Source organism: Apium graveolens, chromosome 4 (genome assembly GCF_009905375.1).
Source record: "Apium graveolens cultivar Ventura chromosome 4, ASM990537v1, whole genome shotgun sequence".
Lineage (NCBI taxonomy): Eukaryota > Viridiplantae > Streptophyta > Magnoliopsida > Apiales > Apiaceae > Apium > Apium graveolens.
The window spans coordinates 105,477,881-105,549,969 of record NC_133650.1 but is presented as its reverse complement, the minus strand read 5'-3'; positions in this window follow the sequence as shown (position 1 = coordinate 105,549,969).

The following is a 72,089-nucleotide window of genomic DNA, read 5'->3' as shown; positions in this document are numbered from 1 at the left end:
AGAATACGAATATAAACTCTTTACCTCCTAAGTCAGGTGTTAAGAGTCAGTCTGTTAGGTTTAAGGCACAAAATCCTTGTTTTCATTGTGGTAGTTTATGGCATTCCATTTATACTTGTAAGGAATATTATAGTTTGTACTATGATTATTATCAAATAAAACCTTGTTTGAAGAAAGTTACTTTAATTCCTTCTAGTGTAAAGTCTGATATAAGTTCTGATAAATAGCATGTTAGCATAAACTCTGATATTAAATCCGCTGCAAATGCTAACAAACTTAAAAAGGCCAAAGGATCCAAGCAAGTCTAGGTCCTTAAAACTAACCATTAGTGGTCTTTATGGTTGCAGGGCAACAGGAAAAATATCCTAGTACTGGATAGTGGCTCTTCAGGACATATGACTAGAAATAAAGCCCTGCTCTCAGACTTTATGGAGATAGCTGGCCCAGGAGTTTCTTATGGAGATGGCAACATGGGAAAAACTCTGGGATATGGCAATATTAATCTTGAGAATGTCATCATTAAAACAGTAGCTCTTGTCTCAAGACTCAAACACAATCTGCTAAGTGTGAGTCAAATCTGTGATAGAGGTTATCATGTGGATTTCTTTGAAGAACGCTGTGAAGTTGTAAGCAATTCTACAGGAAAAATGGTTCTAAAAGGTTACAGGCATGATTACATTTATGAAGCCAGACTTTCAACAAGTTCTGATGGTTCTGCAATCTGTCTGTTGAGTAGAGCATCAATTGAAGAAAGCTGGAATTGGCACAAAAGACTCTCTCATTTAAACTTCAATAACATAAATGAGCTTGTAAATAAAGATCTTGTGAGAGGACTACCAAAATCAGTATTTGCTCCTGATGGCCTTTGCGATTCATGTCAAAAGGCAAAATAAAGAAAATCTTCTTTCAAGAGAAAAACTGAGTCATCAATTCTTGAGCATTATCACCAACTGCATGTTGATCTATTTGGTTCAGTCAATGTCATGTCTATTACAAAGAAGAAATATGCTATGGTTATACTGGATGAGTTTAAAAGGTACACTTGGGTGTATTTCTTGCACAAGAAGAATGAAACTGCATCTACTCTAACTGATCATGTCAGACAGCTGGATAAGTTGGTCAAAGATTCTGTTAAATTTATAAGAAGTGATAATGGCACTGAGTTCAAGAATTCAATAATGGAAGAGTTCTGCAAAGAACATGAAATCAAATAGGAATTTTCTGCACCTGGAACTCCACAGTAAAATGGAGTTGTAGAAAGAAAGAACAGGACTATCATTGAAGCTGCACGAACTATGCTTGATGAAGCGAAGCTGCCAACCTACTTTTGGGCTGAAGCTGTGCAGACTGCTTGTTTTACACAGAAAGCTACACTCATAAACAAGCAAGGAAAAACACCATATGAGATGGTGAAGAAAAAGAAGCCAAATCTGAAATACTTTCATGTATTTGGATGTAAGTGTTTTGTTCTTAAGACTCATCCTGAACAACTATCAAAAATTGATCTAAAAGTTGATGAAGGAATTTTTGTTGGATATCCACTTTCCACAAAAGCCTTCAGAGTCTACAATTTAAGAAAAAGGGTTGTCATGGAATCTATCAATGTATCTTTTGATGATAAGAAGATTACTGGACTTGAAGATTTCAATGATCATGATAAGCTGAGATTTGAAAATGAAGACTTAAATTCTCATTCTGCAAATTCTGATGACTTATACTCTGATCCTGTAAGTACTGATGTCATTGAATCTCTGGTAACAACTCCAAAGGAAAATGCACCTGTCCAGGGGGAGCAAGCTGAAGATCCTACCACATCTCAAGACTCTCAAGAAGCATCAGAACCTGTCACTGGCTCTTCAAGTTCTGATTCATCTAGTTCTAATGAGCCAAATTCTGATAATTCTGGAAACTCTGATTCTTCAAATCCTGAAGGATCCAACTCAAATTCTGAAGTCTCGGAGAACATAACTACGGGGGGAGCATCAGAAAATGCTGATGGAGATAGCATGAATCATGGGGGAGGATCCAGTTCTAGAAGTCAACTTCAATCTGCAAGGAAGTGGACCAAATCACATACACCTGACTTAATAATTGGAGATCCTGAAGCAAGTATCAGAACTAGAACTGCAACATCAAATGAATGTCTCTATCATTCTTTTCTATCTCAGACTGAACCAAAGAAAGTGGAAGAAGCTCTTCAAGATGCTGATTGGGTGCAAGCAATGCAGGAAGAGTTAAATGAATTTGAAAGAAATAAAGTCTGGACCCCAGTGCCAAGTCCAAAGAATAGATCAATAGTTAGCACAAAATGGGTGTTCAAAAACAAAACTGACAGTGATGGCATAATTACAAGGAATAAAGCAAGGCCGGTTGCTAAAGGCTACTCTCAACAGGAGGGTATTGATTATGATGAAACATTTGCACCAGTTGCTAGATTGGAAGCCATAAGAATCTTTTTGGCATATGCTGCTCACAAAAAGTTTAAAGTATTTCAAATGGATGTGAAAAGTGCTTTTCTTAATGGAGAATTGGAAGAAGAGGTCTATGTTGAACAACCTCCAAGCTTTGTATATTCAAAATTTCCAAATCATGTCTACATGCTTGACAAAGTACTTTATGGCCTTAAGCAAGCTCCTAGAGCATGGTATGAGACTTTAGCTCAATTCCTTCTAGAAAGTGGATTTAACAGAGGCACAATTGATAAAACACTGTTCTACCTCAACCATGGAAAGGACCTACTTTTGGTACAGATATATGTTGATGATATCATATTTGGTTCTACAAATGCCAAACTCTGTGAGAGGTTGCAAAGCTAATGTAGTCAAGATATCAAATGAGTATGATGGGAGAACTCAGCTATTTTCCAGGGACTTCAAGTCAAGCAGAATGAAGAAGGTACTTTTATCTGTCAATCCAAGTACACCAGAAATTTATTGAAGAAATTTGGAATGCAAGACTGTTCAACTGCATCCACTCTCATGGCCACTGCAACCAAGTTAGATAAAGATACTGGTTCATTAGTAGATATTACCAACTACAGAGGTATGATTGGATATTTACTCTATTTAACTACAAGTAGACCTGATATCATGTATGCTACCTTTCTCTGTGCAAGATTTCAGGCTGATCCAAGAGAACCTCACTTAATAGTTGTGAAAAGAATTCTCAAGTTTCTCAAGGGTACAGCTGATCTAGGATTGTGGTATCCTAGAGAATCAGATTTTAAGCTAATAGGTTACTCAGATGCAGATTTTGCAGGATGCAAAATAGACAGGAAAAGCACAAGTGGAAGCTGCCAGTTTCTTGGAGGCAGATTGGTTTCTTAGTTTAACAAGAAACAAAAGTCAATTTCCACATCAACTGCAGAAGCAGAATATATTGTTGCAGGAAGCTGTTCTGTACAGATTCTTTGGATGAAGAATCAGTTACTGGATTATGGGTTAGAATTTTCAAAAATATCTATTTACTGTGATAATCAAAGTGCTATTTATATGGCAGATAATCCAGTTCAACACTCAATGACAAAGTACATCAGCATTAGGTACCATTTCATAAGGGAACATGTGATGGAAGGTACAGTGGAATTGCATTTTGTTCCAACAGATCAACAACTAGCAGATATCTTCACAAAACCACTATGTGAAGCTACTTTTACAAGACTAGTAAATGAACTTGGAATGGTTTCAGGTTCTTTCTCTAAATCTGCTTAGTTTTTGTTCTCATGCATCAGACTTTATGATCAGTATTTACAGATTGTCTTATCTTCATGTAATATGTGCTTTAATTAAAATTCATTAAATGTTGATTGTTATCTGATGTGGATCTATATCCTCTGATAGTGATTTGAATGTTCTGTGACTATTCAATCCAATGAGGATACATGTGCTAGATGTTGACCTAGTAGTCTTTAACATACTAGAAATCTCATGTTTGAATTAGTTGTTTATGTGGAAACTCATTAACACAAGCAAATTCTGATATTGAGGTTAGTCAAGTTTACTTTGTGTGTATCTTATTACTAAGTCACAAACTAGATTCTTGCTTCTTATCTGTCAAATTCTGATGTCAGTAAATCTTAAGGATGAAATAAATGCTGATAAGCCTCACTTATCAAAAGAAAAGAAAAGAAAAGAAAAGAAAAGAAAAGTCAGGTACTCCTTTGAGATCTAGAGTAAATAATGTGGAAAGAAAGACCCAAGTGCATTGCTGGTATTAAGTAATATGCATTAAAAAAGCAAATAAATTTTTCTTGGTGACTTTTCACATTCTCTGATTATTGGAGAAATACTCTGATAATAGCATAAATTCTGATAAGCAGTTGTGACTCACTTACACTGAGAAGCCACTGTAAAAAGGAATTTCAAAAGATGCATAAAATGAGCACAAACAGTTGAGGTGGACTCTTGCATAAATTTGTTCTATAGTAGACTTCATGATTGATAACAGATTTTAAGCACTTTTCTTAGTTATGCCTTATTTCTAAGATGTACTGAAGTTTATCAGACTTTAATCTTTATCTCAGATTCTGCTAAATGCACACACTTTCACTCCATATGAATGATGAAAATTACTGTGGTGATTAAGTTATTTTTGACAAACAGTTACGTGTCATTTGCATAAAATTCCGAGGACGGATTCTGATGGAAGTTCTGATGATTAAACTCTGAAGAAAACAAGTCAGTATTTGTATGAAGAATTACAGAAACAAACATTCACTTTTTGAGTACAGAAGCCATATTCTGATGACCTTTACGTTCTGATAATAATCAAGTTCTGATGTAAATCCTGATGGAATCCTTGATGATTACGTGGCATTATTCTTTACTTGACTTATTTGTGGTAAAAAATGAAATGGTCATAGTTAATCAGAATATAATTAGGTGAGATAAAAATAGTCATAATCATTATGGGTTAGTGGTAAATATGTTTGTTTTGAAAAACTGCATGTGCATAGTCATTATTACTTATTTCTCGTGCCCATTAACTCCTGCTTTCATTTTTACTGACTATTCTTGTTACACATTAGTCTAGGGAGACGAGGCATCATTAATTTTACACATAACCATTAATCAGTCCTCTAGTCCCTTGATATTCCCTTGGTTATTTAACCAACATCTCATCTCAAATAAATCATCGTCTATTCTCACACAATATCATTTTCTCTCTCGGTAAATTTTCACCATTTTCTTCCTTCATCAAAATGGTTCTTGTCAACATGTTCATGAACTATGACACCTTCAATGTCGAGTTTAGCTGTGATAACTGGGAATAGAAATGGCACATCACTGCCATTCCTGCTGAGATATGGAACATGATTCCATAAGAGGTTCAGATGAATCTCTTGTTCTTCCAGATGGACTATCAACTCCATCTAAATCACTTGGAAGAAGAACGGAGGGAGGCTCTTCTTCAGCAAGAACGGATCATCCGTCTTGCAGCTCTTTGTTAGCAGCAGGAGGAACTAGTCGATAGGTTTTCTTTTAAGACTAAGGCTGTTGATGTTCACTATCTTAGAATAGGATTATCTTGTAATCTTTTGCATGTAATCTATAAATTTCATGAATGTACTCTTTGGATATTTTAATGAAATTTCTTTTGATTGCAAGATTTAATCTCTGTTTATCTCGTATTATGTGAATGTGAATATTATCATTGAAACCTATTAATCTTTACTTCATCCATTTAAATTGTATTTCTTGATGAATGTTTTGATTAAAGTTGTGGTTACTAATAATTTGTTCTGATTTGACAAACAAATGTTGAATTTGAATCGACATATCCTAAGTTACATTTGAAAAGGGCACAGGTTCATGCTTCATAACCTGTGACAGTTGAAGCTGAGAATGTTACTTCTCAGAAAGAAACTGCAGCTCAAAGTTCTGATACTTTGGAGAGGAAAATTGTAAGCTCTGATGCTGCAACAGCAACTCCTTCATTGGAAAGGAGATTGAAGAAAATGAGGGCAAAGAGGTATAATGCTAAGCCTCCATCAGAAGATACTGAAGCAGCTGAGGAAGGGGATCAGGAATCTCTGATCTCAAAAGAGCCACTTATCATTGAAGCCCTTCCAGCTCAAGCCCAAGACACTATTCCTGATACAGTGATTACTCCTACTGTTTCTCCAGTCAGAGAGACAACAGTTGAAGGTTCAAGATTAAGTCTTGAAATTGATCTTCAAAGGCTGATTATACCAACTATTTTTTTTGGAAGCTCCATCTACAGCAGCTCAGCAATCTCACACTCATTCTCCAATTTTAAATGCTAAGATACCATCTACACCAACCACACCAGCTCTGGAGATAAATTCTGATGCTCAGAATTTAGATGATGTTATTCCTGAATCTCCAGTTGCATCACACACTCTTATGTTGTCAGAACATAATGAATCTTCCTCAAGTACTAAAGACAGTGTTTCTGTTGAGACTCCAGCTCCCATTCTGGGAAAGGAAGAATTGGTCAAGAAATTTGTTGAACAGGATGCTCCTGTACCTTGGGAAGAAACTCACAGGGGAGTTGAGTGGACCAAGAAGTGGAATGAATCAGATTTTATTCCAAGCACCAAAATTCTGACAGAACATGTGTCAAAAGCTGATGAGTTATTGTCAAATTCTGATTTCAAGACTCAACTGAAGGTTACAGCTATGAGTAGAAGTAGTCTTCATGGTCTACATTCCATTACTCATGATAAGGTTGATACACTAAAGGAAAATGCTGATAAGCTAGATCTATAGATCAAGCTTGACAAGAATAGATATATCAGACCTACTCTTGAGAAAGTTGAAGCCATTGAGAAGATTCAAGAGAAGCAACATGCCCAAATTACTGAGGTCCTACAAAATCAAGCTTATCAGAAAGCTCAATTGGATGAGATCCAATCTTCAGTTGAACTTCTTCTCTCTCTCTTACTTCCTGATGATGCCAAAAAAGGGAAGAAAGTAGTTAAGTCCAAATGCTCACCTACTGAAATACTGAAGAAGAAGGATGACAAAGATGATGACCAGGGAAACTTTGATAAGAGCAGAGGTCAAGGAAAATTTCAAGGAAAATATTCTACACAGAACAAGTCAAGTTCTGATGCTGTGAATGCTAAAAGACTGAAGTCAAGTTCCGATAAGCAAAGTATGATGTCAAGTTCTGATATCCTGATTCAGTCAGGATCTAAAGACTCTCAGAAGTTTTTACAAACTCTGAAGCTAAAGGGGAAGCAGACTACTGTTTATTACAAAGATCCTAAAATCCAAACACTTGATGAGGAGATAGCTAGAAGATTATTTCTGAAACAAAATCCAGGAATGGATTTGGAAACTCTCAAGGAGGAAGAAGTTAGATTTGCAGCTGAGAAGACAAATCTAAAGTCTAAAGCTTCTGATGCAAAGAAACCTCCAATGCCTAAGGAAAAAGGCATTATGATTAAGGAAAAGTCAAAATCTGAGGCTTCAAAGTCCAAGACTAGATCACAAACTGAGATTGATCCTAAGTCAAAGGGAAAAAAAGGTTGGTGAACCTTTAAAGATTCAGAAAAAGATAAGTTCTTCTGTTCCATTCTATCAAGCTACAATACATGATGATGATTTGATAGAAGATGAAACTGTTCAAATTCTGAAAAGAAGAAAGTTAATTGAAGAATCTAAAACAACCTCTGACACTGTTCAAGTTGTTCAGAATGAAGAACAGCAAGCTACAGAAGAAACAGCAAATTCTGATCGAGCTATCAAGACATCAACCACTGACAATGATCAAGTTGATTTGAAAAAGATGACAATTGCTGATAAGAAGAAGCTGTTATGGAAGAAAGCTACTCCGGTTGAACCAAAATCCAATCTTATGATTAGTCAACTCGCAACATTTGGGTTGAGAGCCAAGCAACCTAGAGATAGGGCTGAATTAGGTTCTGATGAAGAAAAGATACAAACAGGAGTAGAAGTTACTCTAGGAGATCCTTTCATGCTGACAGACAAACCATATGAACAAATCAAACAAAAGCACCTTGACAAAGTGTTGTCTGCTCAAATTGTGATAGATGCTCATGATAAAGAAAATCTAAAAGAGACATTGCTCATATTTCTCAATGATGAAAGAACTTACCGACTAGCTGATATTGATGTGCTAAAGAAGTTTGTTAGAGAGCTTCAACATATTCACTATCTTCTGGAAGTAAAATATGATATTACAAGAAGATGGTCAGAATACATTTTGAATGATTATTGAAGATGATGGAAGAGAAATTCATATGCTGAAGAACTCTGCTAAGGTGGAAGTTATTCTGAAAAGAAGATGCTTATGTTATAATGAAGACTCTTCACATCCTAGAGTTATCAGACTTGGTGATGGACTTGAAAGAACATCAATTCAAGCTCTCAGAATATCCATTTATCAAATTGGTGACAGCAAAGATGAAGAATTGATGCAGGTCAAAGCACAGTTAGTTGAAGTTCTGAGAAAAGCTGAAGATAAGCTGGTAAAAGATTTTGTTAAGAATCATTATGGATTTAGATTGATCTAGTGATGTTGGTAAAGCTGCATGTTCTGTAAGTTGTAGTTAATAGTCTTATTAAACTCTTATTGCATTTGAACATAAATGTTTTTGACATCATCAAATCTATTAACTTGTATATTTTTGCATAATTTACAAGTTGGGGGATATTGTTGGATATATTTGAGATGTCATGTCTAATATGTTTCATGTTTAGTTTTCAGATCTTAACAAACAAGAAATATCAGGACTTACTGGAATCAGTACTTATTGGAAGTCATAAGATAGATATCAGAACTTAAGGTCATATCAGAACTTAAGTACGGGAGGACTTACAATTAAGGAAGGAAGCTGATTTACTGGATAGAAGATCGAGACTAAGACAAAAGAAGATATGCATGAAAAGAGTTAGAAGATAAGAAGACTTGTATAAGATATCTGATTGATATATTTTAGGAGACATAATTATATTCCATATCAATTAGAAGTTATCTTGTAACTGTGTACTATATAAACACAGACATAGGTTTACACTATATGTGTTATTATTATCCAGAAAATCATACATTGTAACCTAGCAGCTCTTAGTGATATTTGTTCATCACTGAGAGAGAACAGTTCCATTGTAACAGAGTTTATTATATTGAATATATCTTTTTACTTTTACTTGTGTTCGAAATCGATTTAATTGTAATAAACACTGTCTTCAACCCCCTTCTACAGTGTTGTGTGACCTAACATATAACATATACATACATATATAAAATAATCACACAAAATTTAAAATATAAATCGATTTAGGTTGGCTGAAAAAAGAACGTCTAACCAACCATTTTAATTTATTTTTTTTAATCTAACCACATATTTAGTTTTTAAAGACGTTTAATCTACCAAAAGCGGTTGGTTCGTCCGGCTGAGACTGTAACTAAATACATAGTTATACATAAAATTACAAAACTTAAATAAAATTGAGTCATATAAATATGTAAACTAATATTTAATTTAACTAAAAGTTAAAATAAAAAATTGGGTTAAAGGAAAATTATAGTTTAACTAATAAGATTTTTAAAAACAAACTTAAAACTCAATTTTAAAACAAATTCATCTCATTTTAAATGGAAAAAGATATAGCATATAACGTCGAAAGCCACAACTGAATGCATAAATAAGATACCAATTTGATACACACTATTTGTTCACTTGTATCTATAAAAACCCTAAATACTCATAGTCTTATCGATTTAGGATATTAAAACACCCTCTGTTATTGAATCGACATACTCGTCGAGCCCACAAACACACATAAGAAACTCAGGAAGTGTCTCTGCACTTCCGGCAAGGGAGAGCTCTGATATCATTTATAACATCCAAACCCACCATCGAATGTATATTGGACCCAACAACCCATCATAATTCAATCCAAAAAAGCTAGCAATTTGATATACATTAATTATTGACTTATATCTATAAAGGTCACTAATACTCTTATTTTTATCAATTTGGGATGTTACAGGACACCTTTGTAATTTTTAAATATACAATGGTTAAAATGTAACTTCATAGCCATTTTATTGACTTTCTTTGCCCTTAAATTTATATTTATTTCTTGTTATATTATTAATTGTAATTAAATTTTTAGTTTAAATGTTTTTTAGAAATTTGTTTTATTAGCTTTTTACAATAACTAATTTCATATTTTCTAAAAAATTGAGTTTTAACTTATAACAATAATTAAAAATTCAGTACGAATAAATTACATTAAAAAAAACTCAACTCAATTTTACCTATACCAATCTTTTTCTTCTTCAAAAAAACTATACCAATAAAATTATGTATCTTATTTAATAGTAAAATTATTGATTTAATCACTCGAAATATAAAATAACTTCAACAACTCTATATTTGTTTAATATACTTGAAATGATTCTATAATTGAATATTTTTAAATTAAATTGAGCCTGTAACCTAATATTCGATTCCTAACCAAGGTTTCATTAATAAGATATAAAAAAAATTCACAAGGCATTATACATTTTAATTGTATGGTATAAGTGTGTATATAATCTTATTCATGCATTTGTATGTTAATCCAACTATACGTTTTAATCCAATATTTTTATATGTTATCATATTTTAACTTAACTATATATTAATTTATTTATGCATATAAAATATCTAATTATTTAAGGCAGAATAAATATGTAGCCAAAAACTTAAATTTCATCTCGTCAATCTGATTATAAAATATTTTCAACTCAATCAACCTTAATTCACACTATTTTATTTTTGAAAAAGAACTTATAGATCATTGTTGAATATGGTAGACGATGCAATCTATTATTTAATAGGATATAAAATTTGCGTCATTATATAATTAATTAATATAATTAAATAAATCTCTATTATTAAAGATATTGGTATAATTTTAGCCATTTTATAATATTTTATGTAACTACTTATTTTTCGAGGAGGTGTTCTCCATTATGGTTAAATTTGAAAAGAAATCGCAACATATATGGATTTAAGGTACTTGTGCAAACAAATTTTATCCCTTACTAAATAAATTATAAGAAAAGTAAAAGGAAAATTAATAGAATGTAGGGTACTTGCGAATATTGATTATGAATTTTATTTTTATTGAAACTTAATGTCTAGCTTAAGTGGCTGATAGTCTCACTTTTGAGTTCGAGGTGTTGAGTTCGATTCCAACCACCAACTAATATTTTTGTAAATTAAATTATTAGTGGCTTTTTGTAATTATTGGATAAATAAGAGTAGACTATAATTTTACAGCTATTAAAATAGAACTTTTAGCTCATGTGTCCTCATTTAATATATAGTAGTAGAAGATTCTGAAAAAAATATTAAGAGAATCTTGTATTCAAATTACGAAACAATTAAAAGAATCTTGAATAAAAAACGTGATCACTTAATTGAATTTTGTATTGTTGTAGTATTAGTTATGTTATGGATTAAAAACTAAGGTATAAAATTGCTGTGTTTATTACTAAGGAACGTGAGCTTCGTGGCTCGATTTGACTGCTCTTGTATTTCCTGACTCAATCTGTCTTAACAAGATGCCTACGTACCTTGCTGATTGCCAAAGATCACGTCAAAAAACGTAGTTCTGATTTGTGGGGTGAGACCCCTTATATAGATGTTGGGAGTCCTTGAATTAGACTTGGTGTAGGAGACTTGGTAGTCAAGTCTCAGAATTAGAATGGACTTTGGAGTCCTAAGTGGTAGGAAACTGATTCCTTATCCTTCTAGGTCCCTTGGAGGCTAATCTACAAGGATTTATGTCCTTATTGGGACTCTTCTTAATAGCTAATTTTTCCCTTATTAATTAATTATGAAATTAATTAATATTCAGGGTTTTGGGCCTTCTTTGTTCCATCAGGCCTGATCTGGTCCATCGGGCCTGGTCAATGTGTTAACCTTTGTTGGGTCCCAATGTGTTTGTAGAAGGGGGGTTGAATACAAACAGCACCGAATAATCGAATAAAATGCGGAATAAAAAATGTGAAACAAAATTCAAGTTAAATAAAAATATTATTAAACTTGAAATGTGTTACAACAACTGTATCGATTACAAGGTATTAATCTCAAATCAATTATCACAAATCTAGAATAAATTCGACATGAACTTTTTCTATTTTTGCAATAATTAGAATCAAATGCTAAACGCGATTTGAGATTAAGTTCTAGGGATTTTAATCCGCTAGATTGATATACAAGAACAAGATAAAGATTTCTAGTGGATTAGATTTAACATTACAATCTAGAAATTATGATCTTGAATAAAGCAGATGAAGGATGTTATATTTTTCAGAGGCGGCTGCTCTTTGTTCTTGTCTTCTCTCTTTTTTTGTTAAAATGAATTCTGCTTCTATTTATCAACAGCTGATTTAATTGAATTGGAATGACAATCCTTTAAGCTTGTATGACTTTCGGTAGGACAATTGAATGAACTAGCAAGACAATCTGAATGAACTAGAATGACAATCAGAATGAACTAGCAAGACAATCATCCTCCTAGAGTGACTTTCGGTGAGACAATGTAAAATGGCCTAGCATGACAATCGGTATGACAATCCTGATTGTCATGCTAGTTCATTTTCAATTGTCTTGCTGATTTAAAGCTTAAATTTAATCCAATTAAACTTCTGAAAATTCCTAAAATTCCTAGAATTAAATCAGAATTAATTAATCAATTAATTCAATTAATAAATAAATTATTCTTCACAGATATAATTTATTTTCTTAATTAAATTAGATGAATTAATTAATTAATAGAGAATTAATTCTAGTCTTGAGCAGCAACCATTCTTCTGTAAATCTTCCGAAAATCACTGAAAATTATGAATCAATTCCACCACTTCAACGTTGACACTCGATGTACTGTCTGGTTCATGAGTGACTAACTTCCGTGACGTTTCTTCATGTCTTGACTTTGACGCTTTGATTTTCTTCAGATTAAATCCTTGTAATTAATGATACTCTGACGAGATCTCTGTCACTTGATTAAATCCACGATCTTGATTTATATCACTGAGGCATGATCAACTTCTTGAACTTCTTCCAGTGAATTAACTCCTCAAGTCTGTAGATGAACCTTGTTTCTGAATCCTTTGACAGATATTACTTTGCGAGATCTCTCTGACGGTCGATCCACTATTTACTTATTACATTCTTATTTGAGTTGAGTTGAATCCTCGAATATACAAATAGGCTATGACATATGACTTACAATCTCCCCCTATTTGTTTGTTAGACAATAACACACAAATACCTAGAGGATAACTCAACTAACAAATAAGAAAAAGATATAAACATACATGCAAAGTAAATAGCAGAAAAGTTCTGGATGAGATTTAACATTTTCCAGATTCCAAGTAGATGTTCCTCTAGACTGAACATATCTTCAAGTAGTTTCATCTTCTTTTGTACAACCACATTTCCTGTTGAGAAGCACATATCTCTCTTGCTTCTCCCCCTATGAGAATCAACTGATTAAAGAAGATCACCTTCGTTTTACCACCTCTCCCGTACAATAGGATCCGCAGATAAAAACCAATGGTACTCCCCTAACAGCTTCTTCCCTTACTAGGAAATCACCTTGTGTTTACCACCTCTCCCGTACAATAGGATCCGTAGTTACAAACAACAATGGTGTGGTGTAGTGTACATTTTTAGGATCTTTTTCTTCCTCCCTGCTATTTCTCCCCCTTAGTTGAGGAATCCTCCAAACTATTACTTAAGCTTCTATCTCCCCCTTAAAGAAGGAATGTATGCCGTCGTCTGAAGGAGTTCTCATATTTCACTTGGTTGGAAAAGAAATAACAAGTAGTTTCTTTTTCTTCCTCACTGTGAGTGTGTGATTGTGTTTTAGTGTACCTCACATGTGTTTCACTCTTCTCTCCACTCGTGTTTACACTCATTCTCACAAGTGTATCACTCTTCTCTCATAGCTCCATAATCCAGCTGTACCTGTAAGGAAAATCACCTTAGCCATCCTTAAGGAGGTCACAGGTAGTGCAATGGGAGTTCACAAATCCCCATCCTTGTTAAACTCGTCAGATGAATCTGAGTCATAATTTACAAGTTGCTAGTTTCCCTTTTAGGGTTCCAGATTTGAATTCTGGGAAGGTAAACAATGATCCAACGAATTTAGCATAAAGATCAAAGTTCCCTTCTAATGTCTCGGAAGACATTTCCTTGTGACTCATCAGGTAATATCTGAATCATTGTCAACAAGTTGCCGATCTGCACCTATGTCAGATCCACTATCCGCAGACGCATCCAGGGGATTTAAGCCTGGGGAGGTAGACACTGACCACTGACATATGGCTTTTGGATCAGTATCCTCTCCTAACACCTGTAAAGGCAATTGGTCCACTAACGAACCTTGAACAATCGAATCTGACCTTAAAATGGTCGAAACTCTTGTTTCCGTCAACTCATCCTTTGTGTGTGTAACCTCTCCTTGTGCATCAAGAATTGATTATGTTTGAAGTGGTGACACTACATCGGATACCTTGGCCGACAGGCAAAATTCAATAGACTCACCCTGTTGAGAGAATGAATCTAGTAACTGTTTTTGAGCCTTTTCAGCCATTACATCTTTTTGAGAAGATGTATGGGGGCTAGCAGTTGTCTCGGTTTAAATACAACTCATCTATGTAGGAGACAGAGCTACTGGGTTGACTACAGAACCTTCCTTATGTGGTGCACTAAGGCACTATCTCCCTCACGCTCATTCATACTACATTTAGTGGTAAGAGAGTGTTGGTTGGTTCTGTTTTTGTGTTTGTCTTTACAGTCTGGGATAGACGTTGTGGGTTTTCAACCTCATGACTTTCAATGAAAGAAAGTCATTGGAGACTGAACCTGTAACACAGAATATATGGTAATAGAGAGAAAATGATTTACAATAGTGATTTCAAAAGATTTTACATGAAATAAGAAATCACTAATGTAGAAAGAAGTTTAATTTTTGTTTTTCAATATGAATGAGTTTTTGATAAAACATTGATCACTTAGGGTAAAGTCTAAGTAATTCTCATTCATGTCAAAAGCTTACAAATATCTGCAACATAATGTTAACAAGATATCATTGACCGATACTTGTCAAGTACTTTAGATACTAATTGTTATGTTGCATAAGCAATATACCACTGCACATATAAAACAATATGATTGTGCTTAGTGATAAGATAGTTATAAATATGACGACTCTACTAGTTCATATAAAATTATAACTTCTGTTAGAGTGCCATACCATGTCCTTGACGATTGCTTGAGCAGTATACTAGTTCATACCAACCTGAAGTGAGATTGTGAAGAAGAGATTGCATAGTCCAACAGATCTGCAAATGCAAAGTCCATTAACTGTGGTGCATTGACTTCCTCTTTTGACTCACCAATCAGGAGTACACTTGTACACATCTTACTAGAGTACAATTCCAAGTGTAATGTGCAGCAGGTGTCTGATATGTCGTAATATTCTCAAGTCTCGTCACTGGTGCTATATGTTAGATACTGCTTCCTGATAATAACCTAGCACAATATACAAAATTACAATGATAACATTCCCAGCTTGCAAACAGCCATATCCCTCAGATAAACCTTTGCTGTTATCTCCAAAGGTAACCAGGGGGCCAGCTTTCTCAATCCACATTTGATAGCAGGGCTCTATCTCCGGTCATATGTCTTGATGATCCACTTGTCAAGAATCCACACTACCGGTTACACCTGTATACTACCCTGCACTTCAAATGGATTAGACCTTCTTCGGAACCCAAACTTGGTTGGGCCCGGCATACTTGTAGAATTGTCCTTTGTCAGGCAAAACAACATTTTTAATTTCAACGATCTCAACATCCTTAATGACTGAACATTTGACCTTGTAAATAGCCTTAACAAATTTTTGTTTAAGCTTAGGCACAAATGTCTCCTTTCTAGCCTTAGAAGGACTAGCAGTCTTAGACCTATCATGCTTCTTGTTATTCACATGCTGACGAGGAGTAGTCTTATCATTAGACACATGCTTACCATTAAAATAAGCATACATCATATTAAAAGCACAAGACATACAATTAGCAACACCACATGCTTTATGAGAGTGATTAACAGCAGGCAATTTATGCATGGTAGACATGGCATTATTGTTATCCAACTCATGTGTGTCTGAGTTAGTCTCAGTTGCTTTCACAACTTTGACTGGAACTTTCGACTCACTTGACTTGGAAACAATCTTCTCATAAGCATGATCCTCAGCACGTATTTCTTCTTGAATAACAGAAGAGGTCGCATCAAATGGTTCAGCAATTGATGCTTTATAGAGGGGTTCATCAACACCCTTAAGCACATGTGGTACTTCCCTCCCTTTAGCACAGACATGAGGAGGGGAGTTTATGCCTAATTCTCCAATAGCAGCATTGTAATCATATCCTATTCCAGATGTTTGATTAACAGCTTGCTTACTGTAGAACTCTTTAGCCTTCGTACAAGAATTGAAGTAGGCTCTAACCTTAGTCTCAAGACCGGTGATCTTGTCTTTGAGAATAGTTTCGAGTTTTCTATAACAGTCAACTCTATTCTCTAGAAAAGATACCTGTTCTTTTAATTTGTCTTGATTAATGTGCACAAGTCTTAATTCATTGACCTCTTTCTCAAGGTCTGTGATCTGTAAACTTAACAGTTCATTATCACGACGTGCACAATCTAAGTTACCTCTTAGATGATAAACCATTTCAGCATCAGAAAGTTTTACCTCTATTCTTGACGATGAAGCTTTTCCATCAATAGCCATAAGAGCAAGATTTCCTTCATCTTCATCTTCACTGTCAGTATCATCCCAGCTTCTTCCCTTTGCCAGATAAGCCCTTTCAGAGTTCTTTCTTACTTGCTTTGGCTTCCTACATTCTGTGGCAAAGTGTCCCAACTCATTGCAGTTATAGCATCTAATGGTGCTTCGATCAACCATCCCTGTTTTGTATCCACCACTGCTGGTGTTAGAGGATGAAGATCCACCTTTCTGGAATTTGTTGTAGTTGGACTTGTACTTAAGCTTGGGATTCCTCTTGAATCTGACATGGGAGAATCTCTTGACAATTTGGGCCATTGACTCGTCTTCCAATTGCTCCAGCTCTTCCAAGGAATAAAAATCATCACTTGATTGATTTGTAGTAGGAGGATCATATTCTGCTACTAACTCATTTTCCTCACCCTTGGAAAACTGTACCATTCTTTCTAACTGTTGAGATTGTTGTTGTTGTTGACCTTCAGCTACAAGTGCATTAGATGTGCTGACCATTCTATCCTTCCCGTAGACTTCCTTCTGTTGAATCTGCTCCAACTCATAAGTTTTTAACACTCCATAGAGCCTGTCCAAAGAAATCTCACTCAGATCTCTAGCTTCTCTAATGGCAGTGATTCTATGTTCAAGATGAGCTGGTAGTGTTAAAAGGAACTTTTTGTTGACCTCCCTGATTGAATAATACTTTCCATTGATGTTCAGATTATTGATCAACGCATTGTACCTCTCAAACACTTCAGTAATTCCTTCTCCTGGATTTGATTTGAAATGTTCATATTCAGAGGTTAGGATTTCCAACTTGTTCTCCCTAACTTCCTCTGTGCCTTCATTAATCACCTCAATAGTTTCCCACATGTGTTTGGAATTTTTACAGTTCATCACATGTCTGTTCATCAAGGGATCAAGGGAATCAATTAATATTAATTGAAGGCTGGCATCCAAGGAGGCTTCTTCCTTCTCAGCAGGAGTAAAATCTTCAGGCTCTTTTGGATAGGTTCTAGCTTCAGTAGTCACCACACCATCTATTATTACCTCCGGTTCAATAACCATCGGAGTTTTTATACCCTTCTTTAACAAGTTTGAATATTTGGGATTTGCAACTTGTAAGAATAATAGCATCTTCTTCTTCCACATGATATAATTCTCTTTATCAAATTGTGGAATTTTAACGGTTCCAACTTTATGTGAAGTCATTATGAATTTTTGAATAAATAAAAATTCAAGGAGTTGAAAAATCACAAAAGTCTAGGATCTTGATTTGTTCGTTAATCAGAAGGCTCTGATACCAATTGTTGGGTCCCAATGTGTTTGTAGAAGGGGGGTTGAATACAAACAGCACCGAATAATCGAATAAAATGCGGAATAAAAAATGTGAAACAAAATTCAAGTTAAATAAAAATATTATTAAACTTGAAATGTGTTACAACAACTGTATCGATTACAAGGTATTAATCTCAAATCAATTATCACAAATCTAGAATAAATTCGACATGAACTTTTTCTATTTTTGCAATAATTAGAATCAAATGCTAAACGCGATTTGAGATTAAGTTCTAGGGATTTTAATCCGCTAGATTGATATACAAGAACAAGATAAAGATTTCTAGTGGATTAGATTTAACATTACAATCTAGAAATTATGATCTTGAATAAAGCAGATGAAGGATGTTATATTTTTCAGAGGCGGCTGCTCTTTGTTCTTGTCTTCTCTCTTTTTTTGTTAAAATGAATTCTGCTTCTATTTATCAACAGCTGATTTAATTGAATTGGAATGACAATCCTTTAAGCTTGTATGACTTTCGGTAGGACAATTGAATGAACTAGCAAGACAATCTGAATGAACTAGAATGACAATCAGAATGAACTAGCAAGACAATCATCCTCCTAGAGTGACTTTCGGTGAGACAATGTAAAATGGCCTAGCATGACAATCGGTATGACAATCCTGATTGTCATGCTAGTTCATTTTCAATTGTCTTGCTGATTTAAAGCTTAAATTTAATCCAATTAAACTTCTGAAAATTCCTAAAATTCCTAGAATTAAATCAGAATTAATTAATCAATTAATTCAATTAATAAATAAATTATTCTTCACAGATATAATTTATTTTCTTAATTAAATTAGATGAATTAATTAATTAATAGAGAATTAATTCTAGTCTTGAGCAGCAACCATTCTTCTGTAAATCTTCCGAAAATCACTGAAAATTATGAATCAATTCCACCACTTCAACGTTGACACTCGATGTACTGTCTGGTTCATGAGTGACTAACTTCCGTGACGTTTCTTCATGTCTTGACTTTGACGCTTTGATTTTCTTCAGATTAAATCCTTGTAATTAATGATACTCTGACGAGATCTCTGTCACTTGATTAAATCCACGATCTTGATTTATATCACTGAGGCATGATCAACTTCTTGAACTTCTTCCAGTGAATTAACTCCTCAAGTCTGTAGATGAACCTTGTTTCTGAATCCTTTGACAGATATTACTTTGCGAGATCTCTCTGACGGTCGATCCACTATTTACTTATTACATTCTTATTTGAGTTGAGTTGAATCCTCGAATATACAAATAGGCTATGACATATGACTTACAACCTTTTTGGTCGAAATGTCATACATCTTCTTTTTGGGCCTTGTAGCCCAAATCATGTGTAATTAATGCAATATTTAATTATATAATCAGGATTTATTTATTCCCTATCATTTGCCCCCAACTTTTGGGAAACCGTATAAGATTTCGCAAAAGTTAAGTTCACTCATTTTCTTACAGGGTATCGTTTTGTGTAAAGTGTGGAGCAAACTACACATTTACAATAATTTACCTTGTACGCGGCTTCAGGGTTGTTTAAAAACTTCCCTATTATTTTCTTACCTTTTTTCCCTCTTTTTAGGAATTTTCTGGTTTTTTTAGGAATTTTCCCTTTATTTTCGAGATTTTCCAAATTTTCTGCAAGTTTTAAAAAATATTTTCTAACTTTCAGCCCTTTTTCGACCAGGATCCTAGTCAAAAATTCGACCTGGATCCTAGTCGAACCTTGGGCCAGCCTTTTAATCCTGGTCGAAGGATTTCGACTAGGTTCCACGACTTGGATTTTGACCAGGATCCTAGTCGAACATTCGACTTGGATTTTGGTCGAAATTTCCGTCCTTGTTTGATTCCTGGTCGAAGGATTTCAACTAGGTTCCACGACCTGGATTTCGACCAGGATCCTAGTCGAACCTTCAACCTGGATTTTGGTCGAAATTTTCATCTTTATTTGATTCCTGTTCGCAAGGTTTTGACTAGGAATCACGACCAGGGTTTCGACCTGGATCCTAGTCGAACCTACGACCTGGATCTTGATCGAAGTTTTGGTCCCTTTTTTACTCTTGTTCGTAAGGTTTCGACTAGGAATCACGACCAGGGTTTCAACCTGGATCCTAGTCAAACCTATGACCTGGATCTTGGTCCTCTTTCTCGAAAAATTTCGTGCTTGACTCATGACCAGGATTTCAACCTCAATCCTAGTCTTATTGATAAGTGCTTTTCTGGCTTCTGTTCGAAAGAATTTGAACTGGATCCACAACTTCAACTTCGACCTCCATCCTGGTCTTTTTAACGCGTATTTTTCTGGAGCCTGTTCGAAAGAATTCGAATAGGATTTACGACCTCAAATTCGACCTCAATCCTGGTCTTTATTGGGCTTTTCCTAATCCCACTTGGATTGGGCCTTGTTTGGGCCTTTACTTTTCCTAATCCTTTTTGGATTTGGGCCTTCACTTTTCCACATCCTTTTTGGATTTGGGCCTCGTTTGGGCCTTAAGAATTATTGAAGATATTCTGGAAGGTTCCAAAACTTAATAACTCTAAAGATATTCTGGAACATTCCAGAATTTGGGCTTTTTCTTTGGGCCTTCAGCTTAATGGGCTTTCCTGCCTTTTTATCTTCCCTTTTCCGCCTATATAAAGGAGTAACTAGGGTCACTCATTTCTCACTTTCTCATTTCTGAATTCCCTTCCTCTTTTCTTCTCCTAAAGATCTCAGAGAAATAATTGTAGGTCGGAGTTTTTGAGCCCCAAAACCTTCACTTAGCAAGCCAGCCCCTTTTTGCAGCGTTATTTCAAGTAAAATTCCTTTATCTCTTCTTTTCTTTTGCTCATTTTCACATAGCTTGTGTTTAAAATTGTCTTCTTTTGCGCCCTTTTTTCAGATGGCTGATAAGAGAGTGACTCGTTTGGCCAAGATGAACATGGCCAAAAAGTCTAATGAGTTCCCCATTCGATCAAGGTACACTTCCTTGATTGATATGATCAACACCCGAGGGGATGAGTACCCATCTGACGCGCATCTGGATGCGCACAACCACATCAGTGTCTTCCGGGATCCAAAGGAGCTGGACAAGTTGAGTACTTGTTTCAAAATCAAGGAACCCTTCAAGCTGGTTCTTGCGGGTCCGGCCGACAGGGCCTGTCAATGGAAGAAAGACGCTCTATGCGTCTACAGGGACACTCTAAGGGCAGGTATCAGACTCCCCTTTCACCCATTTATCCCTGTTCTGCTAGCTGATGTGGGCATCAGCCCTTGCCAACTCCCTCCAAACTCTTGGAGGTTGATTCTTTGCTACTTGTCACAATGCGCCAAGCACAACATCCCTACCTCAATTGCTGTATTCAGAAAGATCTTTCAGTTCAAGAACAGCCCCGACAAGAATCTGGGATGGGTTCTTTGAACCAACGCCCCACTGTTCCCCACATAGTGAATGGGAAGTCCATCCCCGACAATAACTTGGGGTGGAAGAAGGATTTTCTATATGTCCTTTGGGAGAGCGGCGATTGGGGCACCCACTTTTGTTCGTCTTTTGGGCTAGTTGTGGATGGGAACCCGAATGATATAGTTTTATCTGAGGAGGAGACCAGAGCCTTCAACCTCCTTACTCAAGATAATGGGACTTCCCACTCTTGGGATCTTATCAGGGAGACCGTTCTTATAGAACGTGGCCTTTATCCCGTTCCTTAAAAAAGTATGTTTCCTTCCTTCTCTAGTTGTCTTCATTTCTCCCACTTTTTACTTTGCTAATTTCTCAATTCACTTATCTTATTCATTGCAGTTGCTGAGAAGATCGAAGAGGCTACAAAGCCTAAAGAATTGGAAACGACCAGGATGAAACGCGCCGGGAAGGTCTTCAAGGACCCCGCCTTGTGGATCGCTTCCCAGAGTTCCTTCTTCAGGTGAAGGAAGGAGACGAAGAGGGCCCCAGCCAACCTTTACGTACAAAATAGAAACCAGGGGCTTTCTTCCAACCTGCCTGGGAAATCCGGGGAAAGGATTAGATTGTTGGAAACACATCACTTGCAAAGGAATGGTCTATGCATTCTATTTCCCCTGTAAACTATCATGACCTTGTCCTTCAACAGGAATTGGAGGCTAACGAGCTTTTCGGAGCTCAGGCTTTGGCGACGGTACGTCTTTTTCTTTTGGCATTCATGGCTTTCTGTCGTAATTTTTCTTGTTTCCCACTTTTCCTTTGTCTCTTGTAGGCGAACGTCCATTTTCAAGGGGCAATTCACCAAGCCAAGGATTGGAAAGTTGGCCTAGAAGACATAAACAAGAAGCTGGAGGAGGCCAACCAGAGGATAGAGGCTCTTCAAGCCCAGCTTGCCTCCTCAACTTCCGACCTTGAAACGGCCCGGGCTGTGATTGTTATTCTCAAGGCCCAGAAGGACAAGGCCTTTGATGGCTGGATGGATACTAAAGAATTCAAGGACTTAATGATGGAGCACGATGCCCTCCTTCATCCAGTCAGCTACAACGAAGGTTGGGATGCTGCTATGGAGGCTATCCAGGAAGAGTTTCCTGAGGTCCTTGAACAATCCTCCTTCCCTTGCCCTGTACAAGTCCCAACACTTGGGGGCATTGCAGATAAGCTTGCCGATCTGATTAAAGATGGCCCCTCAGTGTCCCCGGTTAGAGCGCCATCAGGAAGCCAGGGCCAAGGCCAAAAAAGGAAGGAGCCTGAATTCAGCTCTAACGAGGAGGAATCTTCTTCTGAGGAGGAGACCGAGCTTATCATAAAGAAGGCCAGGGTAGAAGAGCCTCCAAAACCAGCATCCCCTGTGGCTTCCAAGCCATCTGAGGGTAGTTCTGAGGAGAACTCGGAGGGGACTTCTGAAGAGACTTCCGAGGGGCCAACTCAGGAGACGTCCGAGGAGACTACAGATAGCAGTTCGGAAGAATCCGAGCCTTCGAAGGCCTAACCCTTTATGTACTTTTCTTTTCTTCAGAAATTTTTGAATTTGTGTAATTGACTTTGATATTTTCACTTGTATTGTCCAAATATTTTCGTAGTTTTTTCGAGTTTTCAACCTCAAGTTTATAACTTGGTTTTATCCTTCACAATCTTCCAATCTAATAGGCTAGATCAAGCTGAACACTTTTTTATTATAACTTGGTGCTCTTGATACCTTACATGAGATGGGTTTAACCCTGATAAAATCTAAACATATCTTCTATTACTAAATACATAAAAATCCTAAGCAATCAAAGCTTCAAGGTGCTTTTAAACCTACTCGTCATTCCGACAAGTGAGAATCGAGCTTCAACTATTGTACACATAGTAAACCTTTAGGTTTTGAGCATGCCAAGTTCTCGGGACTTCAAAACCATTTATAGTCTCTAGCTTGTAGGTTCCTCTACCCTGAACGCTCTTGACCTTGTATGGCCCTTCCCAATTTGGGGCAAGTTTCCCATCCTGCCCCACACCAGAAGCTTCCACTTTCCTCAAGACTAAGTCACCTTGTTTGAAGAACCTTTCTTTAACCCTTAGGTTGTAGTAGAATGAAGCTTTTTTGTGATATTCCACTATCTTCGCATGTGCCTCATCTCGTACTTCATCAATTAGATCTAGGGTTAACCTTTTCCCTTCCTCATTTTCTTCAGCATTGAAATCTTGAATCATGGGGGAGGAATGTGATATTTCTACAAGAACAACTACTTCTGCCCAATATGCTAACATGAAGGGAGTTGCTCCGGTCGTCACTCTACAGGTAGTCCTATAGGCCCATAGTATTGGGAGTATTTCATCCACCCAGTTTTTCCACGACTTCTCGATCCTCTTCTTTAGTCCATCCAGGATTATCTGATTCACCACTTCCGCTTTCCCATTGGCTTGCGGGTGAGCCACAGAGGTGAATCGTAATTGAATTTCATTCTCCTCACAATACTTCTTGAATTCCTCATTGTTGAACTGTATTCCATTGTCAGTGACTAGTATGCGGGGAATTCCATATCGGCACATGATATTTTCCCATACGAATTGTGCAACCTGCTTAGTTGTGATTTTGGCCAAGGGCTTGGCTTCAATCCACTTAGTAAAATAATCAATGGCTACAATCAGGAACTTCCTTTGTGTCGTGGCCATGGGGAAATGCCCAAGTATATCGATTCCCCACATAGCAAAGGGGATAGGTGAGTTGATGGAGGTCAGCATCTCGGGGGGTTGTCTAACGACAGGTGCATGCTTCTGACAGCGGTCATACTTCTTCACATACTCTTTGGCATCAGCCATCATTTCTGGCCAATAGAAGCCTAAACGAGTTATCTTATGAGCCAGCGCTCTGCCCCCCTAAGTGTTATCCACATATGCCTTCATGTACTTCTTCGAGAGCCAAGCGTGCCTCATCGGGCATGAGACACCTTAAGTAAGGAACCACAAAAGATCTTTTATACAAAATCCCATCTATCAAAGAGTATCTTAGTGCACGAACAGCCAACTTCCGTGCTTCAGTAGCATCGTTTGGCAACCATTCGGTTTGATGTGAGTCTTAATGGGATCTATCCATGACGTCCCCAGACCTATAGGAGCTACAAGCTTAACATCAATGCTCTGTGTCTTCAGAACGCGGAAGTATACACTTCCTGAACTTTCCTCTCTCTCAGATGAAGCAAACTTTGATAGTGCATCTGCCTTAGCATTTTCCTCCCTCAGAATGTGCTCAACATGGCATTCATCGAATTGGGTCATCACAACCCTTACTAGGAGGACATACTTAGCCATCGTATCATCCCTTGCCTCAAACTCTCCCTTTACCTGGGATATGACCAGCTTTGAGTCTCCACAGACTTTTAAGTTCTTGACTCTAAGTGTCCCTGCTAAGCCAAGACCAGCTATCAGAGCTTCATATTCTACCTCATTATTTGTAGTCGGGAAGTCTAACTTCATGGCATACTCAATCAAGAACCCATCAGGGCTTTGTAAAACCAAATATGCTCCACTTGAATTTGTTTTTGATGCCCCATCAAAATAGAGCACCCAATATTCTTTCTCCTTATCATCCTGTTCTTTGTCCCCCTTATCAACTTCCTTGTCTTGAGGTATGATATCTTCCTGCCCCCTGAATTCTTGGTTGGGTATGGTACATTCCACCACGAAGTCAGCTAACGCCTGGGCTTTTATTGCCGTTCGTGGTTTATACTTGATGTAGAATTCTCCCAGCTCTATTGCCCACTTGATCAACCTCCCACTAGCCTTAGGACCGTGAATGATATTTATCAGGGGTTGATTTGTTAGCACCTCAATTTTATGAGCTTGGAAGTAAGGACGCAGCTTTCTCAAAGCCATTACCAAGGCTAAAGCAAACTTCTCAATAGTTGAATAAATCAACTCAGGTCCATGCAGAATTTTACTGACATATTATATGGGTTTCCGGATTTTCAGTTCCTCCTTAACCAAAAGAGCGCTCAAGGCACTCTCTAAGACGGCCAAATATAAGTATGTAACTTCCTTCAAAGCCGGCTTGGCCAGCAATGGGGCCTGAGCCATATATTTCTTTAACTCCTCGAATGCCTTCTGGCTTTCCTCACTCCATACAAAATCTTTAACCTTCTTTAAGGACTTGAAGAACGACAATCACTTTTCCCCTGACTTGGAGATGAATCGTCCCAGCGCAACAACCCTTCCTGTGAGCTTATGAACATCTTTGGTAGTTTTTGGTGGTTCCATGTCCAGGATTGCCTTTATTTTATCGGGATTGGCCTCGATTCCTCTCTTGGAGACCATTAATCCTAAAAACTTTCCAGACCCTACTCCGAAAGCACACTTCGTAGGATTTAACATCATCTTATGGTATCTTAGGACTTCAAAAGCTTCCCTCAAATGGGTTATATGGTCAGTCTTTACTAGACTCTTGACTAACATGTCATCAATATAGACTTCCATAGTCTTGCCAATAAGATCCTTAAAAATTTTATTTACCAACCTTTGGTAGGTGGCTCCTGCATTCTTGAGACCAAATACCATAACAAGATAATAATAAACACCAAAGTCAGTGATTAATGATACCTTTGGAATGTCGTCCTTGTGCATCTTGATCTGATTGTATCCCCTAAACTCATCCATAAAGCTCAACATCTCATGCCCAGCAGTGGCATCTATCAAAGTATCAATCCTTGGTAATGGGAAACAGTCCTTAGGACATCCATCATTCAGATTAGTGAAGTCCACACACATCCTCCATTTTCCATTGGCCTTCTTCACCATTACATGGTTTGCTAACCATTCCGGAAATTGAATCTCCTCAATGAAACCAGCCTCTAAGAGCTTCTCTACTTCCTGTTTTATAGCTTCTTGCCTTTCTGGATCAAAACTTCTTTTCTTTTGCTTCACTGTCTTCCGATTTGGGTCCACATTCAGCTTATGAGTAATCAGTTATGGGTCTATGCCTGGCATATCAGCTGCTGACCATGCAAACATGTCACTATTTTCTTGCAAAAATTTCACCAACTTCCCTCTAAGGGGCTCCTCAAGTGTGGCTCTGATGAAAGTCACATTCTCAGGATCCTCGGGGGCTAAAGGAATCGAAACCAAGTCTTCTGGTGGCTTTCCCTTTTTCTCATCATTCTCTCGGATATCCAGATCTTCAATAGGAAGAACTTTCCCCCCAACTCCATCTGCCCTCAAAGAGGCCACATAACAACTTCTAGCCATTTTTTGATCTCCTCTCTCTTCTCCGATCCCATCCCGGGTGGGAAACTCCATAACTGAATGGTAGGAAGAAGGGACTGCCTTGAAGGCGTGTATCCCTGTTCTTCCCATGATAGCGTTGTAAGTCGAACTAGCCTTCACCACCATAAAGTCCAACATCTGAGTTGCTTGCCTTGGTTCATGTCCTATGGTTGTTGGCAACTTGATTATACTTTCCACGGGGCACTCCACTCCTGCAAATCCATAGATCGGCATTTCGGTTGGGGTCAATTGGGAGCCATTATATCCCATCCTTAAAAGGTGTCATGAAGCAAGATATCCACTGAAACACCATTATCCACAAGGGCCCTCCTCACCTGGTGGTTCCCTATTATCGGGGTTATGACCAGCGGGTCATCATGAGGAAATTTCACACCCTCCAGATCAGAATCATCAAAAGACATTGTTAATCCTGTCCCGTCCCTCTTCGGGGCTTCCCCAACAATATGCATAACTTCTCGGGCATACGCTTTCCTAGAGTTCTTGGATAATCCAACAATAGTTGGTCCTCCAAAAATTGTGTTTATCACAGGCCCTCGGGGTTGCGGTCCTCTGAAGATTGTATTTATCACCGGTCCCCTAGGTTGGGGATTTCGCCCCTGATCTTCTTGATCTCTTCTTCGATCGTCAAAGTTTTTTCTCACGTTGTTGCTCCTGTCTCCTCCATCTCCAGTGTACTTGTTCAATCTTCTTTTTTCTAATAAGGAACTCAATTTCATCTTTCAGTTTCCTACACTCATCCGTGTCATGACCAACATCCTTGTGAAGTCTACAATACTTGCTCTTATCTAGCTTGGCAGGATCGGCCTTCAAGGGCTTAGGCCAATGAGTATCTCAATCTTTATCTATTTCCATTAACATTTGGCTCCTCGGAGCATTCAGCTTAGCATACTCAGTGAATTTTTGTCCAGGTCCTCCTCTCTTCGGAGTTGAGTCAGGGTGTTGCTCAGTTCTGGGATACTTATCCTTAGCGATGTATTCCAGATCGGTCTTCCGCTTCTTGCCTCCAGTGGGCTCGTTGCTCACGACTGTCTTCCTCATACTCTCTTCCACCTTGATGTAATTCCCTGCCCTATCTTGGAGCTGCAACATGCTTTCAGGGGGGTGTTTGGCCAAGGACATCTTGAAAAACTCATCCCTAGTTCCATGTTGCAGTGCTATCATGGCTACCTTGTCATCAAGGTCCGAGATTTTTAAAGCTTCCTTCGTGAAATGATTCAGGTAGTCTCTTAAGGATTCCTTTGCTCCCTGCACAATGCTCATGAGGGATGCTGAACTTTTCTCATGCACTCTCCCACTGATGAACTGCTTAATAAAAGCCTGACTTAATTCTCTGAAGGACCCAATAGAGTTTGGGGGAAAATGACTATACCATCTTTGAGCCATACCCGACAGGGTTTGAGGAAAGGTGTGACACTTAATAGCGTCATTCACGGGTTGTAACAACAGTGCATTAGAGAATGTCCTGACATGATTGGCATGATCTCCAGTGCCATCATAAGTTTTGATAGTGGGCATCTTGAACTTCTATGAGATATGGGCATTCATTATTTCTTCAGTGAATGGCGGGGTAGGATCATCAGGATCTCCAAGGGGAAGAAGATTGCTTGGATCAGTCCTTGGGACAACAACCCTTCTCTGTGTTGGACCATCCAGGTCTATGATTGGGGGAGGATTCCTCCCCCTTGGAGGTAGTGGGGGTCTGGTGTTCGGGTGCGCCTTCAAGTTGCGCTTCAGCCTTTGAATCTCAGCCTCATGAGCCCTGATCCTTTCCCGCACTTCTTGGGAATTCGTCCCTTGGGTGCTCCTAGGACGTTGATGACCATCAGCCATCGGCTCTTTGCCAGCACACCTCCTTCTTGGGGACACTTCATCATCTGAAGATTCGGAGTCTCCCTCAGTGTAAGGACCAGAAAATTCCTGATCCTCAGGGATAGGAGCCAAACCTTGTATATAGGGGGCGATCTCCCTCGTGCTTCACTCTGCCCAGCATGTCCGCTTCCTCCAACCTCGGGGTAAAGGGGCATCCCATATGGGGGGGTTAGTAGTCACAACAGTTGAATACTCATACCCAATGGGTCGAGAATTTACAGGTGCATGTAGTTGTTGAATTTGGGGATTCGTACCTTGAGTAGCCGAGGGAATCGTCCCGTGTGGCTGAGGTTCAGTTGCCCCTATCTGGGCTTCTCCTTGGGTGGCTGCATAAGTTGAATGAGGAGGTACCTCCACGGTTGACGAAATCACTTAGGTTGTCCCTACTGGTGTTCCTCCTTTAAGGGCTCTAATTGTTCTCCGTGTTCTCGCCATGGTTGTTGTTGTGCCTTCCTACAGACGGCGCCAAATGTTATGGATTAAAAAATAAGGTATATAATTGTTGTGTTTATTACTAAGGAACGTGAGCTTCATGGCTCGATTTGACTGCTCTTGTGTTTCGTGACCAATCTGTCTTAACAAGATGCCTACGTACCTTGCTGATTTCCAAGGATCAAATCAAAAAACGTAATTCTGATTTGTGGGGTGAGGCCCCTTATAGAGATGTTGGGAGTCCTTGAATTGGACTTGGTGTAGGAGACTTGGTAGTCAAGTCTCAGAATTAGAATGGACTTTGGAGTCCTAAGTGGTAGGAAACTGATTCCTTATCCTTCTAGGTCCCTTGGAGGCTAATCTACAAGGATTTATGTCCTTATTGGGACTCTTCTTAATAGATGATTTTTCCCTTATTAATTAATTATGAAATTAATTAATATCCAGGGTTTTGGGCCTTCTTTGTTCCATCAGGCCTGATTTGGTCCATCGGGCCTGATCAATGTGTTAACCTTTTTGGTCTGAATGTCATACATCTTCTTATTGGGCCTTGTAGCCCAAATCATGTGTAATTAATGCAATATTTATTCCCTATCAAATTATCTACGATATTTATTAATAAAAATTAATAAATTGTAATATAAATCTAAGAGAATCCTAAATAAAATGCACTCAATTTAATATAAAAATCATAGAGGAATATCCAAATTTTCAAAATTATTTACCAAAGTTCTCTAATATAATATTTAAATTCACTTAATAAAATTTTAATAAATTATTCAAATTCTTCAAAATACTCTTTTGAAATGCGTATTGTATGCTGAAATATATATTTCGTATATTGAAATTTTTGATAAACATAAGGAATATATATTTTATTTTTATATATTGAAAGTTTAGGGAACATCTTAAACCTTTCCGGCTAAAACAATAGCAAGAACAACTTGTTCGAAGAATTTGATGATATCAATTTATAAACTATCAGATTTTATTATCAGTATTTGATATCAGGATTTATTGAAGATGACGTCATCAGTATTTGTTTATCAATACTTGATGATCAGCATTTGACGATCAGTATTTAGTCACATCAGTAGATATCAAAGAAGGAACGAGAATATTGCATAATTCAAGGCGGTGAAGGACTTTACTTACAGAAGGAATCATACATGGATATGTATCAGGTTTCCTTATTGTAATAGAATAGGATTCGTTATTTATTGTGTAACTATACGCTATATAAGCACAGGTTAGGTTTACACTATATGTGTTACGAATTGATATATCTCTCAGATAACCTAGCAGCTCTCAAGGATAATTGTTCATCCTTTGAGAGAGTACTTTTATAATAGTTTTTATCTAATTAATATAAAAGTTGTTGATTCTGTTAAGCTTTATCGAACTGTTTGCATAAATTGTATTCACCCCCTCTACAGTTGTATTACGGACCTAACAATTGGTATCAGAGTTTGATGTTGATATACAAGCAGTTTAAGATCTGAAATCAGTCTTTAATGGCAGAAAAAGAACCACAACAACAGAATCCACCACCTCCCCCAGCTACAACACAGATTAACAATAATATGAGTTGGTATGAGGCTATCAAGGTTCTAATCCTAAAGATACATGAATATCCAATCTGGAAGTTTAAGATGACCATGTGTTTGGTAGCTACAGATCCTGAATATCTAAACAGGATTTATGATGGTCCCCATAGGCCAATGAAGTTGGAATTAGCAGTTGCTGGTTAAGAAGAAAAGGTGGTTGATAAACCAAAGAAGGACTAAGCTGCAGAGGCTCTATTATCAATCATGAAGGATGAAAAAGTAAGACATATATTGTATAGCAGTCTTGATAGTGTTATGTCCAATGGGGTTATTGGATGTAAAATAGAAAAGGAAATTTGGGATGTTTTAGAAGTAAAATGTCAAGGTACTACTACTATCAGGAAAAACAGGAGGATAGTACTTACTCGGAAATATGAACACTTTGACTCAAGAGACAATGAGTCCTTAACTGAGATCTATGATAGGTTTCAAAAGCTGTTGAATGACTTATATCTTGTCAACAAAGAATATGACCAAGAGGACTTAAACATAAAGTTTCTGCTTGCACTCCCTGAAAAGTGGGACTTTAAGGTCAAATCAATAAGGGATAATTATGAACTTGAGGAAATATCTCTAGATGAGATCTATGGCATGTTGAAGACTCATAAACTAGAGATGAAGCAAAGAAGTAAGAGAGAAGGATCAAAGTCAAGACCAATTGCACTTAAATTTGAAGAGAATCCAAAGGAGAAAGCTAGGAGAAAAGGTTACTCCAAAGGAAGAGCTATGATTGCAAAGTCTGATACTGAGTCATCAAACTACGATGATGATTCAAAAACAAATAGTGAATCAGATACTGACAGTGATCATGACAACAATGAAGACGTTGAACAAATGGCTGCTCTATTGGTTAAAAGCTTCAAGAATATGGTCAACAAGAAATTCAGGAAAGGGAAAAGGTTTTTCAGAAAGGGTTCCAGTTCCTTAAACTCTGATAAGAGGAATGACAGAAGAAATACTGATTGGAAGGAATCAAAAAACTGGAAAACTTGACAAGTCAAAGGAAATATGTTATAATTGTGATAGAATTGGACACTTTACAGCTGACTGCAGAAAACTAAAGGCTGAGAAGAAACAAGCCTTGATCACAAAGAAGAAAAACTGGGATTATTCATCAGATTCAGATGATGGTGTTGTTGGGTTTCGAGCATATAAACGCAACAGAAACAGTAATTAAAAATGTAAAAAATCAGAATTTTCGAAATCCACCGCAGGATCCATGCGAAAACATTTATTTAATTCATAGATCAGATTGTTTACCTTATGAAGCTTTACAAATTGGTTGACTAATGGAGATCCAAGCTTTTTCAATCACCACGCATCCTGCTCTTGCGATATACGCTCTATCGGTATCCACACGAATGCTTGAACGCAAGGATTGAATGTGTACTAGCACAAACTCGTTTCTTCTTGCTCTCTCCATCTTCTCCCTTGGTGGCTAGGGTTTTAGTAAAAGTCTTGCATACAAAATTAGCCACACAAGAGATGTTATATAGGGAGTATAAAAAGAATTATAACTCTTAACTAATTAGGAGTTATTATTAATTCGAAATTCCTATTTGTATAATAATTAAGTTACACTTAATTATTTAACAAATGAATTTTATAATTAATATTAGTAAATTCGAAGATCAATATTTATCTAATTAACTAAGTCATACTTAATTAATATTATAAATAATTTGAATTACTTTAATATAATTTAAATCCAATTTAAATTATATAATCTTTCAAGCATTCTTAGTGTGTGACCCTATAGGTTATTATTACGTTGGCAATGAATTTTAAATCTAATTTAAAATCGTAAAAAATGAGCGGCATCTAGTAATACATCATTGCTACCCAAGTAATAATAATTGAATCGGTGATCGATTAAACCTTTCCTGAATAATGTACAATGTAATATAATCCCTTTAACCAAATATTATAGATTAAACTAGAGGCATGTAATGTGTCATCCTCATCATAGTTTAATCCAAGTTTCCTTGATCAGTGAGTAGACTATCATATCAAATCAATATTTGAGCGTGGCCACACATTTCATAGTCTAGCTCACACAAGAGGCCAATAATATCACTCCTAAAATAGGAGGGTTAAATCCTATCTAGATCATTCATATTTCTCATACAAATCATAATATACCCAATGTCCTTTTTTATCATTACCCGGTCAAGGATAACTTTTAATGGAATCAATGTATATTAATTCTCGTATAGAAATATAATGACTTCAGGTCTAAGGACCATTACATCATTATCACTGTGAGAATTACTTATGACACAACGGACATGTAGAATCTCATATTGGGTCTCTCCAGCACCATGTACATATACATCTGCCTGTGTTTTTTACTTTAGTTTAGTATCACTATACCTATAATCAATGAGATGTGATCATCAGTTAACAAACACACCAGTCTTAATACATTATTATTGTCCCTTAATAATAATACTCGACTAGGGACCTTTAGGAATATTGATATTATTCTCATAATCTCATTTCTAAGTCACGTACTTGGAGATATAGAATTGCATATTGTCACGCCCCAACTTTAACAATAGATATTATACAAATTATTATAATAGTTAACAAAAGGAAATGAATACATCTGAATCCAAGACCTTACAGTTTAGGGTTTGGAACAGCGCAATACTATTAACTATTACAACCTGATTTCTAATATCGAGTCCTCACACAAAACGATCACTATTCTACCTGAGCTCGAACATACAAATCGGCATCATAAGTCTTACGCGCTGTCTGTTTAAATCTAACCATATCTGCTAGCTGTAATATCAGGGTAAAGCAAGTAGTGAGCCAAATGCTCAACAAGCGCTACAATATACATAAACAAGAATAAAAGAATAACAATGGAAATGAAAAATTTAACTATATAGTATCAAGAGATAACCTTTCAGGGTGATGGCATCTTTTCTTGTGATAAAACAATTCAAAACCATTTCTTTATCAAAAACCATTTTATGACGCTACGGATTACAGCCAGTGATCAGCCGCGAAGTAATCCCGAATCTCGCTGGGTTCTAGAATATTAATGGAATCCCTAGGCAACCTTTAAGCCTACAAATTAAGAGCGGAAAGGACTTGCGTCTCAGTCCAGATCCACTATTTGTCCCCCTTTGGGACTGGAAATCCAAATTTTAACTTTTTATTTTAAAAAAAACTGATGCCAAGTGACGGTTAATTTCTTAAACAGTGAACATATTTATCAAGGGTTTTAGATCAACTTCGAAGCACAGGGAATAGGTCCATTAAATTTCAAGGCCATGATCAACTGGACTATACCTTATCAAGGGAATTGTAAAGTTTCTATTTACAAGGGATTTGGTAATGAGGTTTAACAGGGTTATTGGATAGTATAAAGGAACTGAGTCAAACTAGGTTCAGTGTAGTGGTTCCAGATAAGACATAGGTATTAAAATATAAATAAGGAGAGCATTAGTTCAAAGTATAACAGGGTATCATGTTTTAGGGGTAAGAATAGGGTTATCAAGCAATCATGAACAACGTTAAGGAATAACTAACTTTTAGGTATCAAGATAAGGTTACTGAGTATAACTTTCATAGTGTTCAACATCACAATTACTTTGGTATACTAGCATGGTAGGACTTTTGAATCACTTGCATAGAAATCTTCAAGCAAAGTTAAACTACTTGCAATAGATACTCGAGGGTTCATGGCATTTTCATATAATACGAAAGATAGATTTGAAACCATTTGGATCATATATATCAAGGTGAATTAGAATACTCGCATCATATATAAAAACTGGGTTATCACACTTGTAATGTAAACAAAAAGGTAGGTTGAAACACTTGCCTTAAGAAAGGCTTGACTTGACTGGCATGTGGGAGCAACTGGAACTTCACTCGACTTTAATGGAAAGTTTATCCTCGTCTCAAGAGCCTATAAAAAATAATAACCTCATTATAATATATTCTCACCAACTCAACCTAATTATATAGTGAAATTACGCACATTGGCACTTAGGCCTATATACACTTACACGCTTACAATTACCTTATAATCATAATAGTTCACATAGCCACATATTCTCACATAACACATTTAAATACATAATAATATATATATATCAACACACTATATTGCATCACTAAGCTTGGATGATCTCACTTCACTTAATCAAGTCACTTAGTTATGCTAATCTAGCCAAAACTCTTAATATTGACCTCATAACTCGAAGTACCTTTTCTAAACCATCAAGTTCTCATGACTTAGGCCTTACACTCTACTGACCTTATACTATCTTACAACTATGATGGTCAACCTAGGCCTCACTCATAAGTGCACTAAAACTAAAGGTTAAGTGAGTGTGCTCATTATAGTGATGTCAGGATGACACCAATGGGTTTTTGAGTACAATTGACACCCTTACACTTCAATTTTACCTCCCAAACTTTACACTAGACTCTTCTGATCATAAGGAAACTCCTGAACTTGGTGTGGCTCAAGAACCTAGCGTGGGCCTACTTGGGCCTAAGCTTAAAGTCCAATGTTCCCCTGTTTTCTGGACAGAAAAGTGTCCTGATTTGTGCTAACTTGTGACACATGATCCTAACTCAATTCCTATGAACTATGGCTGAAAAAACTCCTCTGACACTCCCTCTAACTAGGGATAACCAAGGCCTAGTGAGGGCCTACCCATGACATGGTCAAAACTCCCCATTTCTAAGTTGCAACAAAACTCTCCCCTGCTGGATAGATTTAGTGTTTCCACTCGTGCACCTAACCAAACAACCTACAAACCTCTAATAAACACCTGAAATCTAAATTATATTCCTAGTGCTAGCTTCTGGTGTCTTGGGCCTCAAAGTGAATTACAATGACATGGTCAAATCTCACTCTAAACCTCAAGATAACAAACTAAAAATCTGCAGAATCTATTGTACCCCTTTCCACCATGTTTCTCACTTGACAAACCAAACCAAACATCAATAAAAACCCAAACCAAACCTCAACCAAGGAAACCTACTGAACTAACACTCCCACACACAACATTGGCTTAGTGGATGTTAGATATATTTGAGATGTCATGTCTAATATGATTTGTGTTTATTTTTAAGAACTTAACAACAAGACTTATCAGGACTTACTGAAATCAGAACTTACTGAAGTCAGAACTTAATATCAGAACTTAAGGCATCAGAAGATATATATTAGGACTTAAGTGCAGGAAGACTTCAGATAAGGAATGCGGCTGATTTACAAGAGAAGATCTGGACTAAAACAAAAGAAGATATGCATGAAGAGTTAGAGGACTAGAAGACTTGTAAAAGATATCTGATTGATATATTTTAGGAGACATGATTATATTCCATATGAATTAGAATATATCTTGTAACTGTGTACTATATAAACACAGCTTAGGATTTACACTATATGTGTTATCATTATCGAGAAGATTATACATTATAACCTAGCAGCTCTTAGTGATATTGTTCATCACTGAGAGAGAACAACAGTTCTATTGTAACAGAGTTTATTTGAATATACTTGATCTTTGTTACATACTTGTGTTGAAATCGATTTGATTGTATAAACACTATATTCAACCCCCTTCTATAGTGTTGTGTGACCTAAGACAAGAGTAAAAGAAAAGTCAACTTCTGACAAATTAGAACATGATAAACCAGCTGAAGTAAACATAGGCTTAATGACAAAGAAGCAGCTTAAACATAAGCTGAAAGAGATTATAAATGTGAACAAGGTAAAGGAAGCTAGAAAAAATAGGAATTGAAAGGAAGGTGTGAATAAAAGCAATAATTACATGCATGTTCCTAATGCTCCTAGAAAGAAATGTTATAATTGTGGAAACTCTAATCATCTTGCTTCTTTTTGTAGGAAAAATAAAGATATAAACTCTTTACCTCCTAATTCAGGAGTTAATAGTCAGTCTGTTAGGTTTAAACTATAAAATCCTTGTTTTCATTGTGGTAGTTTATGGAATTCCATTTATACTTGTAAGGAATATCATAGTTTGTACTATGATTATTATCAAATAAAACCTTCTTTGAAAAAAGTTAGTATAATTCCTTCTATTGTAAATTCGAATGCAAAATTCGATATAAAGTCTGATAAACAGCATGTTAGCATAAACTCTGAAATTAAATTCGCTGCAAATGCTAACAAACTTAAAAAGGCCAAAGGATCCAAGCAAGTCTGGGTCCTTAAAACTAACCAATAGTGGTCTTTGTGATTGCAGGGCAACGGGAAAAACATCCTAGTTCTGGACAGTGGATGTTCAGGACATATGACTGAAAATAAAGCCCTGCTATCAGACTTTGTGGAGAAAGCTGGCCCAAGAGATTCTTATGGAGATGGCAACATGGGAAAAACTCTGGGATATGGATATATCAATCTTGGGAATGTCATCATTGAAACAGTAGCTCTTGTCTCAGGACTTAAACACAATCTTCTAAGTGTGAGTCAAATCTGTGACAAAGGTTATCATGTGGATTTCTTTGAAGAACACTGTGAAGTTGTAAGTAATTCTACAGGCAAAGTAGTTCTGAAAGGTTACAGGCATGGTAATATTTATGAAGCCAGACTTTTAACAAACTTTGATGGTTTTGCAATATGTCTGTTGAGTAGAGCATCAATTGAAGAAAGCTGGAATTGGCACAAGAGACTCTCTCATTTAAATTTCAACAACATAAATGAGCTAGTAAAGAAAAATCTTGTGAAAGGACTGCCAAAATCAGTATTTGCTCCTGATGGCCTTTGTGATTCATGTCAAAAGGCAAAATAAAGAAAATCTTCATTCAAGAGCAAAACTGAATCCTCAATTCTTGAGCCTTATCACTTACTGCATGTTGATCTATTTGGTCCAGTCAATGTCATGTCCATTGCAAAGAAGAAATATGTTATGGTTATAGTGGATGAGTTCACAAGATACACTTGGGTGTATTTCTTGAACAAGAAGAATGAAACTGCATCTACTCTAACTGATCATGTCAGACAACTGGGTAAGTTGGTCAAGGATTCTATTAAAATAATCAGAAGTGATAATGGCACTGAGTTCAAGAATTCAATCATGGAAGAGTTCTGCAAAGAGCATGTAATTAAGCAGGAATTTTCTGCACCTGGAACTCCACAGCAAAATGGAGTTGTAGAAAGAAAGAACAGGACTCTTATTGAAGCTGCACGAACTATGCTTGATGAAGCAAAGCTGCCAACCTACTTTTGGGTTGAAGTTGTGCAGACTGCTTGTTTTACAAAGAATGATACACTCATAAACAAGCATGGAAAAACACCATATGAGATGGTGAATAAAAAGAAGCCAAATCTGAAATACCTTCATGTATTTGGATGTAAGTGTTTTGTTCTTAAGACTCATCCTGAACAGCTGTCAAAATTTGATCTAAAAACTGATAAAGGAATTTTTGTTGGATATCCACTTTCCACAAAAGCCTTCAGAGTCCACAATTTAAGAACAAGGGTTGTCATGGAATCTATCAATGTATCTTTTGATGATAAAATGATTACTGGACTTGAAGATTTCAATGATCATGATCAGCTGAGATTTGAAAATGAAGATTTAAATTCTGATTCTGTAAATTCTGATGGCTTAAATTCTGATCCTGTAAGTTCTGACGGGTTAAATTCTGATGTCATTGAAACTGTGGTAACTACTCCAAGGGAAAATGCACCTGTTCAGGAGGAGCAAGCTAAAGATCCTACCACAACTTAAGATTCTCAAGAAGCATCAGAACCTATCACTGGCTCTTCAAGTTCTGATTCATCATGTTCTGATGAGCCAAATTCTGATAATTCTGGAAGCTCTGATTCTTCAAATCCTGAAGGATCAAACTCAAATTCTGAAGTCTCAGAGAGCATAACTACAGGAGGAGCATTAGAAAATGCTGATGAAGACAACATGGATCATGGGGGAGGATCCAGTTCTAGAGAACAACTTCCATCTGCAAGGAAGTGGACTAAAGCACATACACCTGACTTAATAATTGGAGATCCTGAAGAAGGTGTCAGAACTAGAACTGTAACATCAAATGAATGTCTCTATCATTCCTTTCTATCTCAGACTGAACCAAAGAAAGTGGAAGAAGCTCTTCAAGATGCTGATTGGGTGCAAATAATGCAGGAAGAGTTAAATGAATTTGAAAATAATAAAGTCTGGACCCTAGTGCCAAGACCAAAGATAAGATCAATTGTTGGCACAAAATGGGTGTTCAGAAACAAAACTGACAGTGATGGCATAATTACAAGAAACAAAGCAAGGATGGTTTCTAAAGGCTACTCTCAACGGGAGGGTATTGATTATGATGAAACATTTGCACCAGTTGCTAGATTGGAAGCCATAAAAATTTTTCGGCTTATGCTGCTCACAAGAAATTTAAAGTCTTTCAAATGGATGTGAAAAGTGCTTTTATCAATGGAGAATTGAAAGAAGAGGTGTATATTGAACAACCTCCAGGATTTGTAGATCCAAAATTTCCTAATCATATCTACAGACTTGATAAAGCACTTTATGGCCTTAAGCAAGCTCCAAGAGCATGGTATGAAACTTTAGCTCAATTCCTTCAGAAAGTGGATTTAACAGAGGCACAATTGATAAAACACTGTTCTACCTCAACCATGGAAAGGACTTACTTTTGGTACAAATATATGTTGATGATATCACCTTTGGTTCTACAAATGCTATACACTGTGAAAGGTTTGCAAAACTACTGCAATCAAGATATCAATTGAGTATGATGGGAGAACTTAGCTATTTTCTGGGACTTCAAGTCAAGCAAAATGAAGAAGGTACTTTCATAAATCAATCCAAGTACACTAGAAATTTACTGAAGAAATTTGGAATGCAAGACTGTTCAACTGCATCCACTCCCATGGCCACTGCAACCAAGTTTGACAAAGATACTGGAGCATTAGTAGATATTACTAACTAGAGAGGTATGATTGGCTCTTTACTCTATTTAACTGCAAGTAGACCTGATATCATGTATGCTACCTGTCTTTGTGCAAGATTTCAGGCTGATCCAAGAGAACCTTATCTAATAGATGTGAAAAGAATTTTCAAGCACCTCAAGGGTACAGCTGATCTAGGTTTGTGGTATCCTAGAGAATCAGATTTTAAGCTAATAGGTTGCTCAGATGCAGGTTTTGCAGGATACAAAATAGACAGAAAAAACACTAGTGGAAGCTGCCAATTTCTTGGCGGCAGATTGGTTTCTTGGTTTAGCAAGAAACAGAAATCAATTTCCACATCAACTGCAGAAGCAGAATATATTGCTGCAGGAAGCTGTTGTGCACAGATTCTTTGGATGAAGAATCAGTTACTGGACTATTGGTTAATATTTTCTAAAATACCCATTTATTGTGATAATCAAAGCGGTATTGCTATGACAGGTAATCCAGTTCAACACTCAATGACAAAGCACATCAGCATTAGGTACCATTTCATAAGGGAACATGCGATGGAAGGTACAGTGGAATTGCATTTTGTTCCAACAGATCAACAACTAGCATATATCTTCAACAAACCACTATGTGAAGCTACTTTTACAAGATTGGTAAATGAACTTGGAATGGTTTCAGGTTCTTTCTCAAAATCTGTTTAGTTTTTGTTCTCATGCATCAGACTTTATGATCAGTGTTTACAGATTGTCTTATCTCCATGTAATATGTGCTTAAACTGTAATATATTAAATACTGATTGTTATCTGATGTGATTCTATATACTCTGATAGTGTTTTGAATGTTCTGTGACTATTCAATCCAATGAGGATTATTGTGCTAGATGCTGACCTAGTAGTCTTTAACATACTAGAAATCCCATGTTTGAATTAGTTGTTTATGTGGAAATTCATTAAAACAAGCAAATTTTGATTTTGAGCTTAGTCAAATTTACTTTGTGTATCTTCTTACTAAGTCACAAACTAGATTCTTGCTTCTTATCTGTCAAATTCTGATGTCAGTAAATCTTAAGGATGAACTACATGCTTGATAAGCCCACATATCTGAAGAAAAGAAAAGAAAATTGAGGCCAGGTACTCCTCTGAGATCTAGAGTAAATATGTGAATGGGAAGATCCAAGTGCATTGCTGGTATTAAGTAATATGCATTAGAAAAGTAAATAAATTTTTCTTGGTGACTTTTCACATTCTCTGATTACTGGAGAAATACTCTGATAATAGCATAAATTCTAATAGCAGTTGTGACTCACTGTAATAACCCCAAAATTTTGAACTTCTTGTAACCCTTATGAATAGTGTTTTTGTTGATTATGCTGAATAAGAAAACTTTTCATGCCACACCTTGTAGAGGTTCTTTTATTGTTATTCTGAGATCTTATTAGTACTCTATATGGTATATAAGTGTATGTAAAGATCGTCAGAATCCAAATTCGAACACTTTGATTTTTCCCGAAAATCCACCAGATACCGAAAGAATTGAGTATAAGGTAACAGGATAAAAAGGATTTAAATTCAAGGATTATAATAGAGGATCATAAAAGGAATATAATGTATTGAGAAAGGTTAAGAAAACCCAAGTAATAAGATCCCGGGTATGATCCCTCAAACGATAAACGAGAACTAAAGTTAAGCGAACCGTATAACAGATCAGCGGTCATTATCCAAGTAATTAGGAGCTAATCAAAGAGGTTAGTGATGATGATGTCACCACACCAACAAGGAGAGGACAAGTGTGGGAAGATGACATAGGAAAATGACATAAGCATGACCAAAGGGAAGGAAGTGTTGGTTGATTATAAACCACACAAAATTTACTATGGTTAAAAGGTAATTTAGCAAAACAAAAGGAAAAACAACCAACAAAACAATTCATAACACAAAAACAAAAAGTTGACCTTCATTTCCAACAAGAAGCTCTCGGCCTTTATCCATTTCAAAGGAAGAAAAAACTCAAATCCAAGTTCCAAGCTTTGTTAATTAGTGAGGTAATTATCTAAGGTTCCTTGCATATAGATATAGATATCCTATAAGTCTAAGCTTCAAATTCCTTCACAATCTCTTCCTAAAATTCTTGGAAGAAGAGAGTGAATAATGATTTTCAAGAACTTGAAATTTTGATCTTGTGTTTTTGTTTAGATAAAGCTTTAGTAAGGATTTTCCAAGGTTGTTTCAAGCTCATTAGTTACTCCTACTCACAAGGAAGGTATAATCTCTTAACCTAGCTTTATTATTGAATTTTAAGAGCTTATTATGAGTATTATAGTTCATGAGAGGCATGATTATTGAATATTTAGAGATTGGTTAGTTTTGTAATATTTTTGGAGTTGTAAATCTTGGTGATTAGTTAATGAACTTAAGTAAGCTCTTAGTTCATGATTGAGAAGTAGTATAAATTGGAAATATTGAGTTGTTGGGGCTGTTGTAGTAAAGAATGGATAAATTTTGGTTGTAGTGGTGATTTTGGGTTGAATTGTGAATTGATTGGAATGGTTTAAATTTGGTAATCGCGTAAACATAGTCGTCGTAATGCCCGATTTACTTTAGACTGCTTTTGTTCTTAACATCAGGACCCGTGAACTCACTGTTAGGTTTTAACCATTGCCATTATTAGATAGTTCATGTTACGAGCTTCGTTTTGATATGTGGTTCGCTTGAATCCGATGTACGGTTTAGGAGAAACGACCGTTTTAAGTAACGGTGTTTCGCGACCGAACCCTTACCCCTCGCCTTACTTTAAAACCTTGGTTAAGGCCCTTAAAGGACTAATTGGAGTATAAAACAATTATGTAAAGTGGATTAGGGAGTTGGTAGGGTACTCGTGAAAGAATCGCCTTAAAAGCCTTAATGGTTAATTTATTAAAAATGGTGGAGCCGAGGGTACCTGAGCGACTTAAGTGAATCATTAAGCGCAAAAGCGAACGTTAGGGTCTAATTGGTTAAAGTATAGATTCATAAGCGACTTTGGTTTAATTCCAATTTATATGTTGTTTATAGGTTACCAGACTCGTTCCAAGCCTTTTATCACCCCCAGTCGCTCAGGCAAATTTTCTACCCGTTATACTGTTGTTGTGATGTATATATGTATATGCATTATCTTGTGATAGATGCATGATGGTTAATTAGCAAATCTTGCAATATATATTGGAGCATGCTGATATGGGATATATGCATGTCTGTTTCGTAATCTTGATATCTATCTGTTGATTCCAATGCTTATAGTTCATAATACCTATGCTAGAGATAAGCAATAATTGCGTAAACCCTTTGTATAGGGGACCCAAAGGTGAACATTTTCTAAAACCGGGAGTCGATGTTCCCGAGTATATTATATATATTTATATATATATAGATATAGTTTTCAAAACTATTAATCGAATAATGTTTATTCGATAACTTTATTTTTATTAATGAATATTATTTTGAATATTCATTCGAGGGCTTATGACTCCGGTTATTCTATTTAATGAATATTATTTTGAATATTTATTCGAGGACTTATGACTCCGTTTATTTTATTTAATGAATATTATTTTGAATATTCATTCGAGGACTTATGACTCCGCTTATTTACTAAATAACATTCTTTATTTTATTAAAGAATAATGTTTCGATAATCAAACTTATTTTCGATTATTCAAATAAAGATCATACTTTCGTATAAGTATATCTTTGGTTATTTATTATTCATTCCAAGTATGAGTTTTAAAACTCCTACCTCGATTATTTTTATAAGGATCATCCTTATGGGAATATTATTTAAATAATAATATTCAGATACTTTCTAACATATCGGGACTGATTTATTTTATTAAATCAGCGTTACTCCAAACATTCTTAAAAATGTTTTCGAGTCTTCAAAATGATTTTGAAAGTTAGGGCGCATCCCAAAACTCATTTTTATATTTAAGATCCTCTTTTCGAAGGGGATTTAAATACTCGCTCAAAACCTGAGGGATCCGGCTCTGTGGTGTGTTTTATATTCGCAACAAGGTTGCTTTTTTGATAAAAGAGTTTTTGACTACTTACCCAACACTCGGGAAGTAAAATTCTTAGAACAAGTTAATCCATTAACAGGCACCGTCTGGGAAATATCGGTGAGTTTTCCTTTCCAACTAGATACGACTTCTTGGTGGAGCCGTATCAACAAGTTTCTACTTGGGGAAAGGAGGGACAAGCTTTACATTTCAGAGTCATGGATTTCATCTGAACTAGGAGTGGCGTAAGTGGTCGAGTGGCGCCGGCCCAGACTTATTATATTGGCCCAAATGGCCTGGAAGTTTCGCTAAGATGGTCCATTCCTTAGGAGTCCAGTGTTCGGTTGACAAGTAAATCTGACAGGTTCTCATCTACATGTAGAAAATGGTGGGGTTGCACTACTGCGACTGATCATCGTAAGTGATCTTCCTGGCGCGGCAAACTCCCGTAATGAGTTCATCATCCAGTTGGATATTTTTTCAGCAACACTACCCGGAGCATTTCGATCGAAAGGCTACGAATGGGTGGTTGCCGAAGCATTGACAGGGTCAAACAGTTATAATGGTGTTTCCATCGAATTAAGTATCTCGTAACTTCATTTCCTTTAAAAAAATATTTCAAAGATTGAATTTATTCAAGTCTTAACTTGTGGTCTCATCTATGGGACGAACTTTTGAAACTTATTATACTTTGAACAGTGGTAGTTCAAGTAGTTTTCTAAAAATGGTATAAGTATAGTGAAGTAATTGGTAACTTTATCTTCCTTTAAGCTTATATCCAGTAAGTAATTACCTTACACTTGATAAAGGATTCTAGTAAGTTATCCACTTAGATACTTGCATTATTGTTCACACTATATATTATCTTGCGAGCTGTAATGCTCACTCTTGCTTCATTTCTTCATCACACAACAACAGTTAGGAAAGATGGCCAGACTCAAGCAGACCCAGTGCAAGCGTGTGGGAAGCGTCCCGCGTCTTCCCATTGATGTCGTAGCTGCTATAGCTGCAGAGGTAGATCTATTTGTAGATCAGGCATTCTACTTTTGGGAATCAATTATGTATAATTATAACTTGTGACAGATAATGGCAATTAACTGTAAACTTATCAAGTAATCATTTTGGGTTGTAATAACTTTTAAATTGTGGATTCTAGGACTTGTACTTATTTCAATTTTATCTCTGAGACTATAACGTGTTGTGGTGTGTGTTAGTGTGGGGTCACAGCATGGGGTTATTTATTATTAATTAAGTTAAGTGATATTGTGGAAAGAAAGACCGTGACGACCCGGATCCCCGACCCCGGATTTGGGGGTGTTACACTCACTTACACTGGGAAGACATTATAAAAAGAATGTCAAAAGATGCATAAAATGAGCACAAACAGTTGAGGTGGACTCTTGCATAAATTTATTCTATAGTAGACTTTAAAATTAAAGACAGATTTCAAGCACTTTTCTTATTTATGCCTTATTTCTAAGATATACTGAAGTTTATCAGACTTTAATCTTTATCTGATCATTTGCAAATGCACAGACTCTCACTCCATATGAATGATGAAAATTATTATGGTGATTAAGTTGTTTTTGACAAACAGTTTAGTATTATTTGCATAAATTATGAGGACAAGTTCTGATGAAAGTTCTGATGATTAAACTTTGAAGAAATCAGTCAGTATTTGTATGAAGAATCACAAAAACAGACATTCACTTTTTGAGTACATAAGCCATATTCTGATGACTATTAAGTTCTGATAATAGTGAAGTTCTGATGTAAACTATGATGCTTACGTGGCATTATTTATTTACTTGACTTATTTGTGGTTTTACCGTAATGGTCATATTAATCAGAAAATAATTAAGTGAGATAAAAACAGTCATAATCATTTGGTTAGTGGGAAACGTGTTTGCCTTGACAATTGCATGTGCACAATAATTACTACTTATTTCTCGTGCCCACTAACTACTGCTTTAACTATTTACTGGCTGACAGGTGTAAAGTGTTTGTTTCACTTCCAAAAAGAACTATTGAGTGGAGAGAGTATTTATATGGGAGTTAAAATATTTTACAATCTTTTACCTACTTTCTAATTCTTTTCTTATCTCTATTATTCTCTCTCTCTTTCTAATATTCTCTGAAGCTCTATCTTTCACAGGCATTTTATCAAACACTTTGCAAACACACATTTTCTCACTTATTTCTTACAGAAATGGCACCAAAGGACATCATTTTCAATGGAGCCAAGTTTGTTCCCAACAACTACATGGCTATTCTTTCTAAGAATGAAGCTCCATCAGAACTTCACTTCATCCAAGATTTTTTATTTCAAAGTGAGATTGGGTATGCTTTGACCCAACCAGAAGCAATCTCAGGAACTCAAGTGCTGGAGTTTTGGAGGAGTGGTGTGTATGATGATGGTGGTGCAAATGGGTCCCCAAGTATCATATTTACAACAGGGGAGGATGAGCATGTGGTGACTTTGTCAACTGTTTGACAAGCATTACATTTTCCAGAAAACTGTGTTTACAGTTCAACAGTTGAGGAGTCGACCCTTCAGCAAATGATGGCCAATCTAGGCTATGAAAAGACCTTGGCAAAGCTTGGACAATTGAAGAGACCCCACATCAGGAGGGAGTGGAGTTTTTTCTTTGACTGTATTGCAAAGGCCTTTACGAACAAGTGCTCCAATTTTGATGCAATCCCAATCCTGAGTCAGCAAATCGGGTATGCTCTCATTAATCAAACTCATTTTGATTATGCTAGTGTTTTGCTAGGATTTATTGGGGATAGGATGCAAGAGGACAGAAACACTGTATATTTTGCTAGATTTTGCCAACTTATTTACAGATTCTGTAGTTCTGATAAGGCCCAACTAGCTAGTGAGTTGATTGAACCCTTTAAACTTGCTAAAAGGGCTTTCACTGACTTATAATCTACTGATAATAAGAAGACTGTACTAAGACCCCTCCAAATTCCACAGTCAGTCAAACAAGTCTTAGTAAATTTTGATCCAGCCACCTATGTTGCTATATTTCCTGATGTCCAACCATCCCAATCTCCATCAGCACCTACAACCAATCAACCACCTACCACTTCTCAACCTCAACCAACTCAACCAACCATCTGAACATATTTCCAGCTAGCTCAGTCATCTCAACCTCAACCATCAGTACCTACCATCAGAACTTCATCCTCCAGGACCAAAAGAGCAAAATCTGTTTTTAAATCTCCACCAAGGAGAAAAAGGATGATTCTTAGGGATGAATCTGATAATGAAGAGGAGCAAGTCCAGGTTCAGGCATCAGAACCTGTGACTATTGAAGCTGAAAATGTCATTTTTCAGAAGGAAGTAGCAGCTAAAAAGGAAACTTCTCAAAAAGAAACTGAAGCTGAGGGTTCAGATAAGTTGAAGAGAAAAAGATCCTCAAGGTCTGATGCTAATCAAGCAACTCCTACACCATCCAGGAGATCAAAGATACAGAGAGCAGGATGGTATTCGGCACAACCTCCATCTGAGGATACAAATGAAGCTGAGGAAGGGGATCAGGAATCTCTGATCTCAAAGCCAATAGTAATTGAATCTTTGCAACCTCCAACTCAGGCTGAAGACACTGTACAGGAAATAATGATCACACCTCCTGCCTCTCCAGTTAAAACAACAACAGTTGAAGATTCAGGATTAAGTGTTGACATTGACATCCACAGGCTGATCATTCCAACTGCGCTTTATCTTGAAGCTCCAACTGCAGCTCAGCCAACTATTGCTACTTCTCCTAACTTACAGGATGAGATACCAATAACTCCAATTCTGGAGATAAATTCTGATTCTCAGAATTTAGATAAAGTTACTGCAGAATCTCCTTCTGTTATACACATTCTTGTGTTGTCAGAAGATGAGGAGATGTTAGCAAGTTCTGGAGACAGTGCTCTAGTAAATGCTCCCATTCTTGGAAAGGAGGCACTGATTGAAAATTTTGTTGAACAAGCTGCTCCTGTTCCTTGGGAAGAAACTCACAGAGGAGTTGAGTGGACCAAGAAGTGGAATGAATCTGATTTCATTCCAAGCTCTAACGTTCTGACAGAGCATATTGCCAAAGCTGATGAGCTGATGACAAATTCTGATTTCAAGACAACTCAAAATCACAGCTTTAAGTATCAAGTCTCTTCAAGGTCAACACCATATCACCAATGAAAAAGTTGACAAACTTTTGGAAAAGTCTGATAAGCTGGATATGGAGATCAAGCTAGATAAAAAGAGGTTTATCAGACCTATTTCTGAGAAAGTTGAAGTTATTGAGAAGATTCAAGAACAACAACAGGTCCAAATTTCTGAGGTCCTGCAGAATCAAGCTGCTCAACAAGCTCAACTTAATAAAATTCAATCTTCAGTCGAACTTCTTCTCTCTCTCCTGCTACCAGATGATGCCAAAAAAGGGGAGAAGGTAGTTAAGTCCAAATGCTCTAATACTCAAGTACTGAAGAAAAAGGATGAGAATGAGGATGACCAGGGAAACCCTAGCAAGGGCAAGGGTCAAGGTCAAGGGCACAGCAGCAAAGTTTCTTCAAGGAAACTAATTTTTGATTCAAGCAAATCTTCTACTCAAAAGAAGACAAATTCTGATGTTGTAAATACTCAAGCTCTGATAGCAAGTTCTGATAATCAAAATATGATATCAAGTTTTGATGTTATGATTCAAGGAGGAAGTAAAGACTCTCAGAAGTTATTGCAAACTCTGAAGCTAAAGGGAAAGCAGACTACTATCTACTACAAAAATCCTAAAATTCAGGCACGTGATGAAGAGACTGCTAGAAGACTATTTCTCAAGCATAATCCTGGAATGGATTTAGAGAATCTCAAGGAGGAAGAAGCTAGATTTGCAGCTGAGAAGACAAATCTAAAGTCTAAAGCTTCTGATGCTAAGAAACCTCCAAGGCCTAAGGCCAAAAGCATTGTGATCAAGGAAAAGTCAAATTCTGAGGCTTCAAAGCCCATGATAAAATCACATATTGATCCCAAAGATAAAGGGAAAGAAAAAGTTGATGAACCAACAAAGCCACGGGAGATGAAGATTCCTCAAATCCTGATGAAACCTGTGTGCAAAATGGTTCAAGTTTATGATGATACTGTTGTTGAAGATGAAACTGTTTAAATTCTGAAAAGAAGGAAGATAACTGAAGAATCGAAGACAACCTCTGACAAAGCTCAAGTTGTTCAGAGTGAAAAACAGCAAGTTATAGAAGAAACAACAAATTCTGATCAAGTCATCAAGAAATCAACCTCTGACATTGCTCAATTTGATTTAGACAAGATGAAAGTTGCTGATAAAAAGAAACTCCTATGGAAGAATGACAAACCATCAGATCCAAAGAAAAGCCAATTGTTATATAATTTCATGACTGTTAGATTGAAAGCCAGAGAAGCAAGAGACAGAGCTGGACTAGGTTCTGATGAAGCCAAAATCAAGACAGGAGTTGAAGTGCTTACAAGAGATCTATTCTTATTGACTTACAAACCTCTTGAAGAAACACCTTGATAGGGTAATATCTGTTCAAGTGGTACTGGATGCTCATGATAAGCATAATGTCAAAGAAAATATGATTCTATTTCTTGAAGATGAAAGAACATATCAAATGTCAGAATCAGATGTGCTGAACAAATCTTTGAAAGAACTTCAATTCTATCATTATCTTTTAGAGATAAAGTCTGAGATTAGCAGGAGATGGTCAAATTTTATTATGAAGAACATAAGAGATAAAGCAAGAATTTCTGGTTCAAAGGTTACATAATTTATTCTAAACATAGTTGAAGATGATGGAAGTGAAATTCTAATGAAGAAGGATTCTGCTAAACTTGAAGTGATTCTGAAAGAGAAATGTATGTGCTACAATGAAGATTCTTCTCATCCAAGGGTGATCAGACTTGTTGATGGTTTAGAAAGAAATCACATCTCAGCACTAAGGACTGCAATCTACCAGACTGGAAGTCAGTTTGAAGAATTGAAGCAAGTCAATGCTACACTATCTCAAGTCCTGAGGAACAAAGAAGAAAAGCTGATATCAAACTTTTTCAAGAATCACTTTGGATTCAGATTGACTCAATGAGATTGGTAAAAGCTACAAGGACTGTAAGTTGTAGTTAATTGTCTATTTAAACTCTCATTGTATTTGTACTTAAATGTTTTTGAAATCATCAAATCTATTAACTTGTATATTTTGCATAAAATACAAGTTGGGGGAGATTGTTAGATATATTTGAGATGGCATGTCTAATCTGATTTGTGTTTAGTTTTCAGAACTTAAAACAGAACTTATCAGGACTTACTGAAATCAGAACTTACTGAAGTCGGAACTTAATATCAGAACTTAAGGCGTCAGAAGATATATATCAGGACTTAAGTGCAGGAAGACTTCAGATAAGGAATGCGGCTGATTTACAGGAGAAGATCTGGACTAAAACAAAAGAAGATATGCATGAAGAGTTAGAGGACTAGAAGACTTGTAAAAGATATCTGATTGATATATTTTAGGAGATATAATTATATTCCATATCAATTAGAATATATCTTGTAACTGTGTACTATATAAATATAGCTTAGGGTTTACACTATATGTGTTATCATTATCGAGAAGATTATACATTGTAACCTAGCAGCTCTTAGTGATATTGTTCATCGCTGAGAGAGAACAACAGTTCTATTGTAACAGAGTTTATTTGAATATACTTGATCTTTGTTACATAATTGTGTTGAAATCGATTTGATTGTATAAACACTATATTCAACCCCCTTCTATAATGTTGTGTGACCTAACAGTGGATATCATCCTTACCTAAAGTGCAATATAGCAAAACAATAGTTAACAAAATACACTAATTACAAGTCATCACACTTTGAAAATAACACCTTAAATCCTCCATATATATATGAATCAAAATCACATAACAAGGAGCATAAATCATATTTAATATCCTAACTCAACTGAAATTAGAGATTATTAACAAAAATCAATCCAAATAATCAAGAATCTTTCGAAAATCATGAGTTGGATCTATGCATGCATGCTTTCGAATTTACAAGCCAAAAACAATATGGTTTCCAAAATAATTTCATAATAAAATCAACATGCAAGTCTAGCATTAACCATAACTATGTGATCACTTAGCATGCAAAGAGTTTTATCAAGTTTTTATTTCCAAAAACCAAGCTCTCATCATATAAACATTCAAAATCAACAAAGCAACAAAGAACACCATTAAGAACAATTCATTCGGCTCCCTTATGGTAATGGCCGAATGAAGTGGAAGGGAAATGACCATATAAGCAAGAGCTTCACTCTCATGAGTTGGCATTTCACCATTCATTGTAGTTCTCTCAATAATACAACCTTAAATCCATGAGAATCGAGATTATATTTTGAGTTCTAGTTAAAACTATGACATGTAAGATCAAAACATAAACTTTTCACCCTAAACTCTTTGGATTATATATGAACAAGATATAGGAAGTAAGTTTACTTTGATGTAAGATGAATGTTTAAATGAAAATGAAGAAGAAAAGGGGGTGGGGGCTTCGACCAAGGAATGGGTCGAGAGAGAGAGAGGAGAGGGAGGAGGGTGAAGAGAGGTGAGGGTGGATTGTGGAGTGATTATGACAATTTGCATTTGTTTTTATGGTTTGATTTGACTAAAATATGAGTGGAGTTGAAAATTGACAAAAACAACCTTCTAGCAAGCTTGTACCATTTTTGCATGCAAGGATATATAAGTAATTTGGCTAATAAAGTGGGAGTTAGTGGGGTTGGAATTTCCAAGTTTACCCTTAACTTGTGTTTGGGAGCAAAATGCATGCATGGGCAACTAAGTAATTTGCAAATTAAAAATCAACTAATTTATGTAAAACAATTTATATAAATATAAATGCACTTCCATAAATCACAAAATATATATCATAAAATAGCTTATGATTTTAGAAATTTAATGATATAAGATTTGAAAATTTGTTGTTAAAAGATTTTTAAAAATCGATTTTTCATATAAAATGAAGTACTTTTGATTATCATTTAAAAATACTAAATGATAAGATTTTCCTTTCAAAATTTTTTATATAAACTAATACATTAAAAACTTAATTTATAGGCACTCAACATATAGATCATCCACATTTATAATTTCACACAATTTAAATCTCAATTATAAACACACAATTATATATATATAATTTAGAAATACCGGTCGTAACATCCTCTCCCCCTTAAAGGATTCTGTCCTCAGAATCTAGGAGAATAAGTGAGGATACCTGCTACGCATATCCGACTCTAGTTCCCACGTTGACTCTTCAACCTTGGGATTTCTCCAAAGTACTCTTACCAACTTGACCAACTTATTTCTAAGACTCTTCTCTTGCCAGTCGAGTATTTTGACAGGTTGCTCCACAAATGATAGGTATGCCTGAATCTCTATAGGTTCATACTCTATCACATGGTTGGCATCAGATTATACTTCTTAAGTAATGACACATGAAACACATTATGCACAAGCTAATATTGAGGCGGCAAAGCTAATTCATAGGCCACCTTTCCCACTTGACCCAAAACTTTAAAGGACCGATATATCTAGGTGCTAACTTCCCTTTCTTTCCAAATGTAGACAATCCTTTCCTCGATGATACTTTCAGCAATACGGCTTCACCCACTTGGAATCTGATATCCTTACGTGCCAGGTCTGCATACTTTCTTTGCCTATCTTGAGCAGCAAGTAATCTCTTCAAAATCGATTTGACTGTCTCATGCATTTATTGCACCAATTCCAAGCCTAGAATCTTTCTTTCTCCCAATTCATCCCAGCTGGTTGGCGATCTGCACTCCCGTCCGTATAAAGCTTCGTATGGTGGCATGTCAATACTGGTGTGATAGCTGTTATTATAGGACAATTCTACCAATGACAAGTGGTCATCCCAACTTCCTGCAAAATCAATCGCACAGCTACGCAACATGTCTTCAATTGTTTGAATTATCCGCTCGCTTTGACCATCAGTCTACGGATGATATGACGTACTCATGTTTAACTTTGTGCCAAGACTTTCTTGAAATTGCTTCCATAATCTCGAGTTAAATCAGGGATCTCTGTCTGAAACTATCGATACGGGCACACTATGTCGTAATACAATTTCACGCACATATAGATGGACCAATCTGTCCAATGAAGACTTCTCATTAATTGGAAGAAAATGTGCCGACTTCATAAGGCAATCAACTATAACCCATATAGCATCATGTCCGGATTTCGTCTGTGGTAATCCTACTATAAAGTCCATGGCAATGTTTTCCCACTTCCATTCTGGAACCTTTAAGGGCTGAATTAATCCGCTTGGTCTTTGATGTTCTGCCTTCACTTTCTGACAAGTATATCACTTCGCAACCCATTCTGCTACTTATCGCTTCATATTTGGCCACCAAAAGTTTTGCTTCAAGTCCTGGTACATCTTGGTGCTTCCCGGATGGATTGAAAATCTAGAGTTATGAGCTTCTGGTAATATCTCATTCTTCAATTTAGTCACATGAGGAATCCAAATTCTTGAGGAAAACCTTAATATACCTTGTTCATCCCTTTGAGTTCAAATCTCTTCTCCAGTCAGTTGATTATTCTTCTATTTCATCACTTCTTCCTGACATTTCTTTATCTTTTCCAATAATATTGGCTGAAAAATCATGGCATGACAAATCTCTTCAACTTTTCCGCATCCACAAAATTCTAATTCAAATCTCCTAATTTCTTCAGATAATTCCTTTGGTATTGCTATCATATTCAACCTCTCCTTCCTACTCAAAGCATCAGCTACCACGTTCGCCTTTCCCGGATGATAATTTATCGAGCAATCATAGTCCTTAATCAATTCCAACCATCTCCTTTGCCTCATGTTGAGCTCTTTCTGAGTGAAAATATACTTTAAACTCTTATGATCCGTGTAGATCTCACACATTTCTCCGTATAGGTAATGTCTCCAAATCTTAAGTGCAAATACTATAGCTGCTAAAACCTAGTCATGTGTAATATACTTCAATTCATGTGGTTTTAGCTGTTTCGACGCATACGCAATCACCTTGTTGTGTTGCATTAGCACACACCCCGGACCCTTGTGTGAAGCATCACTGAATATCACAAAGTCTCCTTGATTGTCTGGTAATACTAACACCGGAGCTGTAACCAACCTCTGTTTCAATTCTTGAAAACTATCTTCATATTCTACATTCCATTCAAATTTCTGATTCTTCCTGGTCAACTTAGTCAATGGCGTGGCGATTTTCGAGAAATCTTTAACAAACCTTCTATAATACCCCGCCAATCCTAGAAAAATTCACACTTCTGTAGGTATCTTTGGTCTCTCCCAACTCATAACTGCCTCAATCTTTGTCGGATCCACTTTGACTCCTTCACTTCCAATAACATGTCCCAAAAATTGAACTTCCTTTAACCAGAACTCGCATTTAGAAAACTTGGCATACAACTTCTCTTGTCGGAGTATCTTCAATGCTATCAATAGATGCGGAATGTGTTCTTCTTCTAACTTTAAGTATATAAGAATATCATCAATGAATACCACTACAAACTTGTCCAAATACTTTTTAAATACCCGGTTCATCAAATCCATAAATGCTGCAGGAGCATTAGTCAACCAAAAAGGCATTACTAAGAATTCATAATGTATGTATCTTGTCCTGAATGATGTCTTTGGGATGTCGTCTTCTTTGATCTTCAGTTGATGGTATCCTGATCTCAAATTAATCTTGGAAAAGCACTTAGCTCCTTTCAGTTGATCAAATAAATCATCCATTCTTGGTAGCGGGTAACGGTTCTTAATCGTCATCTTGTTCAACTCCCGATAGTCTATACATAACCTCATGCTTCCATCCTTCTTCTTTACAAACATAATAAGTGCTCCCCATGGCGACGTACTTGGCCGTATCACTCCTTTGTCCAACAATTCTTGTAGCTGGCTCGCCAAAATTTTTTCATTTCTGCTGGTGCCATTCTATAAGGTGCCTTTGGAACCGGTTCCGTGCCTGGAGCAAGGTTGATCTCAAACTCAATTTGTTGATCGGGAGGTAAACCTGGTAGTTCATCTGGAAACACATCTGGAAATTCGTTGACTAAGGGAATATCTTCCATGCTGAGGCTCTTTCTTTATGAATCTACTACATAGGCTAGGAATGATTCACAATCTTTCCTAAGCAATTTCTTAGTCTGGATGATTGTAAGAAACTATCACTCTTGCCTCTGACCCTTAAATACCACTTTCTCTCCGTTCTCCATCCTTAAATACACTTTCTTAGATTTATAATTTATCTGAGCGTTATCCTCTCCTAACCAATCCATGCCTAAGATTATGTCAAACTCCCCTAACTTGAAAAGTATCAAGTCCGCTGAAAAATTTATGTCCCGAAATATCAATCTCGCACTTAGGACAGAATTGACTTACAGGAATCTTCTCTTGGTTCGCGATTACCACATCTATTACCTCGTTCGGGGTCATTTTATCACATTTAAGTTTATCAATAAAAGTTTCTGATATAAAAGATCTAGTAGCTCCAGAATCAATCAATACCTTAGCTTCAACATTATTCATTAAAAGTTTACCTGCTATCACCTCAAAATTTTGAACAGCAACCTTCATCTTTAGATCAAATATCCTTGCTGTTGCTTGTGGAGTTGTTGTAGACGGTGGAGGTAATGCCAATACCTCAGCTGGCATGTGAGCACTAGTACTTGCCACGTTCATCAAAGCCTTGACTGGTCCAGTTGACTTACATTCCCTAGTTATGTGTCCAGCCTTTCCACGCTTATAGCATGTAACTCCCGGCTTCGATATCTTACACTCGTTAGCCAAGTGCCCTTCTGGTTGCATCTGTACCATGTCATGTTCAGCTTATTACACGCTCCTGGATGTCTTTTTCCACAATGCTTGCACTCTGGTCTCTGAAATCTATTTTATCCAACTTTTCCTTGGCTTGACTTGCTGTTTCCCTTAGGATCTTGTCTCTTATTCAAATTTCCCTTCTTCTAAAAATTTCCTCCTTTATGGAATCCAATCCTTTTCACACTCATGTCTTGTGAGCTTCCGGTTTCATACTTCTCTCCATAAAATAGAACCTTTCTCTTCTTGTTATCCTTTTCTTTCCTTGACGGAATCCCATTACTCTTTATTAGAGCAGCTTTATGTACTACTCCAGCATAAGTATCAAGCTTAAACATAGCCACTCTATCTCTGATCCAAGACTATAATCCTTGTTGGAATCTTTTTGCCTTCTCTTCCTCAGTGTTGGTATATTTCGTCACAAACCTTGACAGCTTCGTAAACTTCTTCTCATACTCCAATATAGACATACTTCCTTGCTTCAATTCAAGAAATTTAGCTCCATCTGATTCTGCATGTACTTAGGGTAATACTTTTCCTGGAATAACTTCTTAAACCTTTCCCAAGAAACCGGCTGATTTGCTTCCATAGCTTTCACTGAATCCCACCAATAGATGACTTCCCCTTTCAGAAAATAAGTAGCATATGGCGTCTTCTAATCTTCTCCTAACTGAACCAATTTAAAAGCTCTTTCCATTTCCCTAATCCATGTGTTAGCTATTACCGGATCAGTGGTATCATGAAATGCAGGTGGATTCACATTCTGAAAAGCTTTGAAAGTGATAATTTGTCGAGGTGGTAGTGGTGGATCAGGTGGTTGGTGTGGTTCACGGTTATCTTTGTTTTCAAATTGTTGTTGAAGAGTTCTTTGTTGTTGAGCTATAGCATTTGTTTGCTATTGTAAGGTTTCCAGTAATCGAAGAATATTAGGATCTGTGGTAGAAGTTGTTGTCGGGTTCTTCTTTTTAGGTGGCATGATCCGGAAATAAAAGTTATATCAAAAACGGGTATGAACAATACATAAAATTTCAAGGTTAAGGTGTCACAAGTCATTATATTCATTCAATCGGGTTTCGAATTAAACAATAAGGGCGATACATATAAAGGCAAAAGAACAATTGAAAGCAAAAAGAACGATAATGCATAATTATTGAAATTAAGGTCAAGGTAAATCAAGATCGGAATAGAGTCTGAATCTAGGAATAAAATGTTTAATTAAAGGAAAACAACAGGGAATTCTACAAATTCCAACAATACAATGACATGAGAAGTAGATAATGGAAAGAATTAAGGCTTCGCTCCATCAGATCGGGGTCCAGTAGTCTTCTCCTCACAAAGCGTCTTCACAATACTTGTAATAACCCCAAAAATTTTGGACTTTTTGTAACCCTTATGAATAGTGTTTTTGCTGATTATGCTGATTAAGAAAACTTTTCATGCCACACTATGTAGGAGTTCTTTTATTGATATTCTGAGATCTTATTAGTACTCGATATGGTATATAAGTGTATGTAAAGATCGTCAGAATCCAAATTCGAACACTTTGATTTTTCCCGAAAATCCACCAGATAACGAAAGAATTGAGTAGAAGGTAACATGATTAAAAGGATTTAAATTCAAGGATTATAAGAGAGGATCATAAAAGGAATATAAATATTGAGAAAGGTTTAGGGGAACTCAAGTAATAAGATCCCGGATATGATCCCTCAAACGATTAGCAAGAACGAACGATAAACGAGTCGTACAACAATTAAACTACAAGCAATGCAAGAGAGATTAGTGCAAGTATTAGGGATGATAATCAAGCAATTAAGAAAGGATTAGCATAAAAGATGCTTCCACCACCAAGTGATGACAAGTGGCAAATGATGAAGTCACCAAGGTGATGTCATGCTTAGTCACACTCCACTCACTTTAATCAACTAATTAACTACCCAAATATCTCACCCAACTCCCATTTTCCACCACAAACACAATTAGCAAGAGAAAAATACTCTCACCCTCCCAAGCATGTTGCTCTCGTCCCAAGCTTCACAAAGGAAGAAGAAAAAAGAAAAACCTAGGCTACACTCCACCATTTCCATCAAGGTTTGTTTCTAAATCTTCCATATATCAAGATTAAGACTAGCTATGAGTAGCATCAATCTCCATTCCTAGATAGCTTAAACAATTCATCAATGAAGATGATGAATAGTGTTTTCAAGTTACTAACTTTGTTTTCTTTGTTTTTCCTTTAAGATCCAAGCATTCCTAGGCTATCTCAAGGCTTCTTAAGGCTTCCTAGCTACTCTAATCACTCCAAGGAAGGTATAACACCTCCAAACCCTAACTTTACTTTGAGTATTAGGAATGGTTTTGATTGTTGTAGTAAATTAAAAGCATGATACTTGTGTGTTTAGAGTTTGGATTGGATTTGTTGTGATTTGGATGATGGAACCTTGTTTATAGTTAATAAAACTGAAGTATAGTTAGTAGTTCATGTTTGGAGTTGAATGAATTGCAAAATCTTGAGGTTTGGGGACTGATGTAGTAAGGTTTGCATGAGGGTTGGTTGTATTGTTGGTTGTGAGTGGAATTGTGGTTGTTTGGAGTGGTTTAAAACTTGGTAATCATGTAAACATAGCCATCGTAATGTCCAATTTCATACTACTGCTTGTTCTTAGTGTTCGGGACAGAGAGCTAACTGTTGAATCTATGACAGTTCCATGTTTAGCTAGATTATGTCGTAATCTTCGTTTTGATATGTGGTTCGCTTGAATCTGATGTACGGTTTAGGAGAAACGACCGTTTTAAGTAACGGCGTTTCGCGAACGAACCATTTCCCCTCGCCTTACTTTAAAACTTTGGTTAAGGTCCTTTAATGACTACTTGGAGTAAGAAACAATTATGTAAGGTTAATAGGTCAGTTGGTAGAGTATTCGCGAAATAGTCGCCTTAAAATTCGTAACGGCTAATTTATTAAAAATGGTGGAGCCGAGGGTACTCGAGCGACTTATGTGAATCGTTAAGCGCAAAAGCGAACGTTAGGGTCTAATTGGTTAAAGACTAGTTTCTTAAGCGACCGTGGTTTAATTCCAACTTATATATTGTTTATAGGTTACCAAACTCGCCCCAGTCCTTTTACCACCCCCAGTCGCTCAGGCAAGTTTTCTACCCGTTATACTGTTGTTGTGATGTAAATATATTGATGCATTATCTTGAGATAAGTGTATGACTGTTATTAGAAAATCTTGCGATATATTGGAGCATGTTGATATGATATATATGCATGCCTGTTTCGTAATATTGATATTTTATTATCAATTCAAATGCTTATAAATTGCATAATACATATGCTAGAGATAGCAGTAGTTGCGTATACCCTTAATATAGGGGACCCAAAGGTGAACATTTTTCTAAACCGGGAGTCGATGTTCCCGAGTATAATATATATATATATATATATATATATATATATTTCTATAACTACTAATCAGATAAGGTATATTCGATAGTTTTGAATAATAATCAAACTTATTTTCGATTATTCAAATAAAGATCGTACTTTCGTATAAGTATATCTTTTGTTATTTATTATTCATTACAAGTATGAGTTTTAAAACTTCTACTTCAAATATTTTTATAAAGATTATACTTATGGGAATATTATTTAAATAATAATATTCAGATATTTCCTAATATATCGGGATTGATTTATTTTATTAAATCATCATTACTCTAGACATTCTTTAAAACGTTTTTGAGTCTTCAAAATGATATTAAAAGTTAGAGCGGATCTCAAAACTCGTTTTCAAATTTAAGATCTTCCTTTCGAAGGGGATTTAAATACTCGCTTAAAAATCTGAGGGATCCGGCTCTGTGCTGTATTTTATGTTCGCAACGAGGTTGCTATTTTGATAAAAGAACTTGATTACTTTCCCAACGTTCGGGAAGTAAGTCCATCTAATTGAGTCGGCATAAGCGACAGGACGGGGTACGGTCTATCAAAGTGTAAGTGGCTGGGTAGAAGTATAGTCGCGATATGTTGAGAAGTATCCCTCACGATGTAGAATAATATGATTAATTTATTAATTAATCATATTTAATAAATTAGAGAATTTATATAAATAATGATAAAATAGTTTTATTATTATTTATTTCTACTAACGGCTTAATATTGAACCTACAGGGTCACACCATAAAAGAGAATGATTTAATGGTGAAGGAATTAATTAATAATGGTTGGTAATTATTTGTTTGTGAAATAAATAATTAATTAGCAGATTTAATAATTGATTAAATGAGATTTAATTAATTCTTAATTTTATTAATTAAAAATTTAATTTTGGAAATTAAATCAAGTGAGAGAATTACTTTTCTAAAGTGTTTAGAAAAGGGATTAATGATTAAAAGATGTTTTAGTTATTAGTTAATTGGTTAATAAGAATAATCAATTAAAGGGTTAATAATAATAATATTTTATGGAAAATTTTCAGCTGAAAATTTTACCTATAAATATACTATTATAAACCCTATTTTCCTCAACCCAAATAATTTACCCTAATTCTAAAGTAGAACAAGAGGGAGGCAACTAATTCTCTCAACCTCTTCCTCCTCCATCACATTGTACTCTTGGTGGATACCGGTGGAGTGCTTCACACTTGAGGAGCAGCTGCTAGGAATTTTCGTTCATCGTTCTTGGATCGCTATTAAAGACCTCCATCTTTCCATTAACGTAAAGCTTGTTAAGGTAAACATACTAAACTACGAATTAAATATTATTTTTCGCATGGATCCTGCGGAGGGTTTCAGTTTTTTTTTTAAATTTAAATTTATATTTTCGTTGCATTTATGTGCTAAAAACCCTTCAATGGCATCAGAGCTACTTGCGAAAAGTTCTTAATTCGTTTATGTGTTTAACTGTTTTCGATATATGAGCATGTACGTGATTCGCCATGATTTGATGTTGATATAATATGCTTATATATGTATGGTTTTGAATATATGATATTCATGTGAGTTGTATATATACATGATTTATGTTTGTTCTAATTATGAGAATCATATTAGATACGGATTCTGAATTGGCTGCTGCAGATTTGCTGAAATCTGGGTCTGGTGTCCGATTTACACAAACAAATACCTTATTCCATAGGTAAACGAGCGTCTGAACAAAACTGATAGCTAAAGCTATCAACGACTCATCTATAAGGCGTTTGATGTCGTTTACTACCCGTAAACAGTGATTCTTGTTTTTCTGATTTGATTCTGATTTTTCTGATTTTTGTCATATTTTTTTTATGATTAGATCATGGATAATATGATATGTTAAGATCAGATTATGCGTTTTAACATGCTTTTATGTGTTGTATGAGCATGGTGGATGGTTATGGCCTTTCGACCTTAGTGTAATGGTTTTGGTTTTGGTTTTAAATACGACTTGCATGTCGTCAATCTTTGTAATCATAAATCTCGAATGTAACTCGAGTTATTCTTGTAAGTTCATTAGATTAGTTTTACTTTCAATCTATGTAATGTAATTGAAGACTCAAGAAGGCTATCCAATGGAGGTGATACAAAGAAGAAGACGAGGCATACAAGAAGTCTATACAAAGAAGAAGACTTATGTAATAAGTAGTTGTATTTATTTCCATCACCATATTAGATTGACCTTGATCTTTATCATGAGCTTGATAAAGATCACATAGGATGGGGCCATAACCAAACACATTTACTTTATTGCACTTTACATTTACTTGTTTTTTAATTTATATATGAGATATATGCATATGTTTACCATGCGATGATAGATTTAGGTGAACTTAAATCAATATAAGGTGTGCTCTAGAAAATCTAGAATAGAAAATCTACAATAATATTATGAATACAATCATGAGATTCTTGTGTTTATGAAACACGTAATTAAATATGAATTTTCAATATTGAGAGAAAGGATGATTCTGTCAAAAGCAGATTTCTATCTGTAAGAAAGCGGTATTGAGTGACGCCTCTTGACAATGCTCCCCCCGATCTGGGAATCATCTGATTATCGATTATTGATTTGAAATATTTAATTTAAAAGGAAGAATCTCTTTATAATATGATTATGATTGTAACATAATATAATCCCTCTAAAATTAAATAATATCAAGTAGTAATTGGCCAATGATACAACGGGCTTGTGTCGGTCATAGCCTTCCAACATGGTAGAAAGTGGTTCTTATTTTTAAATCATTGTCGTTTTGTGGTACAGCCGAGGGCTTTTATTTCGAAATAAGAAATACTTGTCTATTACATAGAGATGTGTACATTGAATTAGAATCTAAAGGTCGTTACATGCTACAGCCGTGGGCCGTTGGAGACTGATTCAATTATATGAAATGTTGGGTTAGACTTGACTTAGAATATTGAGTTTGTCGTGCTACAACCGTGACTCAATTATTCAAGAGGCTAAAGTTTTATTAGGGAATAACATAAGACGTAATTGACAAGAGTTGTCTTCCTATTGAACATCACATGGAGTTTCGTGCTACAGCCGAGGTTGTGTGATGGAATGTAGGATCCCTATTCCCACTAGCATTATGAATGCTTAATTTTCACTTAGGGGTTGTATAAATTAGATAAACTAGTGGGAGCCACTTATGAATAAAGACCCAATTCATATAGTGTTTTGAAATGAAATTGAATATTTGCTAAGTGTTGTTATGTGTTCATCATTTACAGATTTACTATATACATTATGTCTTCTGCACTATCACTCCAGAGTATACTAGATGCTCACAAGTTGACTGGTCCTAATTTTGCTGACTGGCTTCGAAACTTGAGAATTGTTCTCAGGGTTGAGAAGCTGGAATATGTGCTTGACTCACCTAAGCCTACTGAACCTGCTAGCGATGCACATAATGATGAACATGTTGTGTATCGTAAGTGGATAGATGATGCAAATGTTGCTCAATACATCATGCTAGCTTCCATGAACATTGAGCTACAGAAACAACATGAGCATATGGATGCTCACACTATCCTCATGCATCTACAAGAGTTGTATGATGTGGCAGGGAGGACAGCTCGATATGAGATATCGAAGGAGCTGTTCGGTTGTAGGATGTCTGAGGGATCATCTGAGAATGACCATGTACTTGAGATGATCAATTTGATTGAACGTCTTGGACAACTTGGTTTTGCCATGGATGGGGAGCTGAGCCAAGACTTGGTCTTGCAATCACTTCTGAGTTTGTTCTCACAGTTTGTTGTGAACTTACACATGAATAAGCTGGATGTCAGCCTGCCTGAACTCCACAACATGTTGAAGACTGCGGAATCGAATTTTCCCCTAAGAAGAGTTATGTTCTTCTAATTGGTGAAGGTTCCAATCCTAAGAAAAGGAAGAAGAACCCTTCCAAGAAGAAGAAAGTAGGTGAGAAAAATCCGGTTCCACCAATAGCTGAAGACCCCAAGAGCAAAGCTGTTTGCTTTCATTATAACAAGGTGGGGCACTGGAAGATGAACTGCAAGGTTTACCTTGCAGAATTGAAGAAGAAGAAGAAGAAGGGTAGTGAGACTACCGCTTCTGATTCAGGTATGTTCATGATCGAAGGTAATATGTCACTAAGTCAAATTTCTACTTGGGTATTAGATACCACTTGTGGTTCTCATATTTGTAATTCGTTGCAGGGAATGAAGGGAAGTAGGACTCTTGAAGAAGATGAGGTGATTCTACGTATAAGCAATGGAGCAAGGGTTGCCGCCATATCTGTAGGATCATTTAGTTTACATATGTCTACAGGCAAGACTATTATTTTGAATAATTGTTATTACGTTCCCTCTATTGTGAGGAATATTGTTTCTATTCCTATGTTGGATTTGGATGGTTTTTCATTTATTATTAAGAATAATGAATGTTCTATTCTTAGAGATAATGTTTTTTATGGACGTGGTACTTTAAATAATGGTCTGTATGTATGTGAGGTAGAGCATAATTTACTTCGGATTGAACAAACTAATAAAAGAAAAAGGGATATTGAAAATCTCACTTTCTTGTGGCACTACAGACTTGGTCATTTTAGTGAAAATAGACAGCGGACATTGCATAAGGAAGGTTTACTTGACCCCTTTGATGTTGAATCATATCCTACATGCGAGTCTTGTCTATTGGGTAAAATGACCAAATCTCCATTTAGTGGACATGGAGAGAGGGCTGCAGATTTGCTAGGATTGGTACACACAGATGTATATGGACCAATGTCTACGCAAGCCATGGGTGGATTTTCATACTTCATTGCTTTCATAGATGATCGATCTAGATTCAGATATGTGTATTTGATGAAATACAAGTCTGAAACCTTTGAAAAGTTCAAAGAATATAAGTATAAAGTGGAGAAACAAACCAAACATAGTAATTATAACTCTTCGATCAGATCGAGGTGGTGAATACTTGAATGGAGAGTTTCTAGCTTATCTCAAAGAAAATGGTATAGTCTCCCAGTGGACTCCTCCATATACTCCACAGTTGAATGGGGTATCTGAAAGGAGAAATCGAACTTTGTTAGACATGGTTCGGTCCATGATGAGCTATGCGAATCTTCCAGAATTCCTGTGGGGTTATGTATTGGAAACCTCAGCATATTTACTGAATAAGGTGCCTTCCAAATCTGTTCCTCAAACTCCATATGAGATATAGAAAGAAAGGAAACCGAGTCTTAAACACGTTAAGATTTGGGGATGTCCAGCTTATGTCAAGAAAGTTGACCCAGATAAGCTGGAATCTCGATCTGTAAAATGTAATTTTGTGGGATATCTTAAAGAGACTTTAGGGTATTACTTTTACACCGATCATCGGGTGTTTGTCTCCAGACATGCTACCTTCTTGGAAAAGCAGTTTATCCTTGAAGGAAACAGTGGGAGCAAAATTGAACTTGATGAAGTTCAAGAAGCACAAACTACTACGGATCAAGTGGAAACACCTGTTCAGACTGAACAACCTTCTGTGGAACAGCCCATTCGTAGGTCAGGGAGAGTGTCTCGCCAACTTGAGAGGTATTATGGCCTTGTCATTGAGAATGACAATGAGTTGTCAATCATTGATGATGATGACCCTATGACCTATAATGAGGCTATGAGTAGTGTTGACTCAGAGAAATGGCATAGTGCCATGAAATCCGAAATGGAATCTATGTATACCAACCAAGTATGGACTCTGGTTGAGGCGCCTGAAGGTGTTAAGCCTATTAGGTGCAAGTGGGTATACTTTGATCGTCATAAAGACAAGATGGGTATTAGATACCAGAGTGATTGGCTTTAGTACAAGTGGGAGATTGAAAGAGATGTGTCCTAAGTCCAATCATGTATGATGATTTAGGAATAACTTTTATGTAATCTGTTTTGATTTCATTAATACTAATAAAAGACTTGTTTTGATTTTATTGCGGGCTTTATCTATTTAAGTGTTTAAATAAGATATACCATAGTTTAGAGTAAAGCTTTTTATGGATTATGATGAGATCATAATGATGAGACCTAAAAGATGATAACTCTAAACTTAAATATTTCCTGGTCGTAGGATTACTAACTGGTAATTAGTAATCCGCAAAGATCGGTACATACTATGCTTGCTTCATTATGAAGGATGTCTGTTCTCATAGACATTTGTGTGGTGACACTATAGCTAGTATGTAGGTGCTTATTATAGAATAAGTTCACTGAACATGACTCACACAGCTGAATAACTGATGGAGTTCACTCACGTGTTAGCAGTTGTTCATATAGTGATAGTTGTACAAGTATCCTTAGACTTGAGGTCATCATAGTCATCTTGTGTACACTGAACTATGTTTTGGTTTAGTTCTTAGTCTCCAGGGACAATTATAAGGGCTCTACTGGGTATAGGAATTTGTACATGAAGATAGTGTATGATCAATAAAGGATCTACCCCTTCCAGTGAAGGAAGAGAATGTTCAATGCTGATCCACTTATGCTAGTTCAGGAATCTCTGGCCAGAGTGAATGAAATTAGAAAGGAGTTTCTAATTTACATTAAATAGAACTAAGCATAGTGAATGGGAAAGCAAATGATTAAATAAGATAGGCTTGACACAAGTTCCATGCCTTGTATTTAATCATGACATTGCAGGGTAGAAGGAATTGATTGTACGGTAACTACTCACTGAATAGGTTCTTGGTATTCTAAGCAGTGAATTCGTATTATCCGGATAGTCGCGATATGCTGAGAAGTATCCCTCACGATGTAGAATAAATATGATTAATTTATTAATTAATCATATTTAATGAATTAGAGAATTTATATAAATAATGATAAAATAGTTTTATTATTATTTATTTCTACTACCGGCTTAATATTGAACCTACAGGGTCACACCGTAAAAGAGAATGATTTAATGGTGGAGGAATTAATTAATAATGGCTGGTAATTATTTGTTTGTGAAATAAATAATTAATTAGCAGATTTAATAATTGATTAAATGAGATTTAATTAATTCTTAATTTTATTAATTAAGAATTTAATTTTGGAAATTAAATCAAGTGAGAGAATTACTTTTCTAAAGTGTTTAGAAAAGGGATTAATGATTAGAAGGTGTTTTAATTATTAGTTAATTGGTTAATAATAATAATCAATTAAAGGGTTAATAATAATAATATTTTATGGAAATTTTCAGCTGAAAATTTTGCCTATAAATATACTATTATAAACCCTATTTGCCTCAACCCAAATAATTAACCCTAATTCTAAAGTAGAACAAGAGGGAGGCAACTAATTCTCTCAACCTCTTCCTCCTCCATCACATTGTACTCTTGGTGGATACCGGTGGAGTGCTTCACACTTGAGGAGCAACTGCTAGGGATTTCCGTTCATCGTTCTTGGATCGCTATTAAAGACCTCCATCTTTCCATTAACGTAAAGCTTCCTATGGTATACATACTGAACTACGAATTAAATATTATTTTTCGCATGGATCCTGTGGAGGGTTTCGGTTTTTTTTTAAGATTTAAATTTACGTTTTCGTTGTGTTTATGTGCTAAAAGCCCTTCAAAGGTAACATGATTAAAAGGATTTAAATTCAAGGATTATAAGAGAGGATCATAAAAAGAATATAAAATATTGAGAAAGGTTTGGGGAACCCATGTAATAAGATCCCGGATATGATCCCTCGAACGATTAGCAAGAACGAACGATAAACGAGTCGTACAACAATTAAACGACAAGTAATGCAAGAGAGATTAGTGCAAGGATTAAGGATGATAATCAAGCAATTAATCAAGGATTAGCATAAAAGATGCTTCCACCACCAAGTGATGACAAGTGGCAAATGATGAAGTCACCAAGGTGATGTCATGCTTAGTCACACTCCACTCACTTTGATCAACTAATTAACTACCTAAATATCTCACCCAACTCCCATTTTCCACCACAAACACAATTAGCAAGAGAAAAACACTCTCCCCCCCCCAAGCATGTTGCTCTCGGCCCAAGCTTGAACAAGGAAGAAGAAAAAAGAAAAACCTAGGCTACACTCCACCATTTCCATCAAGGTTTGTTTCAAAATTTTCCATATATCAAGATTAAGACTAGCTATGAGTTTAAGCATCAATCTCCATTCCTAGATAGCTTAAACAATTCATCAAAGGAGATGATGAATAGTGTTTTCAAGTTACTAACTTTGTTTTCTTTGTTTTTCCTTTAAGATCCAAGCATTCCTAGGCTATCTCAAGGCTTCTTAAGGCTTCCTAGCTACTCTAATCACTCCAAGGAAGGTATAACACCTCCAAACCCTAACTTTACTTTGAGTATTAGGAATGGTTTTGATTGTTATATTAAAGGAGAAGCATGATGCTTGTGTGTTTAGAGTTTGGATTGGATTTGTTGTGATTTGGATGATGGAACCTTGTTTATAGTTAATAAAACTTAACTATAGTTAGTAGTTCATGTTTGGAGTTGAATGAATTGGAAAATATTGAGGTTTGGGGACTGATGTAGTAAGGTTTGGATGAGGGTTGGTTGTATTGTTGGTTGTGAGTGGAATTGTGTTTGTTTGAAGTGGTTTAAAACTTGGTAATCGTGTAAACATAGCTATCGTAATGCCCAAAATTCATACAACTGCTTATTCTTAGTGTTCGGGACAGAGACCTAACTGTTGAATCTGTTACTTTACCATGTTTATCTAGATTATGTCGTAAGCTTCGTTTTGATATGTGGTTCGCTTGAATCCGATGTACGGTTTAGGAGAAATGACCATTTTAAGTAACGGTGTTTCGCGAACGAACCATTTCCCCTCTCCTTACTTTGAAACCTTTGTTAAGGTCCTTAAATGACTATTTGGAGTAAGAAACAATTATGTAAGGTTAATAGGTCATTTGGTAGAGTATTCGCGAAAGATTCGCCTTAAAATTCGTAATGGTTAATTTATTAAAAATGGTGGAACCGAGGGTACTCGAGCGACTTATGTGAATCGTTAAGCGCAAAAGCGAACGTTAGGGTCTAATTGGTTAAAGACTAGTTTCTTAAGCGACCATGGTTTAATTCCAACTTATATGTTGTTTATAGGTTACCAGACTCGCCCCAGGCCTTTTACCACCCCCAGTCGCTCAGGCAAGTTTTCTACCCGTTATATTATTGTTGTGATGTAAATATTGTTAGATATATTTGTGATGTCATGTCTAATAATGATTTGTGTTTAGTTTTCAGATCTTGACTAACAGGACAAATCAGGACTTAACTCGAAATCAGTACTTATACTGAAGTCAGAAGTTAAGATATCAGAACTTAAGTTATCAAAACTTAAGATATCAGAAGATAATTATCAGAAGATAATATCAGGACTTAAGAAGACTTTCAGATAAGGAAGGCGACTGATTGAAGGGAAAGAAGATCAAGACTAAAATAAGAAGAGATATGCATGGAGAAGAATTCTATGAAGAATAGAAGACTTGGAGGAAAAGATAACTAATTGATATATTTTAGGATACAGAATTATATTCGATATCAATTAGAGATTATCTTGTAACTGTGTGGTATATAAACATAGCATAGGGTTTACACTAGAAGTGTTGTTATTATCGAGAATATTATTCATTGTAACCCTAGAAACTCTCGTGATATTTGTTCATCACTGAGAGAGAATGGTTTCATTGCAATATTGTTTTATTAATAAGATTATTCTTTGTTACATACTTGTGTTCTTAATTCGATTTGATTGTATTATACACTGTATTCAACCCCCTTCTACGGTGTGTGTGACCTAACAAGTGGTATCAGCGCTAATCGGTTAACACATATGCAGTAAAGATCCAAAACAATCATGTCTGAAGAAGAACAAACTCCAACCAAGCCCACCAAAACTGTAAAAACTTCAAAGACTCAAATCCACAGTCGATATGAGACTATTAAGGTTCCCATGCTAAGACCTATTGCGTATCCCATATGGAAAGTAAGGATGGCTATGTTTCTGGAAGCTACAAATCCAGAATACCTTAACAGAATTAATGAAGGACCACATAAGCCAACCAAGCTCTCTGTTGTAGTTGCAGATCAGCCAGCAAAGACTGTACCAAAGGAGAAAAGTGTGTATACAACTAAAGATATCTCATCTATTGCCAAGGATGCAAAGGTAAGGCATTTGCTACATAGTGCCATTGATAATGTCATGTCAAACATGGTAATTAACTGCAAGACTGCAAAGGAGATATGGGATGCCTTGGAGACAAGATGCCAGGGAACTGATGCAATTAAGAAGAACATGAGGACTATACTCACTCAAGAGTATGAGCACTTTGACTCAAAACCTGATGAGTCATTAACTGGTTTATATGACAGATTTGTCAAACTCTTGAATGATCTGTCACTAGTGGATAACGAATATGATATTGAAGATTCTAATCTTAAATTCCTTTTAGCTCTTCCTGAAAGTTGGGATTTGAAGGCAACAACTATAAGAGAAAACTATACTCTTGATGAAACTACTCTTGATGAAATTTATGGTATGCTCAAAACTCATGAACTTGAAATGGATCAAAGAAGCAAGAGGCATGGGAGAAAGTCAAGAACAGTTGCTCTTAAGGCTGAGGAGAAATCCCCCAAAGTGGTTGCCTCAAAGAAAGGCAAAGGAAAGGCTCTCATCATAAAGTCTGATTCAGATTCATCAAGTTCTGATGATGATGATGAGTATTCAGAAACTGAAAGTCTATCTGAGATGCATGATGATGAAGAGATGATGAAATTGTGTGCTCTTATGGTGAAGGGTATCACAAAGATAGCCTACAGGAAATTCAGAAAGGGAAAGAAGGTTTCGAGGAAAAGTGGAAGTTCTGGTAAGAAGAGTTTCAGAAAATCTGAAGGCAAAGGAGGAAAGTCTGACAGAGGAGATTACTCAAATGTTAATGCTATATTTGTGGTGAGAAAGGCCACATATCTCCTGATTGCAAGAAAGAAAAAGGTGACAAAGGCAAGGCATTTGTCACAAAGAAGAAAAGCTGGACAAACACTTCAGATTCTGAAGATGAGGTGAACTATGCCTTGATGGCAAATGCTGATAGCAGTTCTGAAGCTTCTGAGTTAAAGGTACCTCAAACAACTTATGCTTTTCATACTGATGATATTACTGAGTTGAGATCTTATCTTAAAACCATATTCATTAGCTATAGAGATCAGACTTTAACATATGATAGGTTAACTTCTGAAAATCTGGCTTTTAAGAAAAGGAATGACTATTTAGAAAAGGAGTTAGTTATGTTCCATCAAACTCAGAAAGAAAGAGATGATGCTTTTTATGTTAGAGATGAAGTGCTAAAATTGAATCAATCTCTAAAAACTGAGTTAGAAAAGGAAAGAGAGATTATCAGGACTTGGACTAACTCTGGCAGAACAACTCAAAATTTGCTAAGTAGTGGAAACTGGAAAGAGGGCTTAGGTTATGGAGATGATAAAAGTGAAATAGGAACTGAACAAATTAAGCCAATTATTGTTAAACAGACTACAAAGCCAATGGTAAATCCTGTAAAGTTTGTAGCTAAAACTATAAAGTATGATTCTGAAAAGATGAAAGATATTGATACAGAAGTTAAGGCAGAGTCAACTTCTGACAAATTAAAACAGGATAAACCAGCTAAAGTTAACATAGGCTTAATGACAAAGAAGCAGCTTAAGTATAAGCTGAAAGAGATTAAGAATGTAAACAAGGTAAAGCCACCTAGGAAAAATAGGAATGGAAAGGAAGGTGTGAATAAAAGCAATAATTATAAGTCTGTTCCTAATGCTCCTAGAAAGAAATGCAATAACTGTGGAAACACTAACCATCTTGCTTCTTTTTGCATGAAGAATAAGGATATAAACTCTTTAACTCCTAAATCAGGAGTTAAGAGTCAGACTGTTAGGTTTAAACCATAAAATCCTTGTTTTCATTGTGGTAGTTTATGGCATTCCATTTATACTTGTAAGGAATATCATAGTTTGTACTATGATTATTATCAAATAAAACCTTCGTTAAAGAAAGTTAGCATTATTCCTTCTAGTGTAGTTCTGATGCAAAGTCTGATACTGTAAAATCTGATATGAAAAATGTTAGCATAAACTCTGAAATTAAATCTGCTGCAAATGCTAACAAACTTAATAAAGCCAAAGGATCCAAGCAAGTCTGGGTCCTTAAAACTAATCATTAGTGGTTTTGTGATTGTAGGGCAACAGGAAAAACATCCTAGTTCTGGACAGTGGATGTTCAGGACATATGACTGGAAATAAAGCCCTGTTATTAGACTTTGTGGAGAAAACTGGCCCAGGAGTTTCTTATGGAGATGGCAACATGGAAAAAACTCTTGGATATGGCAATATCAATCTTGGGAATGTCATCGTTGAAAAAGTAGCTCTAGTCTCAGGACTTAAACACAATCTACAGAGTGTTAATCAAAACTCTGACAGAGGTTATCATGTGGATTTCTTTGAAGAACATTGTGAAGTTGTAAGCAAATCTAAAAGGAAAGTTGTTCTGAAGGGATACAGGCATAGTAACATTTATGAAGCCAAGCTTTCAACAAGTTCTGATGGTTCTGCAATCTGTCTGTTAAGCAGAGCATCAATTGAAGAAAGCTGGAATTGGCACAAGAAACTCTCTCATTTAAATTTTAACAATATAAATGAACTAGTCAAGAAAGATCTTGTGAGAGGACTGCCAAAATCAGTATTTGCTCCTGATGGCCTTTGTGATTCATGTCAAAAGGCAAAACAAAGAAAATCTTCATTCAAGAGCAAGACTGAATCTTCAATTCTTGAGCCTTATCAACTACTACATGTTGATCTATTTGGTCCAGTGAATGTCATGTCTATTTCAAAGAAGAAATATGTTATGGTTATAGTAGATTAGTTTACCAGATACACATGGGTGTATTTCTTGCACACAAAAAGTGAAACTGCATCTATCTTGATTGATCAAGTCAAATAACTGAATAAATTGGTCAAAGACTCTGTGAAAATCATAAGAAATGATAATGGCACTGAGTTCAAGAATATGATTATGGAAGAGTTCTGCAAAGACCATGGAA